The following is a 72089-nucleotide window of genomic DNA, read 5'->3' on the forward strand; positions in this document are numbered from 1 at the left end:
AAGTACCAGGTACAATGGTAGCTGATGAGAACCCTGTCCTTTAACAAAAAAACCCCTAGCCTTACATCAGGAAGGCACAATGTCTCTCTTGTACTGTTGGCTGGTAAAGAAGGGGTAAAGGCAGGAGATTCTGCAGGGGGACAAGCCACATAAACCTGATGCTTTTTCTCATGAAGTTCATCTTAATGCAGCTCCTTTCTTTCTGATTTTTGCTTTTGGACACACCCAAGTAATGTGGAAAATCTCCCAGATGGGAGGAACGTAGCAAGATTAAAAGGGGAAGGTTGATCTCCCACAGATGCCTGTGAAGTGAAATGCAGGGAGATCACCTGCCTCTTTTAAGAAATGTGATAGATGCTTGCAGCCGGTTGTGAAACAGTGATCTGAAGTCTGATGAACCCTTTCAAGTGCAGGAGCCTGATTCTCCTCAGCTGTGTAATTATGATGGAAGGGAGCCAGACGAAGGCAGAGACCAGGGCGCAACCTTTTGGGAGGCTTGTTCCGGCAGAGTGGGTGGGAGAGAAGAAGGAAGGGTACAAATAATAAGTTTCTCTGCCTGATTGATAATGAACTAGTAATAAGTGGCCTTATTATAGTAATAAATTTCCCATGGAAGCCTGATGATTGCAGAGAAGCTTTAGCCGAGTGCATGTGACCACATCTTATTTTGATCAGCTGTAGCACAGCAAAGCTGTGTAATTATCATAATCTAACAATTAGCCTGGCATCCTTTCCCAGTATTTAATTACTCCAATAAATGCTAATTGAATAGAGGACTTAATGACAAGAGAATAAGTTTCTTTCTGCATTGTGTATTTAGCTTGCAGTCTTTTCTAGGAATAATTTTGAAAACTGTTTTATTGAACAGCAGCCTTGATTTTGTGTCCTACATAGTGTTTTTTCATGGTGTCTTGAACTTGTTTTAACTTGTGAAATGGTAACCTGAGGACTGAAAGGTCATGGACTGCTTCTTTATATTAGAGGGTTTTTTTGTTTGCTTGCTCAGGGTAGCAATATCCTGCTAGAGATCTAAAATGTCAATGGCTTGCTACTGTTAGCAAACATTTCTCTTAGCATCTGGAAAATGTTAAATTTTCTTTTGGTTTGAATAGACTAAAATTAAAATAGCTCTTTGATTGCTTCCTTGTTTGTGCATCAGAATCATTGTTGATGTCAGCAGAGCTATGGGAACAGAGTTTATGAAATGTTGTGACAAAAGCCAGTAAAAAGAGCAGAAAAGCATTAAAGAGGTTATTTTTCCATAGCACAGAAATAGCATCTTTAAAATTATCTGCAGTAAAATGGTACGTGTAATCCCACAACCCCTCAGATAATTAACAACCACAAGATTTCCCCCATCACACTTAAAGCTGTTAAGTTGGTTGAAATGAGGGGGCTTGAAGAGTGTAAAAGAATAACAAGGCATAAGTTATGCTGCTATGTTCCAGTCACAGCATGTGAGTAGAGCTTGGAATAGTCATAATGCACTACACTTTTAATCCAAACACAGACAAAAGCTATGGGCAAGCTCAGTGCTATGGAATGGTGAATCAAGGCATCCTGAAAGCAACTAAAATGTTGTCCTTTTAAATGATGTTAACATTTTCCAGAAAATGTTTGGTTTTTGGTACTGTGTGTACAAATAACTATCAATACTCATCTCTCTGTTAATAATCATTTAAGCAAATAGTTTCATAACCAGTTGACAAAAAAATTTCAATCTGTTTCTATATTTTTCCAGTTCAAATTTTTCCTGTGCCTAGAGCATTTGTAAGTGGTGTTTCTGTAGTCTAATAACATTAAACCTACTGGAGATTCAGCCTTTGTCTGGACACACATGGAATCTTCACCTGGCTTGCTTTTTTCATGGTATTTGTAGGAATGGCCTTCTCTCTGAAATCTCGCTGTCTCCATTAAATTTAATTAAAAAGTGGCTTAGCCTCCATGAAAGTACAAAAGGACTTGAGTGACTAGCATTTGTAGGGGTATGTGCGTGCTGCTCATAGAAATCTTTTTTCCTTAGGAAATAGAACAAGTAATGTTTTGCTGTGCTGTTCTGAAGAATTGTGGGTAACTGTAGTTTGTATTTACACCAAGAATAAATCATTTGGGTGAATTTTGTTGATGTTGTTTTACATTTCCGGTTATCATTTGGGAAAAAGTTGACAGGGACAAGGCATTTGGACAAGACATTTGACAGTCCTCTGCATGTTGGTGTTAACAGGGTGTGTAGGCTCTAGGTGTCAGAATAGGGGTAATTTCTATCTGAACACTTCCAATACCGGACTGAAGACCAGAATTTCATAATTTATTGTCAGAGCAGTTATTTGGAGTCTTTTCTGGTTCACAGTGAAGCCTTGCTTCATGCATTTGACAGAACAGATTCCAAATAAAGAAAGGTTGACACAGTAAGAGGCAAATTTTCCAGTACACTTATCTTGAAGTAGAGCATCTGGTGTGTCAATTTTACAGGAAGGGCAAGAGAATATAACTAATAGGATTTGTAGCGGAAGTAACAAGCAGAGCTATTGAAATTGTTTATCTATCTAAATGAACAATTAGTGTTATTTGTGCTGTTCTTAAACTGGACTTTTGTAGTGTTTATTCAAAGAAAGAAAGGAAGAAAGAGAGAAACCAAACAAAATTGTTATTGCGTTTTATATATCTATTTAAATAAATTGTAACTTTTCTCAGTGGCCAGCAAAGACATTAAGTTCAAGATGAGTCACTTAGGCTTCAGAACTTAAAATTATGAAGAGAAGCATGCACACAGACCATGTACTTTCCCTTGGTAATGGATAAACAGAATACAGGAGGTACTAATTATTTACAAAATGTTTTGCTAGTTTTGTTTTTCTGTGGTTAACATAACCATGAAGTTTTCTCTCTGCATCCTGAATACCTGGATATTTCGTCAGTTGCACTTTAGCACAGAAATATTCCTCTAACAGGCTTTGCTGGAAGCGGTGTTCAAGTTTTGTGTAGGAAGCTGATGTTTGTTGGTTATGGAAATATTTAGGCGTAGAAACTACTTAACTATCTGTCTCTCTCTTCAAAATGGCTTTTATAATGCTACTGCCTAATAGCTGGCTTTGTAGTATGCAACTTCCCGAGACACTGTTTGAATGTCACCTGACAAAAACCAAAGGTTAATTATATTTGAAGAATAGCAGTGTTTTGCTGTGTGTAAGCTGGAGTGCATGGAGACAAATGACATTATTTGCAAAAAGGTGTGTCAGTTCTGTCAGATTTTTGGAGAAGCCTTTTTGGTTGGTTTCTTCCAAAACACCATGCTCTGTTATGCAAAATCTAGATACAGCTGATTTCTTCCTATATTAAAGTTCCTGTTAACCACATGGCTCCAAAAGGCGTGGGAGGCTGGGTAAGGACCTGCCAGAACAGGATGGAGACCTAACTGGGAAAAGAGAAAGTATAGCAGTAACATAATAGCAAGTTTTCTGTTTGGAATGGGACTGGAAAAAGGGACAGGACATCTGCTATTCCTGTCATATCTGCAAATGTCTGTTAATGGACTCCATTTTCCCTTTAGATGTTTCACTCCTCAGCATATGTAGATGGGTAAATGTTGATCAGTCCTTTAATTTGAAATTGAACTTTTGTTTCACTGTAATATCTGGCATTATACTATTAAGTAAGAGGTTTTCAGCCTGTAAATGTGTGTAAATTTGAGTGTTTTCCACTGAAATGTGGTGTTAAATTCTTGGAAGTGTGTTTGTGAAGTGTTTCCTTTAATAGCTTTGAGGACTAAGCTGATGAATTTTTTTGTGAGTTACTCATGGCCATCCCTTCATTTTCTGTTCTGATTAGAAGACTTTACCTTTCCTCTTTGTGGAGGTAAATACAATATGCTGCTTGTAGCTCGAGAAACAGGAATGGTCTCGGTTCACTCTTACAGAAAAGTTGGAGATGTTGTAGTCTCTTTGGAAACATAAAATTAGCTCTACATCTCTTTACATGCCTGCTGAGTTTTTGATTGCTGACTTCTTTAGGATATTGCAAGACAGGAAATAAATACCTGCTCTCTGATTCATAGTTGGTTAATAACCTAGAGTAAAGAGACTTCACTCAGAGCTGCTTGATAAAATACCTTGGTACATATTTTCCCTGGAGGAGGTTCGCTCCCGTGCCAACAATATTGGCTAGAGCCCAGTTTAGATTGCTTAAAATATTCACAATCTCCTTCCCTTTTTCCACTCGTAAATGTAAACATTACCTACCTATGGTGGATGGCTGATTAATGAAATTGTTGTGAGATCAGGGGAATGGGAGGAAAAGACACTGGGATAAAAAGGACTTGGTTGTGTGCTTCATCCTCAGACCTGCTTTGCAGGGAGCACTTCAGAGTCTGGGGTGTGCTGGAATGAATGGAGATACTCAACTGTTTAAACACGTAGGAAAAAAGAAAGAAGATGGAATCTACTAAAATACCAGTGATCAAAGAGGATGGTTACATTGTGGTTTTGTTTATTTTGCAAGAATACAGAGGGAAACTTTGCCAAAAGGGAGACAGATGAGATTTGATTTTGCTTTTTCTGCATCATCTCACTGGTGCAGATTACAAGTTTGATTTCATTGCTAAATTGGAATTAAGGTGTGATCACACATTTATGTCACATTGTGTGTCTCCTTGTTCTTATAATCTTCATTATCATGGGCTGTGCAGTTGGATTCCTCCCTTCAAATTCAGCTATTTACAGTACAGACACTGTCTGGGAAGTGTCCCTCCAGACTCTGATTTTGGTTAAAGGAGAGAATTAGCTGCTTCTGGAAGTGTGATCCATCTCATTACAGTGTACTAAAGATACTGGATGAATTGAACATCAGAACAACAGAAGTTCCTATTGCTCTCCATTGACTTTTAAAATAATGTGGAAAAGTAGTTCACGTAAGGTTATTTGTGTTGTAAAAGTCTAATGGTAGAGAGAGTCAGTGTGATCTTGAACATATTACATAAGTATAATTCTGGAAGCATATAGTTTGTGTCACAGAACTGTAGTTGCGCATTATGGTGAAGGCACAGGCTGATAAAAGAGGTAACCTTGAGAAAATGGAATAGTTATCGCCTACATGGTAAAACAGACAAAAAACCAAAAATCCTGTCTGCACACAAACACACATATATAAGTATGTATCCATTTTTACTTACTAAAACTGTAATTAAAAAATAGAGATATTCTTGCCTGAATGTGTCTTTTCTATTTGTATCTTACACTCTTTTTCATTACCAGTAGGAAAAGCATACTGTTAACTGATTCAGAGAACAGATGTCAGTTTGAAGACAATACATTTTTGCAAAAGTGTTAAGACATTATCTGTTCAGGTGACAGATTTTGGAAGCACTGGGGTATAAAAACATGTATCTTGACCAACAATTTTGCTAAATGTAAATTCTCCTGGAAGAACTGTGGTTCAAAAAGGCTTTTCCATGTTATAGAGTGGAACTGTGATGCTGTGCACTGGCTGAAATTATACAGATCTATCATGCTTTGATGCGTATTCAGTTTTTCCCCTTTAGAAAGCTATTTTATTGAAGTTAAATTGTTGTAGGGATATGAAAAGGTGTAGTTTGCTCTGAATTTATCCTTGGAGGGCCAGCAAATCATTGCTTTTTCTGTGAAATTAGATAGAAGGATCCAGATGGCAGATTTCAAGCCCATCAGGTGTTTAAAATATGCCCCTCAGCTAAAAAGAAGTATTATAGTTAAATCTGTCATGGCCTTTTTATTGCTCTGTGGTACACTTGACAACTGCTGCTGTGAAAGAGAGAAGCTACAAGTAGCCCAGTCAGCCTGAAGTGGAGTAGGTCAGTGGTTGGTTTCTTTAGCTGCCCCTGGGAGTTTAATGAATGCACAGACCTGGTTTACAGAATCGTTAAATCTATCATGGTATAAGCTCCCATGAAGGCAGGGAATTTGCCCCCATACTTCCAGACACTATAGGAGGCATTAGAAAAGTAACATAAGTGAAACATGCAGAGGAGAAGCAAGGAAATCCTCCCCGCCCCCAACAAACAATAATCCTACCTCTCTAAGGAGTCGTCAGTAATAATAACAGCAATAATAAAATCTGGGCTGGTGCCTTGCACTGCATTCTCAGCTGGCACTCATTCAGATCTGTCACATTAGGCTGAGTGCTGATAATTTGTATCCCAGAATCCTTTTATCTGAACAGAGCAACATCTTCAATGTGTGCTTTTGGCAAAGGAGAAGCACTGCTTTTCAAATCTCTGTAGAAACAATACAGACTTTTCTTTGCATCTCGACAAACTGTTGCTTATTATGACTAAAAAGTAAACTGTTTGTGTTCTTGCATTAACTATAAGTACTTGCAGTAAAATCAGCTTTCAGCACAGGGGTGATTACTGAATGATGCAGAGAAAAGGATATGTTTGGGTTATTTATTTGCATGCATATGCAGATGTTTATATAGACACTGATTTGGGAAGGCTGATACAGTTTTGGCTTTTTTTCTGCTTCTTTTTTCTTTCTTCAATTAAAAAAAAAAAAACCAGCCAAATAAGACAGACGCTTTCTTTGTTTATTTTTCAATAAACTATAGAAAGATAGCCTATAACTAGGTGGGTAATAGCAACAGACTTATTTTGTAAAAAATAGAGCAAAACCTTTATCCAAAAGGTTTTATGATCATATATAAGCATAATAAGTCTCTGATAGCTCTGGTGAATTGTAAGGGTCATTTTTGAGAGTGAATGTGGATGGCTGGGGTGAAATGAAGTGCCATTAGTGATGCCCTTTCATATGAGAATGTCACCCTAGAACAAGGTCATCCTGAGATAACTGTGCTTATGTTTGAACTCTTCCTGTGATTTCAGATTCCAGCGAGGCGACTACCACATCGATGTCTGCATCAATGACTACCTGGATGTGTTCTGCCCTCACTATGAAGACTCAGTGCCAGAAGATAAGACCGAACGCTATGTTCTGTACATGGTGAACTTTGATGGCTACAGCTCCTGTGATCACACTTCCAAAGGGTTCAAGAGGTGGGAGTGTAATCGGCCGCATTCCCCAAATGGACCATTGAAGTTCTCGGAAAAGTTCCAGCTCTTCACGCCCTTCTCACTGGGATTTGAGTTCAGGCCAGGCCGGGAGTATTTCTACATCTGTGAGTATGGAGAGGTTTACCGTTGATGCACAGCAGGTATAAGAAACACAGCTATTTTTTCATCTATACTGTGTGAAAATACAGAGGGAGAAACGATACATAACACAAATGCCTTATAGTGAACACAGGCTTAAACTATCCCCAGATACGTTAGCTAGGAATCAAGCTAGTGAAAATGACATTAAATCACAGCTTCTTTTCTCTCATGAAATAGCATGGCAGCCTGTTCACTGAACTACTGCTGACTTTTAAAGCAAAATGCACCATTACATTTATTTCTGCATTCTGAATTGGGGCAAGAATGGGATGATATAAATTATCCCCAGATATGAAGAAAAATAATTAATCCTTTGTATGTGGAATACCTCAATTTCCTTACTTGCTTTGATGAAATATTCTTGTCTCTGTAGTATTTATCACCCAAGGAAAGTGAGGTCTGTGTAGTTCTTAAGTGATATAATGCTGCTGTTGTCAGTAGCCCGGTGGTATTTAAAACTGTAATTTCTCAGGCCGAATAATCCTAGTATTTAGCCAAGCAGCTTCTTTCTTCTACCTTCCTTTCCCCTACATCTTTTATGAGTGAGCTGTTTCTGTCAGCATGGCAATAGGAGTGCTCTGGGAGCAGGAGGCAAGCAGGTGAGGAGATCTGCATCAGGAGTGCTCCAGGCACCCAGACAAGATGCAGGAGGCATCACATGGGTCTAAGGAAGTGAAAACACCAGTCGGTTAAAACCCACTGGGTTAGGCAAACTGATTCCCTGACTCCACTGTGCAAGTCATATCATTTCAACTATCTCAAGTGTTTAATACTCCCAACAAAGATCTTATTTCATCAACTTTTTTGTACCTGTAGGTTTCACTCCTAACAAGTTTTTACTGCTCCAGCTTTATTTTTTTTCCTGTTTTTAGTTTTAGACAACAGAGTTAAAGCTTTACGTAGACTGCAGATCCCAATGAATATTGCTTTCATATGTGTAGCTGGCCTTTCTACTGTGAAACAGTCATTCCACCTCATTTCACCAGAGAAACTGAGTATGATCCCTGTTTTCAGCCTCATTTCTTCAACATTGAGATTTTTGTTTTCCCTTCATAATCTGCAGGGAAATAGCAGTCTTAATGGATAGTTTCCTATTAATTTCTTTTTCTTCCATCAAGTAAAAACCTCTAGTGAGTAGTGCCTTTTCATCAGAAAAATTGTGCCTTGTTCTTGTGCTGAAACACAATAATAAAAATAATACTAAAAATAATATTTTAAATGATGTCATTTAAAACCGGGGTTTGAGATGAAAAATAGTATAAAGGTATCAGAGTTAAGTAGATAATGTTCAGGGATAAACAAATCTGGATTGTGTAGGCCCAGTCCTATTTGTGTCACTTCAGCAAGAGTTCTGTGTAATTCAAAATTCTGATATCAGGCTCCCTTGGAATTGTGCAAATTTTTTTTGTGGATTTTTGTTTTGTTTTGTTAGTTTTTTTTAAATTGAATTCCAGAGCATCATCAGTCAAAAAAGCAGGAAGAGTTAAGCTAAGGAATGCAGTCTGTCATCACAAGGTGCAATAAAATGTAGCACTGGAATGGTGTCATTAGCTGGAAGCCTGAAAAAAGCCCCTAGTTTTCTAAATTTTTTAAAAATAAAAAAAGATAAATGTTTAATAAAGATGAGAACCAAAGATAAAAGCAAAGGGGGAAAAAAAGGAAATCTCAGCTTGGGCTGTCTAATAATGTCAATGTCAGAACATACAAAATCCATCGAACTCTCAAGCAAGATACTGCAACTTGAACACACCCAGGTTGCTTTTGCCTGGTTTTCCTCATTTGTGCTCAAATTCAATAAGTCACTAAAAATCATATAACTTTCATTAAAAATCAATAAGCCCCCCGTCAAGGGCTCCCTTCAAAATAATTGTTCTGAAGAGCTTTAAAATTTGAAGAGCTTTATGATATTCAACTGCATTCATATGGAATTTTTTAAATGAAAGGTAAAATAGCAAAAAAATAGCAATGAGATGAAAAATATTAGTTTAAGCTAAGCTTAGCTGAAATTGAATTTTTAGTTGTGTTTTAGTGACACAAAAGCATTTTTCCTTTTTTTCTGTAGTTTAAGTATTTTTTTTTCCTTCATCCTTTGCTTTGCTGAGGCAATTAACAAGGGTATTGACATTGCAGAAGTGTCAGAGAAGCACTATACAATAAGTTAACAATAATATGCCAACCCTTCTCAGGGCATAGTTGTCCATCCTGTAATATTTTTCTCTTAGTCTGTGCTGAGGAGAGAAGATGGTGAAATGTTGTTGCTTGTTTCCTCATCAAAATTGTAAGCAGGTGCTTGTTCAGGCTCTGGAGACCACTTTGTTACCTTTCTGCATCTGCATGTTAAAGAAATTAGTGCTTTGCCATGAAAGGTGTCCTTTGCATAGTAGATCTGAAACCTTTGCCCTCTCTGAAGGAGAGAGAGAAAACTGACTATATAGGATCAGTCTGACATGTTCTGTTAAAGCGTTACAAAATATGCTGTGTAGTCTAGACCTCTGAAAAGACAGAAATATGAAGTGGCTGGTTATCTTTATTACTGCCTGGTGTTCTGTCAAAAATATTCACAGTTTACCTTTTAAGGATATGGCTTGCTTCTCTTGCCTCCATTATTTTCAGAAAATGAAATAATTTGTGAACAATCACTGTGTTTTTGTCTGAACTGTTCATTTGGAAAATACCACCATTCTTTGTTATGCCATTGCCTTCACATCTTGCTCAGATGAACTTGGATCTCCATTCTTTGCATGTTGATCCTAGGATAACACAAGGAAAAAATCTTACCCATCTGATATCAAATTTACATTGAGCAAGTGAATTCAACATAACAGTGATGCAATCAAAAGTACTGATTGAGTTTGCTTTTGAAAGAAGAAAAGGTTATTAAATATTTACAGAGAAATTAACTTTTATTTAGTTAGGGTGTGCACATTGTGGGGCTGGGGAAAGCAAATAATAGATCATGACCTGAAGTCTCAATTTTTACTTAGTTCTTATCAGGTGCTCATCTCAGGTTTGTGTACGCCAGCCTGAAAACAAACAAATTTGTATTACTACTGAAACAGAAGCAAATGAAATATGGAGAAAGCAGAAACAAAATAATGTCATGACATTGATTTTAATGTCCTTTGGAAGTTTCGGTATTCAGGTTAAGGTGAGGTACTGTGCAAGGTGAGATGAACTCAAAAGCTAGGAAGGGAAAAAATCCTAACATGTAGAATGGTACATAATTGTACGTTCAAAAATGATAATGTAATTTCCATTATTGTAACTTAATTGCAGATAATTTGGTAATGTGTTAAGTAAAAGTATGAGCGACAATTTGGCAAGTTTACATCAGGACTGTTAAAATAAAAAGGAGAAGGATGTGTGTAGAGGCAGGCTGGTACAGATTTCTGCAGAATCTTGACCTAATTTTTCAAACCAAGCTGTTTCGTTGGTTTCAGCTAGAGCTTAAAAGTGTTCTTTTCTTGAAAGCACCAGTGTAATATCAAAAGTTTTACTAATATGAGGGTGTGGTACGTACTTTTCTCTGAGTCATCAGTCCAGTTATCTCAGAGAAGAATTCAGTAATTTGTACTTATCTATGGGTATAATATCTATGGTGTTTTTCTCATATCCTCAAATATTTTATGTATGTTGTTTATTTAGTAATTTGATGACTGTGAATCTTGTCATTTATATACATCTATACCTTTTTCCTAGAACAACAAGGTAGGTTTGCTCCTTTTCTCAGTTCTCTAGCTTCTTTTCTGTTCTCCACAAGATTCTGACAATTTTTGCTAACAGTAAGCAGGCTTTACTTTTTATATATCTAGACATAACTTGTGTTTTTTCCCCTCCATTCTTCTTGAGAAAGGAGCCCTTTCATCTTTTAAAAATCTTTATGAAAAGTTAAAAACCTGTGATTTATTTGTATAATCTTTTTTTTTTTTTTGCTGCTGTTTCTTTCTCGTTTTATCTCTTGCATGTGTCTTTCTTAGTTTATTTCAAAATGCTTATGCTGTTTCTTTGTCTCACTTTAATGTGTCACTATCACTGTGCCTTTGTTAGCACCATTTATTTGCATGAAGCTTCTGATTGTCAATTGAGAAAGCTTTGGTGAAATTGTATTGCTTGTGATCACATCAGGATAGTGTCCTGTTAGGATTTTAATTTAATGATGGTTAAAAATAATATTTTTAAATAGTTCATGGGTTAATGGCTAAATTAAGAAGCAGTTTGTAAAATTGTTCTTTCAGTTGTGCCTATGCTTCTTAATGACATATAACCATCCCATACTCCTTTTTCTCATAGAATATATTGCCAAGAGACCTGCTGTTACCTGTTCCCTTTATATTTTTTGTGTTTGGGTTTATTCTGCATTACCCTGTTTTCTCTAACTTAATTCCTTCTTTTCCTGAAATTTCTGATTCTGTGGGTTTTTATTCAAATGATATTCCATCCTGACGGTCTCAGCTGCTCCTTCTATAGGAAAGCATGTGATTTGCACTATTTCTAACGCAAAAATTGTGTCTTCTGTTAGCTGGTTCCACCTCTGTTCCAAAGACTGTGAAACAGTCTTGAATCCTGGAATCTTTTTCTCTAATAACTGCCCGGTAGTTGGACAATCATTCTGCAGACATCTGGAGGCTTCTCTGTTTATAAGGATTTTAAGGAAAGAACAGTGGTAGAAAAAAGTGTTTGAATACCTACACCTCCTACTTCTGTCTATTAATTAGGTCATTAGCTTGTTGTATTAATAAGGTCTCTATCTGAGCTCTTGTTGAGCCAGTAGTAGTTCTTGATGACAGTTAAGCTAAACTTGCTCACTTTACCCCCCTTCTACCATGTTTTGTGAGCGGTTAAGTGTTTATTTGTGCTATTATTTTTTTTAGTCTCTGCTACAATTCTCTATAAATTTTTCTTTATCCTATGCAATTCCACATTTTGTGATCAGGTTGATTTATGAGAGGGTTACTGTCTTTTTATCTCAATATGTAAGCATAATTCATATTGTTATTGTTGACTTGCCCTGTCCTTGTTCACTACTTTCCACCTGAAATGTTTGTGGTAGATCCATACTGAAATTCTCTCTCCAAGTGTCTTAGCCACTGAATTGCTGGGGATGGGACAGGACTCAAAACTACCACTGCTTGCTGCTGCTGGTGGTCCTTTGTGTGTTTTTGATTTTTAATAAAGAATTATTTGCAGAATTTAGAAGTCCTAACTCACAGGGAAGGACTGTACATATCCCTCTACAAATCAGCAGCTAGCATAGGAAGTGAAGTGTTCCCTTTTCATGGAAATTAACACAGACCTGACAATATTAGGAAGATCCTGGAAGCTTCCAGACTGCCAGCTTCGATATTATTCTTTCAAGACTGGGTTCAGCATAGCAAGAATTAAGAAAGGTGACTTTGCAGAGGCAAGGTCGAATAGCCTATGATACCATATAGGAGAAAACTACTGAGAAATCTTCATGTAATTAATTGTAATAGTTGCTATAACAGGTATTTTTCATCTGCTAAAAAAAAATTATATTAAACAGCTGCATAGATCTCATTGCTCTTGCTCAAGCACCAGCTTAATATTAGTGGATATCAATGTTTTGCATGAGCAGGCATGACTCACTGTAAGATGGTTATTTGATTTAGGGATCTCCATGTTTGCTAGAGGTTTAGCTTGATGTAATGGGAGCAAGACCAGGAAGACTGTGAACTGTAATTTTGTCTTATCAGAAAATGTAAATGTGAGCACCCCCCAAAAAACTACACTTCTTGTTTTTTTAATCCTCCTGCTATAAACCTGAAGATCTTGCTTTATCAAAGCCACTTGATGTATTCAGCACAGCAGTTTGTGCTGCTGACTATAGGTCTGTTGGTAGGAGGTGCTGTCTGTGGGCATAAGTACACTCAGATTTTGAGCCTGACTTACCTGAGGAAATTTCTGCTGCAAAAGGAGATAATTTAAAGAAAATGATGAGACTTTTCATGTGCATCCCGAAGAGTATGAGAATCAATCAAAGGTTACTATTGGCAGTTTGGCTAACAGTTTGGTTAGATTACTTACAATACTTATATTTTTAGAAGTCGGTCAGTGCTTTTGTTGTCATATCCCAGCTGGGGTAGCACAGTAATATTTAACTGGTATTACTCTAGAAATTATGGGGTTTTTTTTCTTTTTTTTTTAATCATCCAGCACTTATAATGTATGGTTCCTTAATTAGCAGTCATCTTTTCACTGCGTAGTTGTATTAAAAAATCTTACAGAAAACCTCTCTATGGGTGTTTTATGTCCTCTTATATCAATGACTTACATGCTCTAAAAGACCTAGTTTGGATATTTTTCTGTCTTGAATCTGTAAATACTGGGACTCAAAATCAAAGATCTGACTTGGGACAAAGTTTAGCTTTAGAGAGCTGTATGAGCTTTAGAGGAATGAATAGGGCAGGATGGTGGTAAATCTTGTCATACCATACTTAGCTTATAGCAGGAAAAGTGAAATCAGTTTATTTACTCGTAGGCTAAACTTCTACTAAAAATTGGTTTTAGTTGTGAAATGGTTGACCTAAATAGCATATATTTTGCTTTGAAAGTGAAGATGGGATTTGTCTTCCAGCAAGTGAAAAAAGGCAGCCTGTCTTCAATTCAACAGGTGTTAGTTAATTCAGGGTCTGCTGGTGATTACATTTCCTCATTGATTTTTAAAAACACAAAGATGACTTTTGGAACTCTCTCTTTGGTTATCCTGGTTTGCACCAAAAACTGAAAAATGAAGGTTAACTAAAGAACATTTTTAAAGGATGCTGAGGGAATCACAAACATTTTTAGCATGTTAATTGCACTTCTCTTTTGGATAAACATTGCTTATTGCCAGGTTCCCCATTAACCTTTCAATCTAGACCCGATCAACATAAACAATGATTCTTCTTTGACAGCAGTGGGATCAGACATGCCAGTCTACTACAAATCCTGCTTTGATAGCTGGTTCACTAGAATCACTTGAGATGTTCTGAATGAAATCAAAGCAATTGAAAGGGTTTGATAAATGTGTACTTTAAAAAATATTTTTTGTGATAACATTAAACAGACAAGGAAGGTGACCTTTAAAGGGGATTCATGCTTAGCTTAGTGTGTAGATTAAAGGACCGGTTTCTGTTAGAAAGCATCAGAAAAAGATTAAGTACTGGTCCTGCTTAAAAGAAAGCAGAAATAATCACCAGTGTCTAATAGATTTTGACATTGGTTGTGTTCCTAGAATCCTCAAAGGGAACATTAAAAGCTGTTGAATAATTTGGGACTTGGGAGAGATCCATGTAAGAAAATGAAGAGAGAGCCCATGGAAGCACTGGTCTCTGTTGCCTGAGTTTTTCAAAGGGAACGAATGTCTTTCAGAAAGCAAGTTTGATAAAGAGGGTTTGGATTCACATGCTTCAAAAATTGAAGTGCCATTAAGGTCCTGACAGCAACAGAAAAATAAAAGAGGGGAGGTTATACTCCCTTGCATCTCTGAACATTGTCTATAGCATATTTTATAAGGTCTTCACCTTTATGTGATGATCAGTGACATGTTACTCTCTACTGAAGTACTGATCTTGGTCTTTAGGAAGGGTAAAAGAGTGACCACAGAAAAGTGAATGGTTTTCTTTTCTCTGCCTTTTTTTCTTTCTCATCTAAGCTGCTTGACAAAGGCCAGTTCATTTTGTAGAAACACAAAGCATATATTGACTGTTATCTGATCATCCAATCGCAAGCGTTAAAAATGTGTGTTAGACCTTGTATAAAAGGCTTTTAAGGAGCATTAGGAACTTGATGAATCCGTATGTGAGGCACCTGCCTTAAGACTAAATGTTTCCTACTGGTGACTGTACTTTTTTACATTTGTGATTCTTCTAAAAATCCCATTTCAATTTTCTTAAGAGTTTAAATTTTAGTGTTCCACTGGAAGTACAATTGAATTTGTTGCTCACAGCTCTTTAAATCCTGATGGACCATTCCTTACTTTAATCAGTTTTGATGTTCAGCAGCTACAACTTAACATCTCAGAGGTTGCTGCACTTAGTTGGTGGGTGAAACTCATTGCAGTGATACTTCACTGGAATGTTAGGAGATTAATAAACTGAAGCACATGGATTCCGTGGAAGAAAGGATTCACAGAAGTGGAGAGTGATATTAATAATTATGTGAGGACTTGTAACTCTGTAACAGTGTTCTAATTTGATTTCTGAGCAAACTGAAACCTGTTTAATGAGCTGTTGTATTGGAAGTATGCATTTTGTAACATGGAGCAGATGCCAACAGAAATGAAAATAGCGTAGCATGACATTTGGAATAACAGTGTTGTACTTCATTGCCTCCATGTCATCAGCGTGTTAAGCCTTTCTGTTCCTCAGACTAAATCACCAAGGCAGCACTTTCTTGGGTGATACTGTATGTGTCATGATACAAACTTGATTATATATGCATGCCTGCAACCACTAGACCAAAACTAAACTCCCTCAATGAAAAAATACTTCCACATGCTGAGCAATTGGCTGATGGTCTTATTTCATAAGTCAATATTCAACATTCAACTCCATGTTTTTTTAAATAATTGAATTTAAAGAAAAGGAAATTTGTTTCTAATCTACCTAACCCTCTGATATTAGAGGAGTGTCTGAAAGAGGAAAACATTACAGAATTCTGAATAACTTGTTTCCAAGTAATGTGCCCTCTTCAGACAGGGTGTCCAGGACTCTGGGCTCAAAATGGTACATGCAGTTAATACTTCTATCTCCAAGATTCTTGGCAAGTCAGTATAAATGATATAGAATATGATTTTTTTCCACAAGAGTGTTCAGAAGTACATAGAAATGCTTTATTCTGAAAAATGACAGCAAAAAATTTAATCATTTCTAATGTTTTCACTTTCCCTCAGAAAAACAGTAGGTCATCCATATTATTGGCCAAATGAGATTTTTACTGCCTCTGAAATCTCCCTGGCCTTCCTCTTACATCATGCATATTTAATAATTAAAGTATCAAGAGGTATAGCCAGCTAGATACAGCACTACTTTAGGGAATTAAGAATGGCTTGAAGGTGTATCAAAATCTCACTTGTATCATACCTCTATCCGCAAATGTAACCAGGCTCCTTTTTATAGTTATGGGGAATAAAATGGCTGTTGCTGATCTTCTGGGGGTGAAATGATCTTAATTATTTGAAAGATAATCAGAATGGAGATATATTAATCAATTTGAAGAGCCCTGACAATTCAGTCATAGTGGTGTTCAAAATGCATTCAGGCAAAAATAAACCAGAACAGCTCAACTCACATACATTATGTCTTAAGAGTTGTAGGTGAGGATATTGTGAAGATACGATGTTGGATTTCTTTTTAAGTAGGTGTTTTTTGTTTTTTTTTTTTTTTTGCACATCTGCTTTACTAGGTCATCTTCCTTTATCTCAATACCTGTAGTTGCATCTAGACTACTTCTAATATTTTGAGATTTTGCATAAGATGATCAGGTGTGAGGCATTGAAGACTACACAGTTACCCTACAGCACAGAGCCCTGTGTTGGGACTGAAGCCACTATCTGTAACAGCAGCTGCAGCAGGACTTACTGTCTGCCTTAAATGTAGTGCCTTTCTTGAGGATCCTCAGGACTGGGAAGGAATGCAGCCTGTCCTCTTGAAGAGGGCTTAATAACAACACCTCTTTGCTTCTGGCTAGTGATGCACAGATAAGTCATGAATTTTTTTTTTGCCCCATGGGCATGAAGTTATTCATGCAGTTCCTGTTAATAATTAATAAAAGAATTTTTTTTTAGCAGTTCAATATAAGGAGGTAAATGATAATGCTACTGGAGTTTGAAATTCATGACTGTGTAAGAATACATTTTAAACACATTTATTACAAGACAAAGATAGTTATTTTTGAACCAGTTGTCTGAAGCCTTAAAAGATGGATATTATTTATTTTTCATGAGTGGCAGTGTGAAACCTCTCTTACATGGTTCTCACTTGAACAATGTGAGCAAGGCTGCCTCTGAGGAAGGAAGCATCTCCTTGGCAACTGTTTGGAGGTGTTCTGCAAAGTACCCACATTCCCCCAGCTCACATGCTTTTTTGCAGCGATGAGTTTCAAAATTAAATTAGGAGGAGCCTTGCATTCTCTCATTGTGCCACTGAAAAGTGCTGCCGACTAGGTAGCAAAACCAACAGCTCCCTTGCAGTTTGTTTCAACAGACTTCCATGCCCATACGAAATGTGCCGCTTCCAGCTTATAGTGTTGGGTGGGTTTCACTGCTGGCTCTTTCCCCCAGGCCCAAGCAGAACAATCAACCAGTATGTTTGGAAGTCATTGCCAGAGATAGGATTCCTCCTCTGTAGAACTTGCACCTGTGGTAGCTTTGCTTAGAAACATACACCAGTGCAACAGCGCATTTTTTTGTTCACAGTCCCGCTTGAAATACTCAGTGGCAGCTTAAGCAAAACTGTGTAAATTAGTCACTGTCACATTTAGGCATTAAAAGAGGAATTGGTAATTTATATTAATCACAAATGTTTCTCCAGGTTTTATTAACAAGCAGCTTGGCTGCCAGAATGATTTTTGGAAGACATTTTTTTTTCTCCCAACTGTCACAGGGAACAAAACAGTTATTATGAGCAGTTAGATAAAGATTAACAGTTTTGGCAATTTATTTGAAGAAAATTGTATTTTACTATACATTCTACTTCAATGTGGACTATTACTGCCACTATGATTTGTTGCCTTCTTGATAAAATTATACAGTGGAGACACAAGATGGTGTAATTCATTTTAAGAACAGAAACAGGTTAGTCAACAAAGCAGAATGAGGTTAAGAAACAAACCAGGCCCACATTTCTTAATTGATTGGCAAGTCCAGATTCCAATAAGAGAAGTGAGAAGTCTGTCTACCTGTGATTTTAGCAGATTTTTGTTCATGTTTTCTTTTTCCTTTGTGTTTTTTCCTTAAGATAGCTTTACAAGTCCTATATGGATCTCCAAGAAAAGTAGTACAGGTGACCCCTTCATATTCTGCAAGTAGTTCTGTGGAACACTGTAGGAGCAGCCCATGAACCTGGCACAGGATACAAATAAATTAGTAGAATAAGAAAGAGGACAAAATTAATATTGTAGGATTTAACAGCAATGCAGGACGAACCACCAACATGACCTGCAGACTTTCACGTGTTTCAGACAGACAAAATCAATTTCCTAGCATACTACTTTTTGACGTTATCGTATTCCAAGGTATTAAAAAAGAGACATATTATATTTTATTCTGTCATGGTGTCTCCATTTTTGCTTCCACTTTCGCATTTTAGCATTGTGTAAAACTGAGGAAATCAAAACATAAGTGAAAAATCTTTTGTTTGCCACAAAGGAGACAAACAAGGGTTGAAGGAGAAAAAACTTATTACAAGAGATTAGAAAATTAATTGGTTGGTAGCTCTGACAGTTCCCATTGGATGTCTAGGGATCTGGTGAAAAAAATGAACAGTCTCAAACAGAATGTTTCTTCCTATTATTTCTTTCTTTTATGTAGAGACTCCTCTGAAGCATCATTAGGTTCCAATTATTTTCAGTGAAATATTTCACAAGAAAAGGGCATGATAAAATTGGTAGAGGTAGTGTTATTCCCCCGAGAAACTTCCTGTGGCTAATAGTCAAATGTAGTAGGGAAGGCTTCTGTTCAGCCTCAAACATAAAGAGATTTCTGCAGGGACAATTCTGATCCATGAAGGTTTTTGAAATCTTGTGTCATGACATTAATGTGCCCTCTCTTTCCCCAAAATCAGTATGGGGCAGCTGATGAATACAGTACGTCTGAACACTTGATTAGTTTCCTGGCTTAATATAAGCATAAAATCTATTACTAGATATTTTTCATAAGGATGAGTGTTGTCTTAGGGATACTGTTCTTCTAAAAAGATGGAATATTTGTGACAATGTTTTCTTCTCAAGTGACTAACCTTTTTTCCTATATTTACCATGAATTCAGCATGTATACGTATGTGTGTATGGATATACATACATGTGTGTATATATACCTTGTTTGTTTATAAAATTACAATACGAAAGAGTCTCATATTATAGAACCACAGAATCACAGAAGGGATAAGGTTGGAAGGGACCATAGTGATTCATCTGGTCTGACCTCTCTCTTCTACAGGGTCATCCCAGAGCGCCAGGTCGGAATCCAGTTGGTTCTTTAATATCTCTGGTGAAGGAGACTCCACAATTTCTCTGGGAGATATTGGTTAGATCTCTAAAGAAAAAAAAAAAAGTGGTAAAGTTTTAGCTGTTGTGATTATAAAAATGCTAATTTTCACAAACTAAGATGTTCTAACAAGGGCAAGATATTTGTAATATTAAGTGCCAGTGAAGATTATTATAGATTATCATTCTCCTCTATGGGCTGATCTGGCCAGCTATTGTTTCTTGTCCTTGATGTGGCATAATCATAATCACTACACATTTTCACAAAATGAAAATGAGATTAAAGATAAATTTAGCTCTAGTTTAAGTAGGAGATTGACACTTCTCGGGGTAGAGCTGTGTGTCTCTTTACCTCCTCTCTGTGCTTAGTTCCCTTTCCCTTCTTGGTAACAAATGTGGTAACAATGAAGATAATAGCAGAAGAAGTCATTCTCTGCAAGATGTGATCAACTTCCTCAAGGAAATATGTCAACTTCTAGAAAAGCTTGCAGCCCAGATCTTTGGGATGCAAAATATAAAATGTTCATTTTCCCTGGAGTTTTCCGAACTACCTGTCATGCCATACTATTTCTGCCTTCTTAATTGAAGGACAAAGTGAATTCACCAGTGGTTTTGCAGTTACCTGGTGACCTGGTGTAGTCAGTGCCTGTGGTGATTTGAGGGTCCCAGACCTGTGAGCCAGTCCCTGCTTGGAAATCCCAGCTGCTTGTCCTTATCAGAGGTAATAGCATTGCTTCTAACCAAATTATGTATTAATTTGAAAAGATGTAAGTTAAGAGTTAGCTTGAAGAAAACCCTTGTAAAGGGCTGCCTAGGGAAAATATTTTTTATTACGTTAATCTAGCTGAGAAGAGATATTTCTGCCTAGGACGTTTCCATTTTATACTATAGAATATTTTGAGTGAAATATAATCTTAATCCAAAATTAATCTTTTGGAAAACCTGCTGCCTCATTAAAGTTGCGGGAAGAAAAGGAAGGGAAATTTTTTGGAACTGTATTGACTAAGAGAATGAGAAACATTATGCTTTAGAAATCTAAATTGTAGTTAATACTCTTAGTGTTTGTGTGAATACAGCTGGATTTTCACAAAGTTGTATTCCATTCTTCAGAGTGCTTGTGAACAGCATATATATATGTGTGAAATAAAACAGCAACAGAAAGTCCCATGGAATTGCCTTAGCTCTTAATCAAATGTATGTTAGGCCAAAAAAGCAGACTCTGAAATTATACCTTTCTGTAAGGGAAGGAGGTACAAAAGATTAAAAAGTGGGGGTTTTTTTATTTTATTTTTTTTTCCTGTGCCCTTCCATGAAGAAACAGCTTTTTGAATTTCTAGGCATAAATTCTGACTCATAGGTTTACATCAGATTGGAAAAGAAAATACATGTATGCAAAAAAAATTTATTTTTATTCACTTTAACTGGACTTCTGAAAAAAAAGTTCTGACAACTCTGTATACAGATGTTTTGATATTCATGGTCTATTTTGACTTGAGCCTCAGAAAATGACATTGGTTTTGGTGCATCTATATTTAAGTGGACTCCGTCTAAGCTTTAGGACACTGATCTGAAATATACCTGAACACACAATTAAAAGAAAAGAACAACAAAATAAACCAGGGCAAAACAAACCAAAAAAAAAGCCCAACCCAAAAAAACCACCGCCTAAACCCAGGGTAAATGCAGTTTCTGTGTCCTCTATTCCACTCTTTCTTGATCCCAGTCCAAAGTAGGTAAAATAAATAGTGTTGATTACAGGCCATATGTCTGAAGTGTTTAGCATTGCCAATTTGAGTCATAATTTTAGAGGTACTTAGCTGTCACTTAGGTATCTAAATAGTTGGCCTGATTTCTAAAATGCTTTGCACATGAAGCACAGAGTTGTTCTGAAAATGTGATGTCTGTTGTGGATAGTAAACATCCTGAAAGCTTTTCAGTAGGTTAATTGGAATTGTATGTTTGTATTTTTACCAGTTATTTTGTGTGGTTTTTTTATGTTTTAAGTGCAAATACAAATATTATCATCTACTTGAGCCCCATTTCTGATCTGCCATAATCAAGGACTAAAATTGTCTTGTATTGTTTGCTGTTCCTTCATTTCAACACAAAATGCTTCTCTTACCTTAGAAAAACAAGAAAGAGTCATTGTAGTTTTGATGTGGATGGAAACTGACTTGAAAGCACAAGATTTCTTTTAAGAAGAAAAAGGTCTTAAAACTGGTTTTTAGATATCAGTCTTTCAAGTGTAAGGGTCTCTAGGTAGGTAATACTTTAATTAGATGGAAATATTTAAATGGAGGGACTAGTAATAGAGGGAGCTGGAATACTGCCCTGCTCTTGGTCTTTTGCTCAAGAAGTGCAAAACCTCCACGGAGGTGGTGGTAGCATGGCTTGTACCCTCTCCTTGTGTGGAGGTACCCCACTGCTTTAACAACGAGATTTCCTCTAGGTCTTCTGTTGTGAATTGTTCAGCAGAACCCTGAATTGACAGCAAGCTGATGGGATTTTTTTTGTAAGCCTAAAGATGGATATTTTTCATCTCACATGTCTTAGGTGCAAAAATTTTTAAGAAAAGTAGTTCAAAAACCCCACATTTTTTGTGAGCCACTAATGACCATGAGCTGTGGCACAGCCATATGAAACTCCTTCTCCCCCAAGCAAGTGCACACAGTTTCTGTAACTGGACGTGACTGAAACTTGTCTTTACAAGAACCTTTCTTTGGATGGCCCACGTGTCGCTGTTCACACTTGGGCTGAAAAGCAGAGCTAATGAAGGAGTTTTCCAGCCCTTGGTGCATCTGTGGCACTTGCTTTCCCTGCTGTGCTGTGTAGTGCTCTGGCTGCTTGTTGGCAACTTCGTATTTCACGCTGCAGGGAATTGAAATGACTGAACAGACAGGAGAAGAGTTTTATTTGCGGTAGCCTGTGTATCCCTAGACTCTGATTTGGCATAAAACATCTGCTTCATGATCTGTTTCAAGGCCAGTTCCCTCCTGCCAACAAAGGTTATGACTTCAGGCAAGCTGTGCCTTTGCTGGTGAGGGGGAGATTTGCCTGAAGACTTGATTTAGTCAGAATCAAAGCATTCTGCAACAGAAATCTTTATTTCAATTATTCTGAAAAAGCAGCCAAATGGTAAATGCATTAACATATTAACCTGTGAGTAAAGGAGGCCTCTGACTTTTGTTGTATGGGATTTTATGAGAATGTGAATGTGTCGCATGTGTGACTAGCTTTTATTATTGTTCTGATGGTAAGAGAAGTGACAGATTCTCCACATGTACTTGCTTAATGAGCAGAGTCAGTAAGTAAATCTGTGCATATCTGTGCATATCTGTGCATATTTTCAGTTTGCAAAGTTAATTGTAATATTAATATAGTTTCTGTTAAAGCCTTAGGAAATAGGTCCTACACTATGCAATATTTAGAGATAAGTTGATGTATTAAATTTTTTCTTGTATTCATAGGGACCTAATTTCAGGGAGTTTTGTCTCCTGCCAAAAATGGTCAGTTTTTCAAAGAATGATACACATTTATTTGTGGAAGTGTCATCTTGATCCACAGTTACATATCTACAAAAAGAGCCCATGTTATTTCTTGCAATAACATAGATAGATTCAATCTTTATTAGAGTAAGTAGTCTATTGCTGTCTATGTACTTCATTGTCATTGATGCACAATCTCTGCAACATATGGCTGGCTTTCCTCCTCAGAAAAAATCCTTTTCATAGCTTTAAAAAAATAGTAATTGAATATTTGCATATCTCCAAGGAGCCATGCGGGTTAAACACAGCATTCGTCTTCTACTGTTCTTAGGCTGCTTTTGGTTTCGAACTAAGAACTATTGCTTTTATGAAGCGCCTTTTTCTATAAAGTCAAAACCTCACAGCAGTGCACAGAAAGCCAGTGATATAAAGGAGCTAAGTAGAGTCTTTAATAGAGAGAGCTAGGTTGTAAGTGTTTTTGTTCCTATGGAGCAGATAGATTTGGTTCCATCTGTTCCATATTCATAACAAAGGAGCTTACTTGCAGGAGGACTGACTTCCTGGGACTAGCATGGTAATGATCTTTTCACCACAGATTGAAAGGATTTGAAAATGGTCACTTCAGCTCAGCAGAAAGCAGCTAGCACTGGTAGCACTTCAGACCTGCTATTTTTCTTTAGCTCAGTTTCAAGAGCTCTGATGTCCAGGTGGAGACCAGGGCCAAACAGCATTCCTTGGGGCTCAGAGTTGGAACTGGGGCTGTTTAGCATCTTTGTCAGTGACACAGAGAATGGGATCAGAGCACCCTGAGCAAGTTTGCAGATGACACCTGCAGTTGATGGTCTGGAGGGAAAGGATGCCATCCAGAGGGACTTTGACAGGCCTAAAGAGGGCCTGTGCCAACTTCATGGGTTTCACCAAGGTCCTGCATCTGTGTCAGGAAAATTCCAAGCACAAATACAGGCATGGATTTGAGAGCATCCCTGAGTAGAAGGGCTTGGGTGTGCTGGTTAATGAGAAGTTCAACATGACCAGCAATGTATGCTTGCAGCCCAAAAAGCCAGTTGTTTCCTGAGTTCAGCACAAGAAGCAGGGCCTGCAGGTTTAGGAAAGTGATTCTCCTCTTCTCCATGCTGGTAAGATCCCACATGGAGTACCCTATCCAGCTCGGGGACATGCAACATGAGAAGGATGTGTTGGAGTAATTCCAGAGGCCACAAAAATGATCAAGGAGGCTGGAGCACCTCACCTTGAGAGAGGGCTGGAGTTGTTCAGCCCAGAGAAGGGTCAAGGGAGCCTTTACAGCAGCTTTCCAGTACCTAGTGAGGGCCTGTAGCAAAGGTGAAAGGGACTTTTTACGAGTACATATAGTGATAGCACAAGAGGAAACTGTTTTAAATTAAAGAGAGTAAGTTTAGATTAGATGTTAGGAGAAAACTGTTTACTCAGGGAGATTTTACTGGAGAAAGAAGTAGTGGATGCCCCATTGCTGGAGGTTGGATGGGGTTTTGAGCAGCCTGGTCTAGTAAGAGATATCCCTGCCCATGGAGGGGTGGTGCTGAGAGAGGATCCAGATTATCTTTAAAGGGCCTTTCCAACCTAAAGCATTCTATGATTTTATGAAGATGCATGTGTGTCTTTTTTTCTGAATAAAACAAATATAAGCCCTCCTCCTTTCGACATTCATTGTCCCCCACCCCATCAGTAAGTTCTACATCTGAGGAGTTCAGGATGTTTTGTCAAAAAATGTGTTACAAATACAGGATTAGTTTTTCTTAATTTGACCATAGTATTAAAGGCAGAAGTGAAAAATTATTTACTGACAGTCTGGGTTCTGTTTACTGAATTTTTCTCATGGTCTCTTCTTTCTCAGCAAGAATATTCTGTGAACAAGAAATCTGAAGTCCACAAAATGTGTGTGAAAGTGCCTTGCTGGGTTTCATAATTAGGATGCTCCAGTGCCAGCTTTGATTACACACCTCATGGGCTTTCAGGAAAAAAAAATTCCATTTTGATCCGGGAAAAAAATATTCTTGTCTCTGCAGGATATTTCACAAGGGCAGAAGAGAAAAACACAGGAGCATACACAAGCACTTTTGCTTGGCTAAAGAACAAGTTATTCAGTGACCCCTAAGAGGTGAACTGGAAGTTTATAGAGATCTTAAAAATTAACTAGGAACACAGAACAAGAACAGTCCTTCTGTGTCATTGGTTCTGGGTGTGCAGTCTCTGGAAGAAGCCTTGAGCCCTCCAGGTTTATGATTGTCCTGGCTGGATGTTGTGCTGGGGTGTGCAGGACTCCGCACCTCTCTGTGATCCAGGACGCCTGGTGCCTGAGGCAGCTGTCAGAGTGGGATGGGCAAGCAGCAGGCATGCCTGGCCTGCCTTAGCTGGTACTGCAGCATCTGTGTAGGCATACTCAGGGGTGTGTTTGGCCTTCAAGCCAACAATACCATATTGTATAATTCATAGATATGTATGAAAGCATCTGCTACCCTTGCTGCTGAAGACTCCAGATCAGATGGTACACATGTATTTGCAGCTATGATGCCTCCCCACACCCCAAAGTGAGAGATGTGATCTCAAATGTGGATTTTTTTGTTTGGTTGGTTGTCAGTTTCTGAGTTCTGAAAGTTTTGCTGTAACAACTCAGAGAGAAAATCCATTAATTTCAGTGTCTCTTTTCCTAACTAAGGTAAATGAAGTGTATCCAGATTTCTTTGAAGAAACTCAAGGCGTGGAACCCTCTTTTAAACGTTAGAGGAAAGAGGCACCTCATGCACGCTGTCATGAAACTCTTCCAAGCTACCAGAACTATATCCAGTGCAAATGTTTGTTGTTGTAGATTAGCCTGGAGCTGAGACAAAAATTAAAGGGGATATTCATGATTGCAGAAAGTGGGATGAGGGCTGGCAGGGCTACTCTAGTAACATGAGGCTTGAATTCTCTGCACTCTGAGAAGTGGAGACGCCGCATGCAGTAGATTAGAGGCTCTTAAATTGAACAATGATAGACACTTGTGTGGTTGAGAGAAGTTAACTCTGCAGAATTTTTGTCTATCTCTTTTGAAGTTAGTTAAGTGTCAGCAAGGTTTTCCAGTAAAATGTTTTGTGTTGTCCTATATTGTTTTCCATATGTATGTCCTTACATATGAAAAACACCATTAGAAACTGCTCACAGCATAGGTGTACTGGTTCTTTAATTGGTTAGCATGCAAAGAGTAGAGAAATGAGTTTTCTGCGCAGTGGTGTTTGCTTGGATCAGGAAGTAGCAGATAGAAAATAGAGATAAGAATTTCCGAATCTGCTTAGTCAGGTTGTTAGTGTGAAACAGGGCTTTTTCTAGTAGCGAGGTAGAGTTCTCTCTTCGCTTCTGAGAACAGTTATTAGAGCATTCAGGAGGAGAAAAGCTCAAGAGGTATCCATGTGTTTCAAGTCTGGTGCAGTATTCATTGCTTTTAAAATAATTTCCAAACCACCAGGGCTTTTAAGTCCCAGTTATGGAAAAGTGTACACATATATGTCTAATTTTGAGTTCATCTGGGAATGATCCCTGGGAATAGGGCTAAACATCCTGTGGTATACATTATTCTTAAAAAATAAAAAGAAGACTCAGAAGGAAATAATTTGTGGCAGAAGATAATGAAAGGTTAGCTCTCCCATGGGTGTCTTAGACTTTCCCACAGTCACAGTTACAACAGACTATGGTTCTTTTCTGGCATAAATGGCACATGTCAAATTCCTGACAAGTTCTCTTTGATGAGCCTGTGGTTATTCTCACATAGGTTGGCTTTTTAAAATATTAATTTCAAAACATGAGTAAGACCTATGGCATTGAACACAGATAAGTGAAAGAAAATAGAAGTTTAAATAAAAGTGCTATTACCTCATACACTGACAAATTTTGAGTAAGGAGAAAACTTCAGCCTAATGTGTTCCTGAATTTTTCATGGTAAAGGTCACAAATTGAAGGGTTATATCTGTTCTAAGGACTGGATATAAATTTCTGGCTTGTATGATGGAATGATTCAGTATGCCTTCTACAGGACCAGAACAAACTGGGAATTCACATGATAAAGGTGTACTGTTATTACTACAGTGCTGGCATATGTTGTGTCTGTAATCAGTTGTGGCCTAGGACTGTAGTAGCTGTAATGAAGTAAAGGGTCTCTGCCCTGAGAATCCTGACCTGTCCTAAAATAAGAGCTTCAATTACAATGGACTATGATGTATTTTCCAAACTTCAGCTTTCCTAATACATACCTGGTTTCCATCCTGCAAAATTCTGGGTTTATCTGTGTAAGGGCGGTGCCAAGGTGCCATTAGAACTTTTCCAAGAGATAAACCTTCTGAAATCTTTTGAGCAAAGTTATTATCTGTAAGCAGCGTGTTTGCAAACTCTTGTACCTGCACGTGCACTCAAACATTCAAAATTGCATTATTCTCACCTTTTTTGAACCCCCTAAAACTCCTATTTTGTGCTCTTTTTCCTAAATTTCCCCTGAAACTTCTTGAAGATTTTTTTGTATCTTTACAGCTTCTCCCTCCTCCCAGGACATAAACATACCTAGTTGCCTTGCATAGATGAATAGCAAAACTAACCTTTCATGTCTATGTACGTTTTCACAACCCTAAAAAATGCATGTAAAATTATTTATTTGTTTTTGTAAACAGACAGAATTTACAAGTATAGCATGGAAAGATAGAACTTTTTCTAAATATTTTGAAGATAGTGGCAAACCCATAAAGAAGGACTAGAATAGAATCCTTCCCTCTTTAATTATAGTGTCAGCAGTGGCAAAGCTAGTAATGGATAATATGAAGTCCAATAAAGTATATGAGTTTAGTAACATGATACAATACCCACAAATTCCATGCGGGTGAACATGTTGCTTTACAGATCACAAAGATCTTTACTTTACTAACAAGACTATAAAGTCTCTTCAAGGGATTTGCTTATGTCTGATTCTTAGAGATGGAAATTAGAAAACTGGATAGCCTGCTTGAAGAAAACCATTTTATTTCTAGTGATACCAAGGGAAAATCAAAGTACAAAAGAGCTTATGGAAAGTAGGAGGATATATTTTTCTCTAAGTGCTTTATTTGATAGTATTAACTTGTTTTATTAGCAATTTGCTCTAATACAGTCTTAATGTAGTACAATAACTGTGTTTGGTTTTGTTAATGCCACTGAAATCAGTAATGAGATCTGAGGGTTTTATTTCTTTCTAGTTAATAAGTGTTGGTTTGTTGCAATAGAAAATATGACATCAGTCATTTATATTGGGCTAATGCAGAAATGTTAGCACTTATTTAAGGTATGCAATACAGTTTGAATTTGTGATAGAGGAACCTTGTATGTGAGAAAATGCCTGCAAATATTTCATGTGGAAGCAACTATATGGTCCATTTTTCATTCCTACATCCTTATATTTCACAGGAACTTGCATGGAACTAAAAGTCCGTTCAAAGTAAGATATGCTTTTGTTTTATTTCCAACAGAGCTTTCTTTGCTTTTTAATGAGAAGAAGCACCACAGTAGCAAACTGATTCTCTGAGAAGCTCAAGTTAGTTGCAGTTACTTGACAACTTCACTCTAAACATAAATGTTCCTGCTTTTATAAAAAGAAACAAAAGTCTTTGCCAAGAACTTTGAGCTTTGTTTTCTTACTGGTTCATGGCTCGGTTGAGAGGAATAGTGCAGGCACAGTTGGATCTTCCAGCATCTGTAATATCTGTTTAGCCAGACTCTTCAAGGTGTAAAGGGTACAGGCTGCCCTGGTGCTGTGTGAACTCAACTGGACTCAGTGACTTGGAAGCACAGATGATAAAAGTATGACTGCAAAAAGCTTCTGGACTGGATTCAGAGTGTTGCCTCATATGGGCCCTCTCACTTCTGGTGGTGTCCAGCCCTGAAGAGCTTCAGGTTGCTTTGATGTTCTGCACTAAAAAAGTCTGACTCCAGTACACCAACCAGGCCAGCAACAGACAAAGCTTGTCATTAAATTCCCCCTTAGAGGAGAAACAGGACGTTCCTGAGAGAGACATAGGGCTAGACCATGCTAAGAGGAAATACTAAACAAATGGCTTAATAAAATTGGAAGTCCACGGTTTACATCTCCTAACACACATGGCTGGATTTTTTTGTATGACTTTGATGCAAAACATATTTTCAGTCTCTACAGTCTTCAACCAGATATATAAGCTGCAATGGATTAGAAATGCAAGAAAAATTATATTCTTCCTGGCCAAGAAGTTGCAATGGGACAATTAATTCAGCATTAAGCGCAGAAACAGTAACTCTGTATTGCTTTCTTCCAAGAACTCTTGCTAAAATAGCATTTGTCTGGCAACTCATTTCCATTTACTAGGTTATTTTTAGTAGGTCTGAGAAATATAGTCGCTTGTGAGATAGGCCATAATAATGCAGTGTATTTACACAGTGCAATGCCAGTCCAAATTATGTATAAGACATTAGGAAATAAACGTAGGATTTCCCAATCTGTTTGTCGTGGACATGCCTTTTATAGTCTTTTCCTCCATGCTGTGCACTTTGTCATTTATATTTTGAATGAAATGCAGTGTATAAGTCTGTGTTTGTGTGTAGGCGTGTACCTGTATACATACAGAGATCAGTGCAAAAATTAAATACAGATGTAGTTGAGCATGCAAAAGTAGTGCAAAATATGCATTTGTATTATGTGTCCTATTAATAGTGTGGAGTTTAAAATTTGCGATTGGACATGCTAGTATCCACACTGCTTTTGCTTGTATTAAGCCATGAGCAGTATTAGCTGTCACCTTTCATGTTTGTTCGTTCACATACTTATTTATTTTGTTTCCATTTCTAGTAATTTTTTTTTCTTTAGAGTTTTATGAGTCTTGTTAGCAGCCCTGGGTCAAGTGGTTTTTCAGTTCAGATTGTCTCTCTGTTGGCTTGAGATTTATGAATCTTTAAGTTGCTCAGTAATTTTTTCATGTTCTCATCTTGGTTATTACTAAATACAGAGATGATAGAATTGGCTAGAATAAAGCTACCAGAAAGTTTAGTCATAATTTATTGAGGAATTGTGCTTAATTATTAGGTCTGAAGAATGACTTAGTCATAATCATTCAATATTTTAATTTTCTCAGAATGGAGTCATGTGTGTGCTACCAGAACAAATCTTTTGCTGATGGGTTGGAATGGAAGAGCAAGCTTGCAAAGACTTCTAATTTAAATTCAAGTATTGGTGAAAGTGGTTTCTGTAGGACCAATATGTACAAGAGAAAATTACCTATAAATCTTTTCAAGTAACTTATTTTTTGATAAATAATTTTGAAAAATCCTGCATTGTTCTTAGATATGGGTCTTCATGTATGCACACGGAGGAGTGCTTTATTGGTTGATTTAATTCTAGCTGACTTTTTCTGTTGTACCATTTATGCAAATTTGTAACTTTTTTTCAATCTAAACTGTGAGAGGAATATTAATAACTAATTCTGCATTTACCTGGCTAATTTGCATACATTTATGTTGTATGGTAAATCACATGAAAACCTACAGGGGAAAGGCTGAGCTCTTCTAACAACTAATAGGCTATTTTTTTTCTTCTGACTTGCACAAATTGAGAAATATTGCCTGTGGCAAACATAATGGAAAACTGCATTTTTAATGCTCTCACACATACTCATTTCTGTACAAAGAAAGAAGCAGATGACTCTTAAAACTTTCTAAAGCTCTGTAGCTGACCAAGGATATTGGATGTTAAAGTACCTCAGGTTGGTGGAGTTATGATTTGCAGGTTGTATAAGGTTACCTGGGTATTGGATTTGACTAATGGGAGTGCTACTGTGCCTGAAAGGGCTACAGGCAAATCACAGCTATAAGTATTTTCTGCTGAAGAGATTGTCTGTAAATTACAGATCTAGGAGAGTGCAAGGACTGCCTAAACATAGGTTTCTGATCTCCAACATCCAGCATCCTGTGTACTAGGTTGCTGCAGGTTCTCTCCCTGTTGTATTTCTCCAGGTGCTTACAGAAGTTATATATACAACCCTTTTGTCATATTTACTCAAGCTGTATGCATGTGGCATCTCAATTTATTGTGTTGGAAAGTTCAGAATTGGTGCTCTACTGGCTTCTGATACAATACTTGACAGTCTGAAGCAGTACTTCTGCTCAGTGGTTGTTGTTGGGAAGCACTTATCAGAGCCAGAATTTGTGTAACTGAGGGTGCTAGTAGTAGTACATCTGCAATGAACTGAGGTGAGATTTCTCAGGCATGATTTCTCAGTTCTTGCTTACAAGGAGACACTGTTTGCTGCATTTCCTAGCAGACAGAAGAAAACATAGATCACGTTTTTCAAAAATGCAATGAGAACATGCCTTGTCTCCGGTGTTTCACAAACAGCGCTTTATAATCCCTTCAGAGAATACTCCAAGTGAACTGGTGATAGAAATTGAAATACAAAATAGTAAGAGAATTCCCATCTGCAGAGTATCTGCAGAGGCATGGTGAGGGTGTTGTTTTTCTGCATAGGGAAAGGATGTTCTTTACCAATGTCCCCACATTCCAAACAAAGGTGCTGTTGGAGTGCCTCAGATAAATGGAGTGCTGTTTCCAACTGAAGCAGTTTCGCTTTCTAATAAGGCCCACAGTGGCTTGTGCCATGAATGTTAAATGTCTTTGTAGCACTAAAGGAGGATTTGAACTGCATTTGTGATTCCTTTTTTTTCCTCTGTATCTGGACTTGCGTTTTAGGGAAAAGTGCAATCCTGTAATTAGAAAGTCAAGAATGAGTGAGGAGGCAAGCAGAGGTAATGACTGATTACTTGTGAATATCAATAAGCAGGATGGTTGAGACACTTTAAATGGGACATGCCGATAACTTCATTTTAGGTTAGAAACTTAGCCTCAGGTGTTTGCCAGTGAAACTGTTGCCTCTCAGGAAAGGAAATAATTGCTGCTTTTGTCACATCAACAGCAGGTCCTGATAACTACGTTACTTTTGAAATTTTAATTTATTTATTTTTTACATTTACTTTTTAATTAGCTTATTTTGTAGGCTGATTTGTTCATATCTTGATGACTCCTTTAATGAGTTTTGGGGATTTATCATAGTAATTGAACTGCATAACTATATGCAGTTTTCTATATATGCTACTTTTTTGTTCTCTATCTGCAGCTTTCTGGAGTCATTGAATAACTCTGCTAATTGTTACCAGGCTGAGGAAGGACCTAACCTGTTATTTATATCTAATATATTAATAATGTACCATGTGTTTTCTAGCTGAGAACTACTTAGGAGGGAGATAAGGGAGTTGTATATATTTTTTTTAAATTTAAATATAGCTAGCGAATACGGAAATATTTATGGCTTTGTTGTAGATGAGGAGAGAATAATTTTTATCACTCCTTTTTCTTTCCTTACAGGGTATAAAAATGGTAACCAGAAGCAGTTCAGAGACAAGAAGTTTTCCCATCTAATTTGTCATTATAGGCTGTTTTCAGATCCAACTTGGACCTAGTCCTGTGTGCAATTGTTCATTGTGCTTTTTTTTTTCTTAGTTCAACCAATGCAGATGGAATTCTCATCTGAAGAATAGAGAACTCATTACTTAAATTTCTTCTCAGTTGTGGAATTTTCCTATAAAAAAATAATGAAGATATCAAACCAGTTATTTTTATAATCATTGAGATGTTTTAATGTATCTTGTGATTTCAGGGGGACTTTAGTGTTCACTTTCTTCTCACCCAAGTCTTTGTGTAATCATGAGGTCTAAAACATTTTTTTAAGAGTGGGACCCAGGAGATTTTCATGAAGTTGCTGGCCAAGGTGAGGTAGGGCAGGGGAAGTGGGAAGTATCATAGAAATTGTAATAACATGTAGGAAATAACAACATTTCAGAGCTCCTCCGTTTTCAATTGTGATTCTTCCTGACACAAACTAAAGCAGTCAGATCTTTTCTAGTCTAATATCATTAATGAAAAAATAAGTGGATATAATGTATTTTGCTCCTTATAGGGGAGTTTTTTCAAAGGTTTCTTTTTTGTTTTGCAGCAAGAAATCAATTGCCTTTTTTTTTTTCCGTGGGAATTCTGGCTTTTGAAATGGAAAGTGTTACTTCAGACAGGTTCCATTAGCATCAGAGGCTTCTTGCTCTCAGAACTGGCCTGTATTTTATAGCTAATATCACCTTTAAAATGGGCAAATAGAAAAGGCTTGTAGCAAAGCCTTAGGCTCCAACCTGATTTCATTCAGGAAGGAGAAAGAAATTTCTCATTGTACCACCTAGAAAGGACAGCTTTTCTTATGCTGTAGCTAATTTCAGTGGAATGTAGCAACTGCAGCAACCTGAGAAGCAGGTTTAATAGATCCCAGCTGACAAGGAGCAGTTCTCTTTCTCCTTCCCTGACGCTTTCCAATGGGTGATACATCTGGTTTAAAAACAAAAACTTAAAACATTGGTGTATTTTTTTTTTCCTTTAAGATGCAAGGGAGAAAGGAAGAGGAGGGAGGGTGGAAGTAAAAGAAAGGAAGAAAAAAAATTGATTGCAGTCATGCATCTTGGCAAACAGCATTTAATTTCTCCAGAAGGCCAAAGAAGTTGCAATGCATCCCTTCATCACCTTGGTCTTGGTTGTTAAGGAAGATGGAAGTGCTGAAAAATGATACTTGATTTTTTTTTGGTAGACATTATTATTCCTTCTGAATGTGTAAAACACTGATTAAAGAGGAATCTTTCTGAATTTACAGCAAACACTGAAAATACATAATTTCTCTGGAAAGAAGAAAAGCACTGTTTCAAATTTCTTGCTAAGACTGTGCCAGTTTCTGGAATGATGATTTAAGTGCAACTGTTATGTTTGCAATAGGACAGTTCTTCATGATATACTCTACAGTTGCAAGAGAGTGTAAAGACTGGTGGAAAATATTTCAACAGTGAATGGATTTTAATATTTTTCTTCCCAAGAATATGGCAAATCACTAGCTGTTATTTGCTCCTGTGTGTGTGTAAATATTATGTGAACATATGAGCTTCAGTGTACTAAGCATTAGTTTTCTGTTTTCCCAGAAAGAATAGATTTTATTTCCAGATGGGATATTATTAGCTTCTAGCTCTCCTAGCTAGTCAGGTATTCTAGTTAGTCACTGGCTAACAGAGTAGTCTAATAAACGGCAGCTTAAATAAGCAAAACCGTGCTTATTTTATGGACATAAGCAAGAGCATGTAAGCATCAAAGCAAAAACTTGAAATAAATGTGTGCCAAAATGCACCTCTGAAATAATTTCTGGGCATAAAAAATCTGTCAGTGATAAATTTACTGTAGGCACTCAGTTTTGTCTCATATTGGAAATGTGATTTTCACCTCTATCCTAGTAATTTGGTAATGATGATAGGATTCTTATCTTTTGAGAAATCTACAATTGCCTGTGTAGTCTTAACAAAGTAATTAGCCAGTTGCATATATTCAATGAGGGCCTCTGAAATGACATAATTTCCTGAAGATAGCCACAGAGTGCAATATTGTGCCCCAAGTAACACACCAGTTACTGCAAACTCAACAGAGGGAAATTTTCTGACTTGATAAGATGCTATAGTCAAGGGCAGCTGTTAAGTCTTAACTGCTTGGCATTGTGTTACGAGACCATCATTTCTTCCTGCTTTTTGTTTGACTAAAAGAGGGGAGCAACTTTCAAGATGCAGAATCACAACATGAACTCTACTAGATTCTTTACTTTGCTCCTTTTTTGTGTTTGTACTGAATTTGCTAGTTCTTGGTAAGTTCTAGGAAAAACCGGATGCCTGTCCTGCAAGCACATCATCGAAGACTTAGGGAATTTGTTTCAAATTAGTTGAGGAGCCATTCTGTTGTAAGCTTAACATGAAGACAAAGAGTTCGTATGTCTATGTACAAATTGTTCTAGTTGTTTGTCACACACAAGGACATGAATGAAATAAGGGTAAACAGAGGAAACTAACATCCTGTCAGGCCAATCATCTTTCCCAGTAGTGGCCATTTAATGTAAAATGGAATTCATTCTGCCCTAATACATAGATTTTGAATGCAATGAAAGGTCCTCTACAGTGCTTCGGGTAATATTTTTGGCAATAGCTCTTGAGACATTTTCAAGAAAAAAAATGTGAATGGTCTTTCACAAGCGAAGATCTTCATGCCCAAGTCAAGTCACTTGGTTGCGTATGTTGAATTGTGGGCCAATGTACAATATCAGAATTGCAGGTATTGAAGAAATTTACTGGTGTGTAAGTATTGGCAGACAGTACCCTGGTGGTGAGAGGCAGACATATTTCCCTATTACGTTGTATTTTGGGGCAAGAATGATTATAGAAAGGAAGTTATCACAACAGCACTTTTTTCTGTGAAATAAGCAGGTGCTGCCACTAAATCTTGGTGGGCGACCTTTTGCATTAGGGCTACACATATTTCCATCTATTTTTTTTCTTCAAATACAGTAAATATTCTTAGAAATTAAGTACTTTGAATGGGAAATTATGAGGGAGGGCAGAAAGTAGGAATAAACTGATTTTTTTTGTGAGCTGTATAGCATGAGGGATCTCGTTTTGGCTGAAGTGAGATGAGTATTTTTTCAATAAAGACTGATGCATACGGAGACTGAGTTTGCTTTAAAATTTAATGGTGTGTATTTCTACTTTGCTGAAAGTATATAGATAGTTCCATTTTTACCACTGTCATCTTTGGTGTAATTTTGTTTTTTCATCCCTTTTTGGGTTGTTGAAGTCTATGGCCTAAAATGTCAAGGTTAGCTTTTCTCTTGAGTATTCTGTATTCTGAAGTATTTTTTCAGTGTGGACACATGCATTGTAGCAAAAACCATATTAAACAGGCGTTCAAGAAGAAGACGTAGAAAGGTGAAAGGAGATAATGAAGCATTGAAAGTAGCATGTGCTTCACTTCTTCCATGTAAAATAATAAAGAAATTAATTTGAATAAAATCTTTAGTTATTATATGCTTTTGGATAATCAAGCTACTTTGTGCGCTTGAAGTCCTTATGTTCAGGGATTGAAGTGTGGCCAGTCCTTCAGATGAAGGAAAGAGAAAGAATATTTTATTTCAGCACAAAAGATATTTTGGGTTTTCACTTTCTTACTCTTCCACTTATTTTTTTCCTTTTTCTTCCTTTTACAGCTTCTGCGATCCCAGATAATGGAAGGAGATCCTGCCTAAAGCTTAAGGTGTTTGTGCGACCAGCAAGTAAGTTCTTCAGATTAAGATGTTGAGGGTGGCTTTCTAGCACCTGCTTTACTGTGTGGTCTAGTAAACAACAAATTTATTTCTTTTACGGTTAAATCTTGTATCTGTTATCTACATACAGAAATATTTGCATTATGATTTTCATTGTATTTTCTTATTTTTCATAAAGCTTTGTTTGAATTACTTGGCAGTTGCTAACTTGTTGTTTCTTGAACTTTGTACAAATAGAAGACTTATACTGGCATTTGGACAAGTGCCACAGACTTTAAAATATGAATATGCCTAATTATGTACAGTAAATAGACGGAAAAAAAAGAGAGGAAAAAAGGAAAGTGGGGAATGTAAGGGTGTTTGACTAACATATTTGGCTGTTATCTCTATTTTGTTATAGACAGCTGTATGAAAACTATAGGTGTTCATGATCGTGTTTTCGATGTTAACGACAAAGTAGAAAATTCATTAGAACCAGCAGGTTAGTATGCTTAGAGAATCTCTTTTAACAAATGCGTGTATCCCTCTGGTGCCTCAGTACTTTTTTCCCTCTTCTCTCTGCATGCTTTGCATGGTACAACTACCCTGCTTTTGCACATTTCTAGCAGTGCTAATACAGCTTGTGGTATACTTCCTGTATCCTTGTTTAATTCAGGGAAGTAAAAATGTTGCTTTATTTGGGTTTTTTTGGAGTGACATGATTTAGTGAAATTTGGTGTGTGCCAGTGTAAAATTTCCGTCGGTATCCTGGAGCCACTGGCCCATCCAAGCCAAACACTCAGCATATTGGCAACACACTCTATTTGCTAATTGGACCCAAAGTTTTAGAAATAAAGTCAATGGGCACACTTCATTTGTTAGGTGGTTTCAAAAGACCTTCAGAAAAACAGGATCGCTTCTTGTTGAATGCCAGTGCATGACAAAGGTATGCAACTAACTGAGTTTTTGTTTAAAAAGAAACTAGTCCTTTAAAATTATATATAGTTGTATATGTACTTCGTTAGGCAAAGTATCATTTTACATATGTGCATGTACACACATGCACACACCGATATTTAGGTAAATTTATAAATACAAATTTCTCTCCTGCTTTTGTTGAAGCCAACTGAAGTTTTGGGGGCATTTCTTGCAAAATGCTGCCTTAAGAATAAGGATTTTCTTCATCTGCCCAGGGCAAAGTTACGTTAACCTTTACCATCAATCAAGCTGCTGTGTCTCCATGTGGGAAGTGCATGTGTGTTGTTTGTATGGCTGAAGCTTGTGACAGATAGAAGTGCATATAATTCTAGGGGTATGAATAACCCAAATGACTTAAAAGGAGTTAAAATTAGGTAGGTATGTAGGAAAAGTATTTGCAGTAGTGGTAGGCATGTTCATATTATATGCACCTACACCATACTTACATGTTGTATTAAAACTTCAAAATAAACAGTCAAATACACAAATCATATCAGAAAATATTACATACGTATCACTTATTACATACGCTAAAGAGCAGATTACTGAGAATTTCTTCTCTTATTTGAATGTGAAGCAACATTCTCTTTGCATATAAAACATTATTTTTTCTCTTCTTTATATGCAAATCCTTTAATTAAAATTCATTATTTATACATAAGTATAATAAGGCTTTTCAATTTAGCTGATTTAAATGATTTACCTATGGATAAGCAATAGAATTTATTATTTTTCTTTAAAATATTTTTCAGATATTTCCTAAAAATTTGGAGTTTGTGAATCAAAGACGTTCTCTAAGAAAATTTAAATGCATGCATAGTACACTTGCATTGGCTATATTTATGCATTTATTAGCAGCATTCTTCTACAGAAGACACTAGGATATTCTCTCACAGTCTCTACCTATGAATTTGAAATTCAGTGCACGTTTTTACACTTTGTGATTTGGTGAACGTGGTCTAATTAATGTGCCTGATACTGCTTGGAAAAGAGATCATCTGAGTAATATATGCCTGAGTTTGGTAAACTTGATAAATTTTTGTTTCAGCAGTGTTTCTCACTTCCTACTGATTGGCTATAACTAGCTAACATCGTCACAAAGTCATTAGAAAGCAGCAGGAAAACCAGGCAAGCAAAATCAAACAAAGAGCATCCTGCAGTCTGAGATGAAATACTGTTTGTGTTACCAGGGGGAAATAATAGCTTTAATGAGAAGGTTCGGTACCACAAAATTCCCACTCCTGATATCAACGCATATTTGTATCATTAATTGGGCCAGTCACCATTAGATAATCAGTCACTTTGAGATGTGCCAACTGCTGTCACATTTCTCTGTTGTTTGCCTGTTAGGGTTGCTACTGCCTTGGTGGATCTTGTTGCATGTGTTCTGTGTCGTGTACTAATTTACATGTCTCTGACGAGCATCTTCTGCTTCTGTGCTCTCCCCTAGCCTGCCATGGTCTTCTTCCACAGTAGACACAAGAATCGGAACGCAGGAGGGTCATGTTCAGCAGATTACTCACTGTCATCTTTCTTTTAAAAATCACCATTTGTGTGATTTTTGAACCCTTTTAATTTCACTGGTTTTGTTCAGAAATTTGTAGGAATCTACAGTGATTGCGCTTTCACAAGTGGTGGAAGTAATTGTCTCTATTCCTATTCTTTCCTTTCTCTTTCTCCTTAATAACAATAAAGAAAAAGGCCTTAAACAAAAATTGCAGCTGTGCATATCTGAAAGTTACACCTGCAGCATGTGATGTAAGGCTGTGTGATCTGAAAAATTCATAGCTGTCAAAATATTTTTTTCTGTATTGATGGTATTCCCAGTGTTTAGTAGTGACCTTCTGGATTTTGCTCAGGAATCTTTTTCTCTTCATCTGTTGTCTTCAATGTTTCAAATGAAGCAAATCCTTTTCCCCAAGCCTTAAAGGCTGTGCACTTATGACTCTGCACCTCCAAGGAAAATCATATTTGTAGAGTGATTTTCATAACTCCAGACGAATCGTGTTCTAATATACGAGTGCAGAAACCTTGCAACAGCATTGAGAGAAACCCAGATGATTTCTCAAAAGGAATCCCTTAATGTTACATGGAAATTAATTCTTCTGTGAAGAATGGCTTTATAAAAATGGCATCATAGAATGTCTCCATATTGTTCATTTAAGAGAAGTAATCTTTTTAGCTTAGTGCTTTTTCATTGAGTTTTTCAGCAGTAGTCAGTGTTCCAGTTGTGGCAGTATCTGATAGTCAGTCAGTGAATGAGGATTTATAACTGCTATACACTAGTTCTGCCCTATTGTGTTTTAGTGCTGACTCACTGATGTAATTAGGCCAAAATTGTTGACATTCAGTGTTGAAAATTCAAACTTATTTGCAATTCTAGGGGTAGAAAGTAGTACAAATCATTCTCCTCTGTAGTTTTAGTTCATCAGCAGTGAGTAAATGTTTCTAAATTGGGAAGAGCTAACTTTAAATATGTGAAAGGAGGTAGAACTGGCAACACAGAGGTATTTTTTCCCTGTAACATCTTAAATATGTTTAGCTGAGAAGCAAGCTTTTGTGAAGTATTTTATTGCAGCGTCACCATAGCACAAGGCTGTAACTCAGAAGTGAAATGTGAAACAGCTTTTTGTGTTGATGATTACTGAAAGTAGCATTTTCAGAAGCCAGCATTCAGTGATATTTTTAGATTACTTTGGAATAATTCTGAAGGAAAAGACTAGGGCCTCATCTGGGCCCAATATGGCTGGGAGGGTCTCCTTGCCATACATGGTGTGGAGCTTCAACTTAAACCATTCCAGCCAGACTTTCCCACTGATGCCACAGAATCACAGAATGGGTGAGGTTGGAAGGGGCCCCTGGAGGTCATCTAGTCCAACCTCTCTACACAAGCAGGTCCCCTAGAGCATGGTACTAAGGCTTATTCCAGATGGCTTTTGACTGTCTCCAGTGAGGAAGACTCCACACCCTCTTTGGACACTCTGTTCAATGCATAATCACCCACACAGTGAAGAAGTTCCTCCTCTTCAGGTGTAACTTTCTGTGCATCAGTTTCTGCCCTTTGCCTCTTATGCTATTGTTTGGCACCACCAAGAGATGTCTCTTTCATGAACATATTTACAGCTAATCAGTGCTTGCTTTTCATACTTTTGCCTCGAGCAGCACTGAAACCTGTTGATAAGCCTTATGTGATTATAGCATCAATTAGTGCTGGAGAAAGTACATGTGATAAATTGCTAATTCGGTTTACTGTGCTCCTTGCTGTGTAACTGAGCTGGGGCTGAAGAGCCTATTAACCTAAATTATGCTAAGTGCTCTCCTGATTTTGTGCTAGGTGTCAAGGATATGAAAGGGAGGGAGCTTGCCTGTGGCTAAACCCAGGTAACATGAAAGGCTTCATGACAAAGCAGCATGGTGATCCCAGTGTCCTGACTCCTGCTTCCCTTAGTGCCTCTAGCTGGAACTGCTCAGGTCTCACCCAGTGTGATGCTGGCAGTGCAATTTTTTGAGATGAGAGCTGAGACAGGAACATCATAGACGTATTGACATCTCTTATGAAATAGGGAGGTCATTTCATTAGTAGATCAGATACTATGCTGGAAACTTTGGCATTCTAAAATAAACTTACAGATACATTTTGAGGGCACTTCACACTTCCTAAAAAGATTTGGCTTTTTCTTTTCATTTAGTAATGAAAACAAGAGCTGATTTTTTATGACGAACCATTGATTGATTGCTTTTTGAAAATTAGATAATTTTGGATATAGAGGGCTTTGCAGAGAAAAATACCACTGCTATAACGACACCAAACTTGATTTTGACTTTGCCTACCTTTTCTGTTTTATAAGCTCTGGCTTTTAGGCTGATCCTAAGTTTACAAAAACTAAACAGGGCTTTCTTTATTATGTGTCATAAATTTAGTATTTGCTACCTTGTTTTCTTCTGCCACTAATGCATAAGCATGTTTTCCTAACTCAGCTGGTTCTTTTTTCATTAGTTCTAGCAGCATATATGTAAATCTCTATTTTGCGTACCATGAGAGGCTGTAAGACTTTCCAGATTGAGTATAAATTCTATAAAACTGTCATGTGTTAGCCTTTAAAATTTTATTTCAAGGAACAAGGAATGATCTTACATCTCCTGCTCACCCCTAGATGCGGTGTACTTCAATGGAAATTTTGTGCATGGAAGTGGGGGGTCTGTGCTTGGGCTTACAGGCTGTCATTTCAAATTCAGGAGCCAAAATCTGTAACTGAGTAAGGGCACTAACTACAAAATTAATTCTGGGCCTGTGCAACACTTTTGAAAATCAGATGTTTTTATTTAGCTGCCTCCCGATGGATGTGGCTATCTAGTAAGACATCCAAAGCTAGAATCACAGTGTTTTACTGAAGAGGAATCTTTCATTCCTCTATCTGCTGAAATCCGACTTACTTTCTATTCCTCTGGTCTTCAATGGGAGTTTTGCCAGTAAGAAATGCAGCAACTTGGCCCCAAGTCGGTTACATAATGAGGTATTACACGCTTGTGAAAGTCAATGACAGCACAAGGTTCATTGCCCTATTTCATAAAGGCACTGAAATCTACTTATAGTTGTCGGCTCAGTGAGAGTTTATTAAGGATGCAAAATCTCATTGGAATGTATGCTTTCTGTTTGAACAGATGATACCGTACATGAGTCAGCCGAGCCATCCCGTGGTGAGAACGCGGCACAGACACCAAGGATACCCAGCCGGCTTTTGGCAACTCTATTGTTCCTCCTGGCAATGCTTTTGATATTATAGCACAGTATGCTCCGGCAACCTGTCACAGAAAATACCAGGGTCTTGGAACATCAAAGATCCACCTAACTGCTCATCCCAGGAAAGGGACTTTATTGTTTTTGCAGATGTCAAATTGTTATTTTTCCCTTTTCTTCTCCCTTTTAGCCTGAACTCAGCAAAAATTTGAAGGGGATAACTAGCTTCAGCACCCACCCCTACCTACCCTGTGACTTTCTTAACCCTTCCATATAAATAAAAGGACTCCAAATGAAAATGCCAAACTATAATAGTGACACTAGTGATTCTTATTTTCTTCTGCATTCTCCTTTAAGAAGTCACCTCTGTTAGCTCACTCTGTCATCCGTATGTGGACGAGAAAGTGTAGTGGCAGATGCAGTCAGTGAGGGATAAGGAAAGTGAATGAAAACCTGGGAGAGTCTTTCTCTGTGATACAATATTTATGCCTTCTCGTTCAGCACTGTAAGATGGTCATGCAAGGCATTGTGTCACCATGTCAGGACTGGAGGGGAGATATTAAGAATAGACATAACACCATTTCCTCCAGAAGTTTCTAAATGAACCGGCTTCTGAAAGGGGAGAATGATGTTTCTTATGGGACTCTCGAAACATCTTTGACAGTAAAATTTTTGCTCACAAGTAGAAATGCTGTCTTTGGTGAGAGGACAAAGTTAGTTTTTAGGAATGTTAACACACAGCAGGCAAGGTCAGATTTAGGAAACTTCACTGGGGGTGTGAGTGCCTCTGTTATTTCGTTTTAAGGGGATAATGCACACCGGCTTATTTTATTTTAAAACAAATCACCGTGGTGCTAAAATTTTTTTCTTGAAATGCAGAGGCACTTTTGAGAATAAAGTGACCTTCCCCAGCGCTGACTTAGTAGCTGATAGCCTTGGATGCTGCTCTGGGTGTTAATACATGCTAAAAGAGGACATCAATGGCCAGAGGAAACATGTTTGGGACACAGGATCTCCAGTGTTCTCTTGATTTGTCTCTCCTGTAAGTTCCTCAATCATGGGAATAAATGACATGTAGAAGAAACCAGGGCTGTCTAATAGCATTGTTTGGTGGGGGAAAAGAAAAGAAGTGTGGAATATTAATTCGATGTTGATTTTTTATCTTTTCCCCTTCCAGCACAGTTTGAAGAGTAGAGGAAACGTGTTTATCAGCTGGAGATAAACTAGATGGGCTCCCAAAGACTTAACAAAATATTTTTTTAAAAATCCACTAGAATAGAAAATACATTATTTAGATATACTTTATGCTGAGAGTGAGTATATATGCTTGTCCTATTTAAACATGAGAGAAGCGGTAACCCTTGATGCAATTAGGAAATGGGACTGTCTTGTTTGATGGAATTAGGAGTGACCCTGTTTAAGGAATCTGAGCCTTGGCTAACAAAACTTTAAGAAGTAATTTGCCAGGAAGTGCAAGCCTTGGGGTATTTTTTGGCTAGGCTGCCATGAAGTTCAGACTGCTAAACATAATCAGTGAACTTTCAGATCCAGACTGAAACAGAGCTTTTCTGACAAAAACTGTGGGAATTAAGTTAAAGGTGAAACAAAACATGGGGCATATTCAAGAAAAGCAAGATTTTTCTATATTAATTATGAAGAAAATTTCTGCAGTACCAAAATTGACTGATGCCATTAGTGGACACCACTTCATAGACTTTATATTTTTAAATGAAGAAAAGCCTTCCAGAAGTTGAGGCAGGAGAGGGGAAAATAAATTTGATATGTGAAGGGAGGTTTTATGCATGCTGAGCTATGACCTGGGCTTGCCTGATATCATACATGTTCATGAATACAGGACTATACTTATAGGAGGAATGCAGGAAGTTGGCTCTAGTGTGAAGTGCACAGAATAAAGATACACAGTCCAAACAGTGAGGGAAGTCATCATCTCATTACAGGCTGTACGGTACTTTGCTCTCTTTAAGGTGTATATACTTGATATATATACACTGATACTTTCTCTAGGTAGGAATTAAAAAGCTTTGGATAAGGTGAGCTTAATCAGAATGCACCTTATCAAATGGATTATTAACCAGAGTACAGATAATAACTGCGTGATGTGTAACCATATTAAAGTGATTTATAGTAATTGCAGGCAGTCACACCGGTGATGCAAATTTGATGTAGAAAAGGTGACAGTTGTCATCCTTTGTCTCTGAATGATGTTGAAGATGTCCATTTAGCCACAGCAGAGGACTGTCACTAGCGTTACTCCTGGTGAAACTCACCCTTAATGTTGTCCCAGAGCCTTGCTGCATACGTGAGGGGCAGCACAGGCAGTGATCCCCAGGCTGCCCAGCATGGCTGGGAGCAGCATTCCAGGCACTGCCAGTTTCATACTTGATGGCATTAGGCAATCCCAGTCATACTAAGTACATAAATGTTGGTGGGTTTTGTGTTGTGTTGCAAACCTCTGGATGCTTTAAATGCAGGTGTTGCTGAAAATTAAGGAGTTTGTTGCTCCCTTACCCTTCATCTGCCCCTGCTCAAGTCTGAGGTACGATTCTCCCCAGCCTTAAAGGGTTACTTACACCCATGACCTGCACTCCTGGCTGCCAAGGACATTGCAATGTGAAGCAGGAAAATAGGGATCAGTCAGTTTAGTGGATACTGTGTATCCTTCAATAGACAAGGTAACATTTCGTGTTAGTTTAGAATATTGTTTTGTACTGTACTTACCTGGATGGCGAAGGAAAGACAAGTAAAACTTAAAGCTATGTTCTTTAAATTCTGTATTATTAGCAACCTCTGTTGTATATAGTGTTTGATAATAAAGTATTAATTTGATTCTTATGTCTTTTGTAAGTGAGAACAATAGACTTTCAGGATATTAAAATCACGTGTTGATTACAAGACAGAGCTTTGAAGTATCAAGTGTGATCATGGCTGAGAACTGAGAGACAAGTGGCCATGACACTGCAGCATACAGGACTCATCTTCGAAAATCGTTCATCTGTTGCAAGACTTCACAATGTCAAGACCTGGAACAACATGACTTTTGATGATCAATGTTCTATCCTCGGTGTTTAAAGGTCTTATGTTGGAGCCCTGTGGTTTCTGTGTTAGTTTTGTTTTTTTGTATCATGTTTGTTTCTAAAAAGGCTTTGGGGATATTACAGCTTTTCTGTTATTTTGTTTGTTTGTTTCTTTTTAATTTGTTTTTTTTTTTTCCTCCTCTTTTCCTTCTGGATTTGTTCCCATGAATAGTTTTTTCCAGAAGGGATCTTGCCAGTGTCATGTGCGGTATATGTATGTACTTGGTTCCAAAAGAACTAGAAACAAATTTGGGAAGTACTGAGAGTAGTTGAGTAGATTGTTTCCTTTCCTCTATAACTATGGAAGGAAAATGGTTGTATTTGTACCTGTTGATTCCCACCCCTAGCCCTCAAAACTGAACTTAGTTCATTGCCTTATGAGTGCAATGGTTCAGCCACTTTCAGAGGTTTAGAGTATTAACTCTTCCCCTCTTTTCATTACACTTGGATTTTGTAATCACCAGTTTTAATGTACAACCCTCCACACTTCTCTTCCCTCTTCCTGCCTTGCCTCCTCTCCCACCCTCCTCCTTTTTTAATTTGGAGCTGTGAATGGGCAGATCTGTTTCTGGTCTGGCATCACTGAGTTTTTCCCATGCATTCGCCCTCGAGCTTCTCAGATGTGAGACAAATCTCCCTACAATAGGCTTGCTGCCATTGTCTGTACAGTTTAATAGATGCTGGCATGTTGGAGGTTACCCATGAGTCTGCGAAATCCGCTTACCATGCTTACTCTTGACACCCCATTGAAGACACTCATTGTGTATGCATCTGGGTATGAAAGTCCAGCTCAGTGTGGTCCTGTGCTTGTACTGCCCTGCTTTGCAGTTTCTTTGCACTTATTCATTGAGTGCTGTTTTTGAAATGCTTACATTATATAAACTTAAAAGAAAATGTTAAAAAAAAAAAAGAAACACCCCCAACGCCCTGCCCCATAAGATCTGTATTTGTATATACACGTGTCCGTACAATTATACTTAAATAAAATTAAAGATTTTCATCATTTTAATTGGTTCTTTTAGACTACCTTTTTGTTTCATTAACTGCATTTTCATTTTGTGGGCTCTTTGTACCTACCTTGCCCAGAATCATAGAATGGTTGGAGTTGGAAGGGACCATCAAAGGTCTTCTAGTCCAATGCCCTTGCAATGAGCAGGGATATCTTCCACTAGATCAGGTTTCACAGAGCCCCATCCAAACTGACCTTGAATGTATCCAGGGACAGGACAGGAATTGAGAGGAGTAAGAATGGGAATGGATGAAAAATCCACATTACAGGCACAACTGACTACCTAGAGATGTAACTACCAATGCCCTGGCAGATCTCTGCTCTTCACCCTTTTTAATGTGTTTAAAGCTCTTCCAAATACTGAAGAGGGTGAGGAGTGGTATCAGCCAAGTGCTGGTGCATTACATCATCACTTTGCCTTGCTCTGAGCCTTGCAAGTGATCTTCCTCCCCTGGGTAACAAGTGGTTGTAAGGTGCAACTCTTACTTGAAGAGTAGAGCCAGGCCCAGAGTTGTGCGAATAGGCCAGGTGCAGTCCCCCTCTTCCCAGGATGTCCCTCAGACTGGCAAAGTCTGAGAAGTGGTTTTGAAATGCTAGCCATATCTTTCTTTACCAAAAAGGCTCAGAGCAGCCAAGCCTAATGAATGGGAGAATTCATTAGGGGACCTTATAGAACCAAGGTTTCCTCCTGAAGAGAAGGGGTAGAAAAGTGGAAACAAGGAACTGGATGTCTTTCTCTTCCTTCTTCCTTCCCCCCTGCTCCCAAAGGCTGATATAGTAGTGCCTCTCAAAAAGTACAAGACTGCATTGGTGTTGGCTTGTGCTTAGGTCTGAAGCAGTTGTCTTTGGCAGTGTCTGCTCACTACTCCTACGATAGATTGAACCTGAGAATTTAGGTCATAAAAGGTGGGGAGCACATACCAAAACCTGTGGTACATGCACTGTGCATTCAAAACTGCTGTAATTACACTGTGTTAGCATTAAACTCACAGAAAGCTTTTTATTATATCTAATTAGTTGACAGGGCAGCAAATACTAATTATAACTTACTCTAACCTTCTTTTAAAATGAGAAGTGACAGCTTGGTGAGAAGGAAAGCTGTTTGTCCGAGTATTTGATACAAAGAATTGATGCACCATTTTTTTTCCTCTGGAGCTGTGATGTTACTACGGGGAGAGGGTTATAAGTGACACATGTTCAGTATGTTTTAACATAATAACCATGTCCAGAAAATATCCTGCCTTCTGACACTCTTAATAGCCTTTGTTCAGAAGATACTCTGCTTTTGCTGAGAATGGTATTTGATTTCATTTTTCTGCATTAGTGTGCACAATGGGCCTTTGTACTACCTCATCTTCCCTTCTGCAGAATATTTCTGCTCACAGAGTACCTCTGAGGGCATTCTTAGGAATATTCAGGCATGCATCATACTGCTGTAATATGGTTGTGTGCCAAAGTGGTTTTATTCATTTACAACAAAGCTTTGATTTATACAGGTTAGAGATGTGGTAATCAACTGGGATGGTTAAATTTTTTACAGGCTTTAACAGCGCAGGAATCAAAAGTACTTCCTTCCTTATAACTCACTTTTGTTAGCATTTTCCTTTACTGGGAAGTTTAGTTTAAAGCCTGATTCAACTTTCTATTGCAGGTATATGCATAAGAGCCCAAACCAAGACTGAGTCTTCACTGTAAATGCTGCAGTGCAGGCAGCTCTTATATGTGGCTGTTTGCGTTTACTTTCAGCACATTTGATTTGCTCCTGCTAATCAAACAACCTGAAATATCAACAATTTGAATTTTTGTTGAAATTTTCCCTTAGACCACATAGAAGATTTTAAAGCAATGTCTTTGCTGGATGAAAAAGCAAACTCTTAAGAAAAATTCAAAAAGAGATACTACAAAAATTTTTGTGCTAAATAGGTTTTCTGTTGGTTCCCTCCCCCAGATAAATATGTTAGCTGACTAATACTGTCAGTCATATTTCATTTAGAAGAATTCAAACCACAAGATAACTCTTGCAGCCACCAGCACATCTTGAAACACTCATTTTTCCTCTGATGGTTCTTCAAGCAAATTCTCATGTCATTTGATTACACAAAGAGGAGAATAAATATGAGAAATTGCAGGGTGGTAAGCTAGATGTGTGTTTGGAGGGAAAGAAGAAGAATTTCCTGTTTTCCTAGCACTCTATGAATGCATACAGTGCATTCAAGATCAAGAGTATAGAGTGATTTCTAGACTCCTCTACCTTGTAATGTGACTCTGAAGGATGGAAGGTACCTCCTGCTGTACATACAATCTCAAGTCTCACAGTTCTTGGAAACAAGAACTTACGTTCAAAGCCTGCTCACCCTAAGTGCTATTTGGTGGGACTTGCCCGCTTACCAATATATACTTTCCAGTACTCATTTTAGCATCTGAACACATTTATCTATCCACAGTCAAAATGCTGCTGAGAGTACTGAAGTTTTTGTCTGGATGGTATTTGTGAAAGGAAAGGTCAAGTAAATCAATAGGACACAGAAGGTATGTCTCCCTCTGATCTTTGTTCTGCTGAGAACCAATTTTGAACTTTGTTCTCATGTACTGCAAGTTAGGGTGTCTCCACTAATTGCTTGACTAATCACTGACCACTAGCCCAAGAAGTTTATGAGGCTTTTTTCTCTCCTCACTGCCACTTTACCTATGGCTGAACAAAACAGTACAAATCAGTAATAAGTCTAGAAACAGTGCAACAGAAGGAAAGCATCTCGAGGCCCAACGTGGCAGCCCTGATGAGACACTGAAGCCCCAACCCATTTACACTTGTGTATTGGGAATAAGTGGAGTGTTACATATTGCAGATGACAAGCTGTGGTCCTGCAGCAACTCTCCTTGTCTGAGGAGGGTCAGAAGACTCAAGCCCTTCCCTGGGTGTGAATGCTTCAGTGGAAACTTGGCATGCTGTGCATCACATAGCACTGCGTGTATCCCAATGCTTCTGTTCACTACAATGAGGGTAGGGAAGGGGTGGGGAGGAGAGGGAGGAGAGAGCTCATTCAGTCACAGATGACTGAGCAGCAGTGGGAAGTGTATAGCAGACTTTAAGCCCAGAAGTAGTTACTGGTGTAAATTGCCCGTGAGTAGACTTGCTTGTTTGTGGAAATTCATAAAAACATGAAATAGAAAACCTGGAAAGTGCCTGATTGTGTTCTCTGCTCTGTGCTTGCAGAAATCAAGCAAAGATTTCACACTGACTCAGGCTTATGTTGCTCAGTTTTGAAAACTCACTAGCATTTAAAAATGCACACCTCACCTTGCTATTCTGAAACAGGAAAAACTTGGGAGTAGTCTTGCACTCTGCAGGGCTTCTCCTGGAGCTGCTGCACGTGGAAATGGCAGCTCAGGATTTTGATGAACCAGGCCCTTGTGAGAGGTCTTCCCCAGCTGCTGAGTGCTCTGTATAGCAGATGTTTTAATGGTAGTTTTTAGAATTTGTTTTGGGAGGAAATTTTTGTTTTATCTCTGCCACCAAAAAGATCTTGAAGCTGGAGCACGTGAAGAGTGTAGATATAGTGACTTTCACAGGGAGCAATACAGCTACATTTTGATTTAGCGCAGCTGCAGAGAGAAGAATGTCAGTTCTACCTTAAGAGAGGATTGAACAGGAGTGCGGACTATGCACAATGTTAATGGTTAGACTTTAAATGTGAGGCAAAGCCGATAAACCCATGCAGTGATGCTTATCATGCTTTCTACTTTAGTTTCACAATATCCTGGTTCTTTCACATAATTGCATTACAAAAAGCCTTGCATTCCCCTTGGCACAGAAGCCAAAGCAAGTGTGCATATCATCCTGCCTGGTGAATTCTTGCCCTTTTTGTGGTTGTTTATTTCATTAGTTATTCTGCATTTATTTGCAGGTGAAAAGGAAAACTCATGCATACTTCCTATGCTCTGGTCTCATTAGCCAGATTTCCTCAAAACTCTTGTACTCCAGAGAAGTTTTGCCAAGTAGCTAAATGAAATGCACATGGTATGAATATTTATGCTGCTTTAATGATCAGATTTTTGCATCCATGAATAATAAAGGTTTTAACAAGAACAGATAACAAGATTGGCACAAAACAGTGAAGTGGTTAATATAGCAACCTCTCTCTTGCAGGATTCCCCTGAGAGCAGTAGACTGAACAATCTTCCTCCCCTTCCTCTTCCTCTAGTACCAAAATTAGTCTGATGGGACATGCAGATCCTCAACATAGCTTTGCAGAAAGCAGGTGTTTTATCTACTACTGGTTCTATAGCCACCCCTTTCATGCTTTCTTTGAGGAAGTTCAAGGTTTTTTGGCTAAAAAGGACCTTCAGCTTTTGAACACGATTTTTTTTTTCAGATACTCTCCAGCAACATTTGCATTTGAATCTGAAGCTGCTACTTTGCTTTGTCTTTTGAGCCGCAACTGGCTGACAAGTGTTTGCATGATTCAGGAGTTTGGGGGCTGCAAATCAAAGCAGCACGGTTTTCATGAGCTGAGGTAGGAAAGGGTAATCCTCTCAAATCCCTGTGCTAGCTCAGCGATGCTGAAGGGCAACGCTTTAAGGTCTGTCTTTGGTGAGAAACAGGGAAGCTGCAAGGTCCTGAAGACCACAGACCTCATTTTACTGGCCTATATCCGCAGCTGCTGAAAGCCTTATCTCTTCAGTGTTCAAGTGATATGCTCTAAGTTCATGATAGCATTGTGCTCAGAGGGGGACACTGAGCTTTTTTCCCTCTGATGCTTTTTAGAGCAAGGGTTTATTGCATGTTTACTATACCCTGGTGTGCTGCTCCCTGGTGTGGGAGCAGGTGCCAGGTGATGCACGTGTAGATAAGCAAGGTCAAACAAGCAAGCTCCCACTTAGAGGGTATGCTCACCCTTCCTCTCCCAGCTCCTCCCTGTGCTGTGCTGTTGACAATTTGCCTTGCTGCCATCCCAGCTCAGTGCAGGTGTTGCTGGGGATCCAGGGTAAATACTCTGCACTCTGCATTTTTGCCACTTGAAGATACCAAAAACCATTTGCCTGAACTTTGATCTTCAGCCAAGCCTGTCCTTCAAGGATGACATTCCGGGCTGATAGTCAAGGTCGCCTGCCACATTTTACTGCGCATCTTGTGAGTATGGCTCAAACTGGGCCACTGATGGCAACCTTGCCCTCAGAGTAGAAGCTAAAAGAACCTTTAGGTAAGAGCTGGCCTGGAAATCTGCCTAGGGCTAGGTACTGCAGCCTATATGAGTCCAGCAGATGATATTTGACAGAAAAAAAATGAGCTAAATGAATCTATTTTCTTAAAAGAAGGAAATAAAATTTAAAGCAAAACAGTGACTTGAAGTCACAGATGAATGTTTTCAAAAAAGTTTACTTACATCCATTGATTTAATGGATGAACAATCAGGGAAATAAAATAAGATTTTAATCTTAAATGCAATATGGTTATTAAAATAAATAACCATATTGCCATCTTCTGCATGTACAGGTTTATTTGGTGTTATATCCAGCATACTGAAAAGAAAAAAATCCTTCAGATTTTTTAACAGTTTTTAAAGTATTTTTAGGACTTCCATCAAGGGGCAATAAGCTTGCTATGAACAAGCAGATCCTTTTTTTCTGTGAGCTTATACCAGTACCATGGAGCAAGTTATCACTGACAGTATTATCTAGATGTCTTGTCACTGCTGTTGTCAACTGTTTGCTTTTTTGGCATCCTTTCAGTGAAAACTTGTCCCAGAAACCACCATGGAAGCTATTTAGTCTATTTCAAACATAATTAAAACAAGAAAATTGCAAAGGAGTAAATTAAAATCTCAGGCACTACCCTAATTTCAGGTCTCTTAGGTGACAGATAACTATCTTAAAGTGGAGTTTAGTATAGTAAAGAATAATAACCTAATAAATCTTCTGTTTTGAGATGTAGTGCAGTTTGCTACCTGCTTCTGCTTCAGAAGGCTGAGTACTTTACCAAGTCTCTGTATTTCCCCTTTTCTCCTGAATAAAGTATGAAGTCTGAAGAAATTTCTGTGGGCAAGACTAGAATGAAAGCACACATCTCTGCCGTGTGAAGCACCTGTTGTATTTGCAGGAGCAGGGACATACATAACCCAGGGCAAGTCCCCATAATATATATCCCAGCACTAAATCTGGGATTGAGGAATTGGAAAATGGTTTTGGTAATGTAAAAAGAAAATACATGCAGGCTTGCAGTAATATTGGGAGGGGTAGGGGTGGGGGAGATGGGAAGCAAAAGAATGTCCTAATTGGACAGCCTACAGAGAAATGAAACAAGAGAACCATTCTTGTGGTGGAGCATCAGGGCATGGAGATTCCCAAGAAGAATCATCTGGAGGAGGAAGAAAACACACAGTGACTCATTGGGCAAGTAGTTTCCATTTGGAAAAATTGGGCAAGAAACATTAGCATGCCAGATTTGGGAGCTGTTTATATCAACAGAGTACACTGCTTATTGCATATACAGAATGAGTGATACCGAGTCTGGAAACTATCATGCCTCATCTAACCTCAGAGTATTCACTGTTTGACAAAAAGGGCAAGAGAAAAACAATGCAAATGCTTGAAATCTAACAATAAGCAGAGAGGAACTTTCTGAACTGGTCACCTGGTGCTATGCTGTGATCCCTGGCTTTTAACTTCTTGTGTGTCTTCAACCAAATTAGGAGAGATGGTAGTGTATCCAGTAGAAATTATGTCTACTGGATACACTGGCATGCTGGAAAGAATCAAATTTAGCACTGTATCAAAGAAAGTGTGTCTTGTAAACAGTCCTAGTCCAGCTACTAACAAACACACTCAGACCCACTGTGCTGTATGTACGCAGCTGTGTGATTTGCCTATCTGTTTATTTTCAGGGAATTGTTAATCCTGCCAGTAAGGGGTAAACTAGAAACTTAGGGGCAGAGTTTGAATATTTTGAAACACAGTTGTTGGATGGACTGGGATCAAGAATAGATAGGAGACCACAGCAGAATAAAGGAAATACCTTGTTTATTCCTTGTATTCCTTGTGAGCCAGCGTATTAACCCTTTTTGCCCAGCTCCAGCAACCAGGCATTTCTCAGTAAACAAGCCAGGGAGAATTCCTGTCAGTAACATCATGCTGCAGAAGAGGCAGCCAGAAGAGATCCTGTGACAAACTTGTTTGAGCAGGGCCTGAGGTGTGGATACAAACATGTTTGAAAAGCCTTTGCACAAGCAAAGCTCATATGATAGACTGTTTTCAATACAGGAATGTGACCATGGCTGTGGCAAAGTACATATTTATCAGTTAGAGTGCTTCAGGCTCTAAGGAGCACTGTATTCACACTGTGCCAAGCCTGGCTAGTGATCACAGCAAACAGAGTCCATTTTTCACAGAAAAGTTGACTGCAACAGGATGAGGGGTCACTGGGGATGCGCAGGTGAAGACAGAGGCAATAGCCATTCCATGGACAGCCAAGTTTCCAGTTCATCACAATCTGAGATTTTCCCATTTTCCCTGGCGCTCCACTCAGAAAGAGGGAGAGAGGAAAACCCCCTAAGACAAATATATTTTAGCTTTATTATCAGAGGTTGGAATTGCTCCCTGGCTGGTTCCCAAAAAGATTTAGCATACTATTTTTCCTTCCCCTCTCCCCACCCAGCCTGTTTCTTTGAAACTCTTGGTACATTGTAATTAACTTTGCTTTTGCCCCATTTTTGTGATGGTGAAGGAAGGATGGAGCATTTTGTCCAACAGGTAGACATCCCCCAAATCAGAAAACTCTCCTTCTAAGATGTATGTTATGTGAGTAGAGGACAGCCACAGCCAGAAAAGGGCTGTGACAAATAGTGTGGTCTCTTTAAATGGCTCCTAGGCACTGCCTCTTGCCGATCCAAAGATCTGGGCCTTTTTTTCTTAACCAGAATACATTGACCTCTCACTGAATTTGTTTACTCAGATGGACAGCGACCTTGTTTTCTTCTTCAAGCCTTTTCTTTAAGTATTGCTCCAAACTTCATTCTGTGCTGTCACATCACATGCAGCTTTTGCCAGCCCCGTATGCTAAGAAACACAGCTGGGAGGCTAAAAGCACTTGTGATGCCTCGCACTCAACAAACACTCATAACAAATCTCTCTAAAATATCCTGCCAAATGGCATCTTTGTAAATCTCGCTGTCTAACATGAGAGGAGGGAGCAGACAGCGGAAGCCCAGCGTGCAGAAGAAGTAGCAATCACCACTTACCCACCTGAAGCAAACAAGTAACTCAGAGTGCTTTGCAGATCTCCCCACTTTTTTTACATGGCACTATAAATCCTTTGCAATGGCTGTTAGAACTTAAAATTTGGAATAATAGGAATGGCTGGAAGGCGTAAAAAATTAACTAAGAGTTTGAACAACACGATATAATTCTACACTCTGTAGGCAGTCAGATTGGGCTATTTTAAAATTAGCTGCAATTTGCATAACATATTTTACTGTTATAATTCAATGTCTTTATTTATAGCCATGTCATAACAATGTAGGATTTTCTTTTTATTTTTCCCTTCAGCTGGAGTTTATGATGTCTATGAAAACTGAATCCAAGTCATGCACAGTTTGTTTCAAAAACATGAACCAGATGAAGAGACACTGGGACGTCCCAAGTTTAGAACGCTGTTTGATATGATAATTCCAGCCTCCAAGAATTATTTTCACCAAGTCTTTTTTTTTTTTTTTTTTTGCCTCTTAACTAAACAAAGCAAAGCTTTTGGAGTAGACTGATAGTTTGAAATAACTAGCTATGTACACACACTCCAGTGCTAAATTAAGGCTGGCCAGAAATCTGTTCAAACAACATGACACTTTTGTTTTTTACATATTCATGCAGAAACAAAGAAGGCAGCTAATGCCAATGTCCTTCAGAAACAGTCAGCTACAAGGCCTGAAAATCACTACATGAACTTATTGTTGCAACAGAACAAACAGAAGAAAAGGTCATTTCATTGCATTTTTTATTTTGGGAGGATTCAAACTCTCCCAGCACAGATATGTCTTTGCTTTCCAGGAGAATTGCCACTTAACAACACTTCTGAACCTCACATCCTGCAGAGATGGCTGGACAGGAATTGCTGGAATAAAATTCTCAGAGGCCATGATGGAGGCTTCAAATTCCAAAAGTTGTACCAGAGAGAACATCACAGCCTGCCAGGATTTGGTACATAAGCATATTGCAGTGAGACAGATGAAAATAATTTCTGATTGATTTGTGTGAAACATTTACTTTGTCCAGCATGAGCCCAGCTATAAATATATGTTTCAAATGAATATATTTGTTAGCAACTCTGTAGCTTGGTGTTCTTCAGCACTATTCTGTCTGACTACAAAAAAGAAAAAAAAAATAGTACCCCAAAACCAACCAAACAAAAAAGTTATGAAAATGTTTCTATGAAATTTTTGTTGTGTCTCTTCTCCATTTTTCTGAGAAGTTGAGAAAATGTTAGTGGCACAAACGTGATGCTAGCAGGCTGATCTGCCCAATGGCATGAGTAGATGTCAGGGTTGCTTCCTATAAGAGCAACAAGTCTTTCAGACTGTGTCTGATAAACACAGACCTTGGGTCTCTCATCCTTCTTTGTGCACTGTCATCTTCATCATTCATGGGATGGAGAGAGAATACGGAGTGAAAGCAGACAGAACAGCAGAGAGAAACAGGGAGGGTGTACATATTTTGTCGGGTCTGAATATCAGCATCTGGCCAATTTACACTGATTCCTTTGATATATTCAGATGATATAATACTGGGCTCTGTGTCATCTGGCTGAATGGGCTAATGGCCTTCCCAATGTCTTGGGATCCCCATACGTTAGACACACTGTGTCCTCACAGACATACTCGTGCCTGAACTGTCCCGTTCACAGCTATATCCCTATGCTCTATTCCTATGGAGGAATGTTCTTTCTTTTCTAGTCTTTTTTTATTGGAATAAACTGTTTTTGTTCCGGCAGAAAAGCCTTTGGAAATGGGATGAACAAGGTTGCCTGCAGGTCATTAAACTGCTGTTTTAGGTGATCATTTACATGTAGTAAGGTGTATACGTTTTTGTGGAAGCAGTCAAGCAGAGGTGGCAATAGCCACCTCTACTTCCTGTTTCAGTGCTATTTTCTTAGCTAATGAGGTATGTGGGGAGAGAAATTAAGTAATTTCTAATGTGCAATTCAAATATTGGGCCAAAGTCCCTTCCTTCCTTCCTTCCTTCCTTCCTTCCTTCCTTCCTTCCTTCCTTCCTTCCTTCCTTCCTTCCTTCCTTCCTTCCTTCCTTCCTTCCTTCCTTCCTTCCTCGCCACTTCCTTCCGCCACTTCCTTCCGCCACTTCCTTCCGCCACTTCCTTCCGCCACTTCCTTCCGCCACTTCCTTCCTTCCTATGTGGGGAGAGAAATTAAGTAATTTCTAATGTGCAATTCAAATATTGGGCCAAAGTCCCTTCCTTCCTTCCTTCCTTCCTTCCTTCCTTCCTTCCTTCCTTCCTCCCACCCTCCCAAACAAATACAAGAAACAAAAAAGCTAGCTCCAGACCCTTGCATGCCAAGAGATAGTCAGGGAAATTAAAAAAAAAACCAACTCTGCACCCTACCAAGTTCGAAGAAGCACAGCTGGGGATTAGTCAGTGGAATACAGTGCAGCAAGCACCACACCTTTACACCTTTCTAAGAACCTGGTGTCTCCATTGATCTCGTTAACTTGCTTTAAACTTCCTTGGGATGACCAGCTGTGGCGCTTGGACACTGTCTGGACAGCAAGTGCTTCCCAAAGCCACTCAATGCCCTCCTCAACTGGATGGGGAGAGAAAAATACAACAAAAGGGTCATGGGTTGAAGTCAGGGCAGGGAGAGAGATCAGTCTCAAATTGCAATCAGGCAAAGCAGACTCAGTGAGAGTAACTGAATTCATTGCCAAAATATCAGGCTAAAATAATAAGAAAAAACCCCAAATCTTAAAATACCTTCCCACACCCCTCTCTTCTTCCTGGGCTTACCTTAGCTCCCAAATCCCTAATCGCCTGCCCACCAATGGCACAGGGAGATGGAAATGAGGTCTACAGTCAGTTCACCATGCATTGATGCTATTTCACCATGACTATTCCTCTGCTCCAGCATAGGGTCCCTCCCATGGGAGATGATTCTCCATGAACTTCAACATAAGCTCTTCCCATGGGCTATGGTTCTTCAAGAGCTGCTCCAATGTGGGTCCCTTCCACGGTGTGCAGTCCTTCAGGAACAGCTTGCTCCAGCTTAGGACCCCACAGGGTCATAAGTCCTACCATGAACCCTGCTCCAGTGTGGGCTTTTCTCTCCATGGGTCTCCTTTCTCCATCTTCTCTCTCCTGCCAGGAGCCTGCTCCAGCATGGGCTTCTCCAGGATCTGCAGCCTCCTTTGGGCATCCCCCTGCTCCAGTGGGGGGTGTCCATGGGCTGCAGGTGGCTCTCTGCTCCCCATTAATGTCCCATGACAGGGGCTCAGGGGCCTGCACCACAGGCTGCCCCATGGGCTGCAGGAGAATCTCAGGTCTGGCACCTGGGGCACCTCCTGCCCCTCCTTCCTCCCTGACCTTGGGATCTGCGGACCTGTTCCTCTCATATATTCTCGCTTGGCTCTCCCAGCTGCTTCTACACAGTAATGTTCCCCCCTTAAATTTGTTATCCCAGAGCAGCTACCTACCATCCCTGATGGCCTCAGTCACGGCCAGCAGTGGTTCCACCCGCGTGCCAGCTGCGATTGGTATCGATGGACAGGGGAGGTTTGTGACAGCTTCTCACAAAAGCCATCCCTGCAGGCCCCTTCTCTCCTGCTGTGATCACCTTGCCACACAAACCCAAACCATCATCCACCCCTGCAAGGGAAGAATATGGAAATTTCAAGGCCGACAGCGACAGGGTACTGAGAATGCCGTCCACAGATTCCGCCTAGAGTTCCAGACAGATGTTCCTGCCTTGACAATATGGCATTGCTTATGATAAAAATTACGATTTGAATGTCTAAGGAACTTGTTACACCAAACTCCTGAATACAGTCGGGTTCTTCTTCCTTACCTTCCCCTCACACAGGATTCTGTGACTTTTTATTGTGCACATGCTGAACACTGAATGTATTCTCAGTATTTTCTGAAACACCACTATGGCCACTATGGTTTCTGAAACACCAACTGAAGTGTCTTTTGCTTGCCTTGAAACTGTTTCAGGTGAGGAATAGATGCAAGGGAAAGAAATGTACTTTTTTATTCAGTTCATGCTTGAAAAAGTTGTCGTGTAATGTATGTACCTGCCCAGTGTCAGCTAGTGTAAAAAATCCAAATATGAATGGTAATCTAAGAACTGCAGCTTGGTGTAAATCTATGTGCCAATGGTGTTCTGTCAATTTGCCTTCATAAATTTAGGCGATTCTTCTTTTTCTGTGCCTTCTGCTAGCACTGTAACTCTCAGATAGTCTGAATGACCTTGGTGTTGTGGTAGCAGAGCTCCTGAGGATAAACTTCCTCAGATGTACCAGAAAAACCTAAGCATTTTTATGTTATCTCTGAGACACAATCATACTCAGGGTGACTTCTAGTCATCAGTGTATCTGAGGTAACAGAGGATAAAGCCCTTCCTCTGCAACTATGTTCATGGGCTTGTAAAATTCAGTTGTTTTAGGGATGGAACCCTCTGTGAAATATAGTGCCAGGGGCACTAAACTGGTAACACAGATCAGTCTTGCAGATATGAATTTTGATTTCAGCTCATTACTCCTGAACCGCCAATGGGTGACATTAAGCCATCATTAACGGCACAACAGGTGACATTAAACCAAATATAACCACTTCTTCACAGTTTGGGATAGCAAACACACTAACTGGGTAAGATATTCAGAAACTGGGGGTGGTTGGGAGCAGAAACTTCAATACAATATGTCAATTCTGCATTGTTATGTGGGACACACTAAAAGATCTAAGGAGGTCATGTTTAAAAATAGAGTAATAAAATTAGTACAGTGCTGTCTACCCTGCAGGGCTGGCATGACCTGACTTGATGAAGCTGCGCGTACAGAATAGCTTTTATTTTTAGGGCACTCTATCTGGGATAACAATGACTCTGCTGATAGTGAAGCAGTGGGTATAGTTTGTCTTGATGGCTGGCACTTATTCTTGAAAAGAACAGAAGAGCATATTTAAGCTGTCAGACCTTAATTGTTTCATTAAGTAGTGGTACCTTTTGTACAAAAGGAGCAAGGGAGCTGCTGAAAGAAAGAATGATGAGCAGCAATTCTAGAAGGGCACAAAGGTGCAGCAGGAGTTACTTCTCTTCCTTTGTTTCTTCCCAGTTCATCTTTGACACAAGGAGAAGTTTCATTTTTTAACATAATGACTGTTATTAAAACCAGCTTGAGCAATTTCAGGAGCACTGTGGTGCGTATCTTCCATATTTTTAAATATAAATGAAACAAAATAATATCCATGCCTCTGAATCTGGCTTTTGTGCTTCAACATCTAATTTATTGATGACAAAGATGACTTGCATTACTAAATATGCCTTTTGTCCTGTAGGATGCCAAAGCCTTTTTAGAGACAAAACATAAATGTATGAATCACTTCACCTACCCTGTGAAGTTTAACCACCACTGGGGTGTAAGGCGTTTGACTCTGCAAAGTAGCACAAGAAATCATCTTGGACTAGAAACTAAAGAACATTAATAATATTAAAATGAATTTATTACAGTACACCCACACATCTGAGAGCCTTAATAGCACATCCTCTAATTGGATAGTGGCACCAGTGTTGACCATCAAAGGTCTGAATTTGCACACTGTCTGAAAGGACAGATTTGGAGTATACTTATGCTGCAAGAAGTACATATTTTCCCCTTCCTTGCTGGAAGGTGTTCTGAGACAGAAAGAAATCTTTCCCATCATAAAATTGAGAAACACAGCTAACTTGCCACTTACACAGACCCGGGAATTCAGAACCTCTCCAGCAAAGTGCTGGTTATATTTCATTACAAAATCTGATCCCAAAGGTAGGTGGCTTTTTTCAGCCATATAATTCCACACCCCAGTTTTTTCCTCGTATACAAAGGGTGGAATGTGATTAATGTCTACTCAACTTCCGCACTTGCTACTCTGGAGAAACTGAAGGGAGGACTTTTCACAGCTGTCCTCCTTTATCCTCTGGGGAGGAGATGTCAGTTACTTGGCTCTTTCTCCTGTGTGGGCTGTGCTTCTCTGTCTTCTACGATGAGTTAGCTGATTCGTTTTACATTCCATTTTTAATCAGCTCTTTTTAAGTAGAGAAGCATTTCCTTAGTCCACTTTCATTCTTTTCTTCATGCATACAGATATACCTGCAGCTGAGTTATACAAGACTGAGAGACCCTGGGTCTGATTCTCATCTATAATGAAGGTTTGAACATACAGTTTTGGCAGTGTAAATTGGTTAAAACCATCCCTAGCATTTATCCTGCACATGCCAGAGTACAGGAAAAGGCCTGATTGTAGACAAGGGTTTGGCTTTCTGGTACTTGAAGAATAATTTGAAAATCAGATGTTTCCTCTGGATGGTATGGTGTGTCTACTGCCTGTTTTCAGTAATGGGTCTCCAAATAGATACGGTGGAAGAAATGTTTGTTCTTCATCTGCTTTGGACAGCAACTAGAAGAGCTGAGTGCAAGAGAGAAGGAGGAACCCTGAAGCTTTCCACCAAATGCCCACTTCTCACATACTCGAACTCAGGGCATCTATTGATTTTAGTTCAATCCTCACAATTTAAAATCAGGTGAGGTCTGAAAAGAGCAAGGAGAACAGGAATATCATTGAGGAGATTGGTCAAATGACATGAAAATTCTTTTGAGACCCTCCTCTGGGACTGCTGTGCCTGAAAACAGGAATTTTTAGAAAGCTGATGCAGAGAGCAAAGTAAGTAAAAAGGGGAAAGACTATTGCAGAGAGACAAAATATGTTCATATACTACAATGGTATTACCTGTTTCATTTGCATTTACAGTGAAAGAGCCTAGGAAAAGAGGGTGAGTTGCAAGAAGAGTCCTTAAATTAGTAATACAAGGCACTGGGCAGGGTTAGTTTCTCTAATGAGCTTGCTACATAAAAAAGCTGATGTTAGTGTTTTATAGCTCCCTCCACCCAGAGGTCCAAGCCACTAACTTTTGCTTTGAAGTTGAGTTGCAGTTTCTGCCAGGTGATTCACAATGACTCATTGTGTTGCCCAGACCAGTGTGATGCTTACTTGGTAATTTAAAATCTTCACAGTTCCTTAGATCTACAATTTAAATGCTTAAAGTGTTGCAGCTTATTAAGGTCTTAGGTTTCTGTCTAAATAGGTGTGAGCATTATTTGGTAGTCAGCTTTCTCTTAGTTATCAAAATGGTTCATGTTGTGCCATGATTAGGAAATGCTATTGTTACATGTCCTACACAGCTAGTGTGTGAATCAATGTATAGGTAGTCCTAAGCAGCTGATAAATATGCAAATCCATTGAAGTTCAAGTACTGGAGAGAATGATGAGAACTTGGTATAGATCAGATTGAGCATTTTTGTTCTTGTATTCTCTCATTTTACGGAATAGATCATAACATGTTCCGTTCTGTTTACTTTGTTAATTTTGAACGCCTATGGTTTTTGCATTGGAAACTATTCATTTGGTCTTGAAATCACTCCTCTGTTTTGTGCTCTTAATTCTTAAGGTTCGTTTCAGAGATTTCTGACTGTTCCTGTGCTCTAGCTCCTACTGTCCTTGTATCCTTTTCTTAGGATACATAGCATGGGATTGATGTCCAGATTAAAATATCTGAGTTTAGCTGTCAGCAATAGCTTTTGAACAGTAAACTTAATGTAGGTGCCTACTGTAAAGTCCATGTGGCTTTCTAGATTCTGTTTACCAGATTCTCGCTGACTATAAGGGGATTTTGGACAGCAAGCCTTCTGCATAGCTATGACTCACAGTATTTACCACTTTATGCTTTGTGGTTTTGAGCCAAATTGCATTCTTAGGTGAAACAATATTGAAGGTTTGGGTGTTGATTTTGTTGAATTGCATAAATATTTAGATGTTTTAAAGTACCTAAGACATCTGCCTGAAGTGGTAGAGGCAGCACATGAGGAGGCCTGCAGCCTTCTGGAGAGACAGATGGAGGCCAAGTGGGATACAGCATCACATCTGACGTGGCACCAGACGTCTAAGGGATGGGAACTGAGTCAGGGCCTTGGAGCCCATTCAAATAGCATCACTCAGCTGGCACTCCTCCTAGAACTAAATGCCCTTGGTCTTCACATTTTCACCCTTTTTAAAAAATTAATCCAATGGTTGCTATAAGGACATTATTATTTTTAAAATCTTTATTCTAAGACTAAAGGTGGGTGGGATGGTGAAGCACTTTGCTGAGGACATTGCACAAACAATACTTCTTGAACTCAAATCACTTCATTTGGATGTTGGCAATTCCTGAGCACAGCACAACTCACAGCTGAATCACTTGTCAAAATTTGATGGCAAAAGACTGTAAACAGATAGCTAATGAGCAATCAACCTTGAGACTTATCTAGAGACACAAATCATAGAAAGGATTAATACTGAGCAGAGTGAAATCATAGAAACATGTAAGCTACTCACTTCAGGTAAGATTTTTTCCCTTTTGACTTGTTATAATAATAATAATAATATCTTTCTTGGTGTACTCTCTCTCTCTCTCATACATATGTAAAATGTTAAGTACATGGGACTAAATGGGTTTTGGTCACTCTCCACCCAAGTCACTTGCCAAGGCACACGACACCATTCCACCATGATGCAATGGGCCCTTCTTCCTTGCATTTGGGTCACAATTGCCTTTCTGTAAACCCTGCCAGACTGATCCCAGACAGTTTAAACAAAATTGTTAACTTTATGACCAAGATGTCTAACAAGATTAGGTTGTTGTGTGAGACAGAGAATACCCTCTCCAAAAAGACTTTAGTATTTTAAATAGTTTGGGGTTAGCAACCTGTCCTGGGAGCCACTCCACTGGGGCTTCTCCCATTGTGCAACTATTCTGTAGTTAGTTTTCTCTTCTCTTGTTTAGTGACTATCTCCTAATTTACAGATTCTTATATACTGCTCTTAAGAAACTGTCATCTTTGTTCACTTCCTCACTTTCAATTTGTCTTAACTTTTCTTTCCTGTCTCGTCCAATAGCCTTTTTCTCACTTTTGACTGCTTCAACATGGACATGCTGCAGCAGAAAAAAGTACTACAGCAATTCTGCATGTTCCAAAGCCTCAAGATGATAATTTTTTAAATTTCTCTAAGTGATCTCGATTTCACCTATTTGTAAATCATCATCTTTTGGCCTTCATGGCAGCTAAATTTGACTCAGATGATTTTCATAACCTTGACAGATACGCATTGTTTAATGTGTACTTAGCATTGTCTTTCCTTCGACAGCTTCATTCTACTCCTAAAGCAAATTTCAAAACAACAGGAGGACATAAAAATTTAAAATGAATCACAAAGACCAATAAGAACTCAGTATTTTAAATATTTGAAGACATGTCCCTGAAGCTGGAAAGTAAAAACTGGCAAATACGAAGGAAAACATTTTGAGTGGCAGTAACAGGAGCACCGCGATTTTTAGAAACAACAGAAATAACCATGGAACTTAAATGTGATAAAGTAAACTACATTATGGAGATGATCTTACACCTTACCAACTGCTTATATATGCAGAAGAGCACTGCTGTACACCTTTCCTTTCCTTCTTTGAAGTCAGCAGAAGATGTTAAAAGAGAAGGAAGTGGCGGAAGGAAGGAAGGAAGTGGCGGAAGGAAGGAAGTGGCGGAAGGAAGTGGCGGAAGGAAGGAAGTGGCGGAAGGAAGGAAGGAAGGAAGGAAGGAAGGAAGGAAGGAAGGAAGGAAGGAAGGAAGGAAGGAAGGAAGGAAGGAAGGAAGGAAGGAAGGAAGGAAGGAAGGAAGGAAGGAAGGAAGGAAGGAAGGAAGGAAGGAAGGAAGGAAGGAAGGAAGGAAGGAAGGAAGGAAGGAAGGAAGGAAGGAAGGAAGGAAGGAAGGAAGGAAGGAAGGAAGGAAGGAAGGAAGGAAGGAAGGAAGGAAGGAAGGAAGGAAGGAAGGAAGGAAGGAAGGAAGGAAGGAAGGAAGGAAGGAAGGAAGGAAGGAAGGAAGGAAGGAAGGAAGGAAGGAAGGAAGGAAGGAAGGAAGGAAGGAAGGAAGGAAGGAAGGAAGGAAGGAAGGAAGGAAGGAAGGAAGGAAGGAAGGAAGGAAGGAAGGAAGGAAGGAAGGAAGGAAGGAAGGAAGGAAGGAAGGAAAAGGAAGAAAAAAAGGAAGGAAAAGGAAGAAAAAGGAAGAAGAAGGAAGGAAAAGAAAGAAAAAGGAAGAAAAACAAAGAAAAACAAAGAAAAACAAAGAAAAAGAAAGAGAACTCCTTCGAGCTTAAAATTTTGGAGGAGCCAGCATGTTGCAATAGTATTTTCCTTGTGGTTGCTTAATATGAGTCTGTACATGCATAATATATACATACTTTTCTAATCACACACTGTACTGCAGTCATGTAATATTAAATTGCAAATGGTTAGAGTTGAACAAAACAAAGACTGTTGCTTAACTATACATGTAAATTACTATGTTCAATGCACTTTTAAAGTCATCAAAGTCATCTCACACAATTGCTGATTTGATAAGTTTTATGAAGCATGGTTTGTACTAGAATTTCCAAGGGAATTTAGAAGTAAACAACCATACAACTTAGTACAGGATTCTGGATGTGTTAGAAATCTATGATTTTTTGTCAATAGATTTATTGATCCTCTAAATTCTTGTATTTTTTCTGCTTCTATGAGGCAACTGCTGATTAGTAGAGGTATACTTTCTCATTTTGTAAAAGAAAGTTGAATGGAAATATCAGATTTCCTCTAGATCTGTGGTACTGGGAAATGAGCAGCAGGGGGACATATTTTATGGCATACAAAGAACTGCAAGACACAGGAAAAATGGATTCTGGGATCATTTACATGCTCCATCTCTGCCTCACGTGGCAGTGAATGCTTTGCTTTTTTCCAGCTGTTGTGGTATCACTGACTGCCTTGAAGCATCCAGCAGGATTCCAAGACTGAATAACTGAAGTTAATGGCTATGTCTTTTCACATTATCTTCTGATGGATTTGCCAAAGCTAATAGCCAGACACTTTTTTTCCCCCTCTATTTGGTCATAATTTTCTATAGCTGTTCATTTAATATTTTCTGTGGGCAAGCTACTCATGGTCCACTGGACATTTTGACTCCAGAAGATTCAAAATTTAAAATAGCTCAATGTTACAAAGAAACTTCTCAGCCAGAATATGTTGTGCATTGCTCTTTTGTTTTAGTCTAGATTTCATACCATCTCCCTTGTCAGGTCAAACTAGTCTGCAAATAACTGGATGGCATCAAGATTCATTGCCTGTTTGGTCTGTAAGGGTTTGTCTGAAGGGCTGAAACCACAGCATGCCAAATTGAAACCCTTCCCTAGGTCTTGAGCAAATAAAATTCCTTAGTTACCTGAGTGGATTTTTGTCTTAATGAGAGTCACATTAAGATCTTGAGATCTGGCTCTGGATCAATTCAGAGAATTACAGGTACCATAAATGAAGTTCCTGGCTGTCTGAGTTTAATTAATTTGTGATATCCAGTTGCCTCAGTCTCCCAATGACTCAAAAGGGGAAAGAATAACCTGCTCTCTCAATACTAAAATACTGCAAATATAAGTTAATTTCCTGTAAAGGTCTATTTTCAATTGTGAAGAGAAATGATAAGCTGAGAATTTAAATGCACCTAGCAGTAGAGCTATTGAAAGACACCTACAAAATAAAGGCTAAGGAAGTAAACTGCAATAACAAAAGTAATGTTACTGAAGAAATATTTATATTAATTCCAATAGTAGTTCTTCCTCAAGTAGCAAACTCAATAGCAAAATTTTTCTTCTCGGTTCATAAAGGCTTTTTTAATGTTATCTCTCTAACAGTAAATGAAAATTGAAAAAGGTGCTTGAAAGACTTCCTGTCTGTGTAAGTAACTCAGTAAGCTACCAACCAGCTTATGGAAACATTCATCTGTGGAACACCCCTCAGGAACCTATCACGTGGATGTGATAGACATCTCCACAACAGCTTAGATGAGCTGAGATTTTTTTTCCTTGATTCTTAAAATTAAAGAAATTAGGCTGAAATAAAGAATGCAAAAACACACCAAAAGAAAACCAACAAAAAAACAGTTCAAGATAAAAGATCTTGACTGGCCCATGCTAGGCATGCTCTATTATCAGCTTTTATTCTTTGTATTCATGCAAGTACTTCTCAAATGTATTAACCAAGAAAGATCCAGCATTATCTCTTCAGAAGGAAAGGTAAGCAAATACCTACAAAAGAAGCTGTTTGGCTTCTTCCACACTATGTTGCTGAGGTGTACTTTCAGTGTATTGTTGCTAAACCTAAAACTGTCTTAAAATTGCAAATAAGAAAAAAAAAACTGCAAAAAAACCCAAACAAAAAACCAGAAAAAAACCCCCAAAACATGTAGAACACAAGGATAATTCCACAGGAAAAAACTGCCAAAATGTGATCTGCCCCAGGTTTCAGACAAGGCCCTGGGGCGAGCATGTCAGGCATGGTCCTGTTTTCTGGAACAGTCTAATATCTAGCCTCAGGTAGACCCTGGTTTTCTCTCCTTCCTATTCACTCATGCACCCTGAAATTCTTCAGTATTCTAGCATCATCACTCCTTTTAAAAGATTCTTGTGGTTGAATGTTTAAGTGCACTAAGAGCTGAATGGTATTTAAATGTTATGATGAGTCTTTAGAATTAGATTTACACTTTTTAATCAAGGATGCAAAGCGGTATTTCTAGCTCTCAATGAAGATTCTGTTGAGGCAAAACCAGTGCAAAACCAGCAGAATCTGCTTTTACATATCAGAATAGTTCTTTCTTTCCTAATGTCCTTCTTGGTGAACGGTTATTTTTAGGAATGGTTACACACCGACATATATATTTACACAAGCATCTCCTAACAGAATTTTCAGCTAAGGAGGATGTCAGTGTGGCAGCAGTGCTGCTGTGCACCATGAAGAGAATGATCTTGGAGCAGGCAGAGGCAGTGAGAATACTGGTAAGGAGAACAGGAGAAACTTGGAACTTCTGAGAAGCTTGGAGCTCCTTCCAGCTGCTGCATTTGCAAGACCCAGCACCTGTCACAGGGAAGCCAGCTAAAGTAGGATAATAGAGCACAGAATTCTTGTTTCTTTTAGAGCTGCTATGGACTCAGTAAAGATCTTTTTCCTAAAGCATTCATTTATCTAAAATGAATTTGTCAGTTTCAGAAAGCAGTTTCCAGCTAGCTCCAGATGAAAAATAATCTTCTTTTGATTTATGTATTTAATATTTCACACTGAAAATGTAAAACTACAGCAGTTATTTTATAGTGACTGAGATCAGAAAATATAAGGCTAATTTATTATATTTATTATTTTGTTTTATAAAACAATAAATCAACATTATTGAAAATTAAATGTATGTTAGACTGTGAGGAAGGTTTGATGTATAATAATGTTTTACATATGACCTTTGAAGATATGGTGTTAATCTGAATTATTCATGGAAACTTTGGATTTTTCTTTGACATAATCAAATTAATAAAAGAATTTAATTTCTGAAACCTATTAATTCTCTGCAGGAGGAAAGCAACAGTAATGAATTTATCTTCAGTGTGGGTTTTTGGGTTTTATTTTGTATAGGACTGTAAGCAAACAAAGGAAAATGCAGTAATTCTAGGGGCTTCTATACTTTTCTTTGTAGTAGAACCTGATCATAGTTTAGGATCTGAGACTGGTGTTGTTATGAACTCTATTGTTCAGGAACTATATTAGTTGTAAAAATGGATCTGGACAGAAACAGAAACAGGCGTCAGACCAAGAGCAATTTTTAATTTTTTTAACTTTAAAATTTTAAAAATCAATTATTAAAACCTCACAGTCATTTACAAATGAAAATATCTATTTACTAGAGTAGCTTGGCTGTTTCAAGTGTTCCATTGTTCTTTTTTCCTCCTTTTTAATATTTTAATTTTTTTTAAAAATTAAATTCTGTCTTAGTACAGAAATTATGTTAGTTACAAAACCATCTCAGCCTGTGATGCCCCAGATTTATGTACAATATTGCAAAAATGTTTCCAAACCTTTCTTGTAGCACTCACTCTGTTCCACTGATGTTACTTGTCCTATTATTTTTCTTACCTTTACACACTACATTAAAGCCAGATCAAATTTCAACTCCCTAAAATGAACCTTTATAAGATTCTGCACATACAGTCTTTCTGTAGAACATTCCAATCTGCATCATGTGTTAACCTGGAAAAAAAAAAAAAAGAAAAATAAGAAAAATGCGTATCCATACACCAGTTTTACCCTATTTTAAAAGTCGAGAGAAGGTTTATATTTAGGTATTCTGTATTTTTAAAATGACTAAAATAATGAAAATTGTTACAGACAAGATTTCTTAAATATATAGGTCTATTGTTAAATTTCAAAATTTACATTAGGATCCATATTTATCTAAATATGAGAGCTCTTATAAATTGAAATACTTATCAAAATAGTCCATTTAGATGCTTGAATATAGATTTAAGTTTATATACTGGGACTGTGGAAATCAATGGGAATCTATCACAGATTGAAATAGATCTGGGATTTTAGTCTTGGTCTTTAGGAACCAGAATTTAAAAGTATTTAGCAGCTAAAAATGCAGTAAGATTTTCTCCTGCTTATATCCATGGGGAAATGAATTCACATGTGCATTTGAAAATCTCGCCTCACCTCTATCTACAGTATCAAAAATCTCAATATTGTGAATCCGTCTGTGCAGCTAATTGCCTTATTGATAACATGATTATGGGAATATGAGTAATAACTGCTTATTTAAAAAAAAAAAAACCAAAATCTGTTTGTGTAGAATATGAAATATGTTGTCATAAGAAGGGTTTCTCCTGTTATTATTTCCCTATTCATGGGAAGAGGATGAGCCTGGGGAGGCTCGCTGAGAGAGAGGCCTCTGAGGGGTCTCCTCTGTGCTGGACAGAAGGGATGCTGCCATGGGGTGGATGCATGCCCAGGAGGGACACATCCCTCCTCGCAGCGGCAGGAATTGCCTGGGAGGGACACCTGCCCTCGGCACGCCAGGTTTGCCCTGAGCAGAGGTTTGTGCAGCCCGTGGAGCAGCAGGCTGAGCTGCACCCACAGCTGGGGAGTACAGCCGCTGCTGGGTGAGCGCTCTGGACCAGCAGCTGCAAAACCCTGGCGCGGGGAGCTCGCACCAAGCAGTCTCAGCGTGTCGGGAGCTCTTCCTTTGCTGCGACAATATATTCAGAACTTGAGCTGTCTTTCATTAGAGCGCGGGGGAAACCCCTCCCGGGTCTTGGCTAGGACACAGTTTGACACAGTTTTGATGTGATTTGAGCTTTCTGCTTAGGTCAGATTTGGGCGCGTTGTTTTGTTTCGGGGGCTTTATGGAAAAATGCTCTTTAATAGTCTGTCTTCCTGAGTGCTTTGTTTTTTATTTCCTACAAAAGGCAGTAGCACCTATCTGTGTGGGGCAATTTAACGCCAAACCATTCCTGATACTCCCAGAAGTGATGTACCAGAGTCCAAAAGGGACCAGTGTTCCCTACCCTAAGAGCCTGATCTGCAGTTTTTGGGCTTCAAAACAGCAGTGTGAACTTAGTTTTGTGGCTACATAAAGAAAACTGGACTGATTCTCCAAATGCTTTCCTATGCCCTAACCAGCTTCAGTGGAAGAGAAATTGTTCTCTAGAGGTGATTTGTCAGCTGTCCTTCATCACATCATCAGTTGCACTTGAATGGAAGGTTCCTTTTGGCACGGGCTCCTTACTGCAATCTCTTACCTGATAGTTAAATTTGCTTTTCCAGAAAGTTCCAACCAGTTGCAACATGTTTTGTAGTTTTAAGCAACTTAACTTCTGATTTTTGCATGGCTGCTGGAAAATATAAGGAAATGGATGATTCTCTACTGTCTTCCCAGTAATTTAGAAATATTGTTGAACAATAGCTCAAATTGTAGGGACTACTGGAGGAAGAGTAATATATTGAATATATTGAATATGTTCAATATATGCTGCTTTCAATGCAAATTAGAAAACTAATATATCTTTTAGGCTAACCATTATATTTCTTTTTAGATAAATCGTGTTTCTAATATTTGAAGGAGTTTTTATGAGAGAAGGTTGTGTGGAGACCTCATAGTATCTTCCTTCTTCATAGTATCTTCCAGTGTCTGAAAGGGGGGCTACAGATAAACTGGGAGAGAGAAAGTAGGAAGGAGGGAGAGGAAAAGGAGGAAACAGGGAAGTGGACCCTTCACTGGGAACTGTAGTGATAGGACAAGGAATAATGGGTAAAAATTGAAAGAGGGGAAAAATATACTAGACATTAGAAAGAGATTTTTTTTACCTTGAGGGCAGTGAGACAGGAACAGGTTGCCCAGAGAGGCTGGGAATGCCCCATCCCTGGCAGTGTTCAAAGCCAGGTTGGATAAAGCCTTGAGCAACCTGGTCTAGTGGAGGTATCCCTGCACATGGCAGGGATTGAGACTAGATATTTGAAGTCCATTCCAAACCCTTAATATTCTATAACTTCTGTGGGGGAAAAAATAATTAATATTACTATATTTAGACCAGCCTGTGTCATCCATCTCTTCAATTACCATATAAAGCCTTGAAACGGGAATGCGGATGAGCAGAATTTAATCTGGGATTGCTGTGAAATGGGGAAAACTGAGTGCTGAAAAGGTACAATGTGTAAGGGTCAGACTCTGCTAGAAGAGCACATGGTCCTAGGGTCAAACCATCTGGCTTTGTCTCTTCTGATTTTTCTTTCCAGTTACAGATGGCGCCCTGCACGCTGACTCAACTGAGCTGTGTCTGACAGACAACACTTCCATTTCCTCTCATTCCTGCCTCCTCTGTCAGCACAAGTGAAGCAGGAAAGAGCCCATGCTTAAGCAGAGTCACCTCCTCTTTCCTGGCAATATGCTTCCTAAACAACTTGTTTTCCCTGCATTTTTATGTTTCATCCTTCACTGTTTAGTGTCATCTTAGTTGTGATGTCTTTCAACTACTTCTGATATAGTAAGCAACAAGTTACTCCTGTTTTTCTTTCTTGCAGCTCACTAGGCTCCTGAGCATTAGCCATGCTGCTAAACCTGTCATTTGGTTCAGACTCTGAAATATTTGGGCAAAATGGTTGGGGAAATAACCAAGTCTGAAAGGGCCAGAAAAACTTACAAGCTGAGACACCACTCAATGTCCCCCAAACCTGGCAAATTCCACACAGAAAAAGAAATACTTCTTGCAGTTAGCTTTCCTTAAAATGGGCTATTTTTGGCACCTAGAAAGCAGAGGCAATCTGGGATTAAACAACTACAATTAATATGGACATGAACCACAATTCAAAACCTGGGAACTTTTATATTAACAGAAAATTTTATGTTTCAGTGCTTGTCTTTAGGTATTAGGATAGAATACAGCTTTAATTGCTGGGAGAGGGTGAAGTAGGTATTGTGTCATGGGCAGAGATATTCTAATAGCTGCCTACCTCAGAAGCTTCTGATGCTGGCCACTGAAGACAGAATACTGGGGTAGACTTCTGTGTTTTGTATGAAAGTTCCAAGGTTATCGTGATATGATAGATGGAAACTTAAATAAATGCAGCTGTGCCTAAATAATTAAATCATTAACATAAAATAAATATTCACTTTCATACAGTTCTTTGAAAAACATTTTTCTCCTTTTTCTTCCTCCAAACACAATAAAAAAATGGAACCTTTTTGTTTGCTATTACAAGTAGTCACTGTTACACTTGAAAGAATTATGTGGTAGTGCCATACCCTGAAGTAAGATCATGGGTGGAGTCACTCATGCTTACTGTCATAATGGTATTATTATAGTAGCAATGTAATAGAATATTATCCCATCAAAGAGTTTTAGACAAATTTTCTACATGTTCCAAAGCTGATTCTTTGTCTTCCCCCTCCACTTCTCCCCCATCAAAACCAGGAGATTGGATGACATTTGTGAACGGCTTCTGGAGTCAGTCAACATTTTTTTAAGTGAGAGTGCTGCACACTTTCATTCTGCAAGGGGAAAAAAAAAAAAACCAAACGAAAAA

At 38.5% G+C, this 72089-nt stretch overlaps 1 protein-coding gene across 1 annotated transcript; it reads left to right on the forward strand.

Annotated features, from left to right (window-relative positions):
- Positions 1-6839: 6839 nt before the first annotated feature.
- EFNA5 (ephrin A5) lies at positions 6840-45882 on the forward strand (the record flags this gene model as incomplete). Its single annotated transcript, XM_005428030.2, has 4 exons — positions 6840-7146; positions 36027-36092; positions 36484-36564; positions 41703-45882. Coding segments are annotated over 4 exons (576 nt in total), but the record flags the coding sequence as incomplete, so codon positions are not given.
- Positions 45883-72089: the final 26207 nt, after the last annotated feature.

The sequence above is a fragment of the Geospiza fortis genome, unplaced genomic scaffold, assembly GCF_000277835.1.
Source record: "Geospiza fortis unplaced genomic scaffold, GeoFor_1.0 scaffold447, whole genome shotgun sequence".
NCBI lineage: Eukaryota > Metazoa > Chordata > Aves > Passeriformes > Thraupidae > Geospiza > Geospiza fortis.